We start from the raw sequence: 72,089 nt of genomic DNA, 5'->3' as shown, positions 1-72,089 counted from the left end.
TGAAGATGGGGTTGAACCCAAGATTAGAGAGCACAGCTTGGATAAATTTCCAATTGAATCTATCATATACTTTTTGGAGATCAAACTTTAAGGCCATGAATCTGGATTTTACATTCCTTACCTTGAAGCTATGTAGTAGCTCGTGCACCACCACTTGGTTTTCTGCAATCCACCTCCTTGGGATGAATGCTGATTGACATGGGGAGATGATCTTGTGCAAGAGAAGTCTTAGCTTTGCAACTAGCAGCTTAGAGATGATCTTGTAGACCACGTTACAGAGGCTTATAGGCCAAAAGTTGTTGACTGTGGTAGAGTTGGAGGTTTTTGGGATTAGCACGACGAGGGACTGTTGGCCTCTTTAGGTAAGCTTCCATCAATGAAGAAGGATACGACAGCTTGAGTGACAGCCTCTCCAACAATAGGCCAAAATTATTTGTAGAATAAGACAGGGAATCCGTTGGGGCCGAGAGCTTTTAGGTCCTACATTTGGAAAAGTGTTTACTTGATTTCTTCTGGAGATGGAATTCTCTTTAGTGTTATGTTGTCCTCCTCGGTGATACACTGAGACATAAGGTTCTCTAAGTGTGACAGGAATGTAACGTCTTCCTCTGAGAATAGATTTTTAAAGGAGTTGAAGAAGATTTGCCTAATTTGATTCAAGCTGGTAATCCACTACCCATCCTCAGACTTGATAGCATCAATATGGTTCTGTCTTCTTCTAATAATGGTGGACAGATGGAAAAATTTTGTGTTTCTATCACCCTCCTTTAGCCATAATTCCTGAGATTTTTGCTTCCATAGGACCTCAGTTCTAGCAAGCTTAGTTTTAGCAAGCCATTCTGAGAACTCAACTTGGAGTTCATTTTCAATTCTACCATCGTCATTAGAAGGAGGCTTCTTTTGGATTTCAGCTATGTTTTGCATAAGCTGATTGATCCTCACTTGGAAGTGCCCGAACACTTCCTTGTTCCACTTCCGAAGAGCCTCTCTTGTTGTGGCTTGTTTTTTATAAAGCTTGATAAATGCTGGACCATGTTTCTCCTCATTCCAAGCTTTTTCTATTATCGAATTGCAACCGTTATCTCTTTTCCAAGCAGCTTCAAATCGAAACGGTCTATGGGCAAAGCTGTCTTCTAGATTGGTGTCAAGCAGGATAGGGGCGTGGTCAGACTTGATGGCTCCCAAATGGGACACAACAGCTTTTGGGAAGGCTAGTGATGCGTCTGTCTAATCTTCTTTTGATTGCTGAGCTTCCCTATCTTCCTCTGGCCCATGTGAAAGTATTTCTTGAGTAACCCAAATTGATGGCTCCGAATTCAAATATAAGCTCATTTAGGTAATTGGTGGCGGAGGAGCTGCTACTTCTTCTTCCTCCTAGAGTTTCGCTGTCATCAGCGGTGAAGTTGAAGTCCCCAATACATACCCAAGGGCCTTGGAAGGATTCTAGGAGTGCCATAAGATTCTCCCATGCTTTTTGCTTTTTGGAAGGGTATGGAGGACCGTAGAAGGCAACTAAAAGCCATTCACAGACAGCATCAATAACTTTAACGACAATCAGGTTCTTGTTATACTCAACCTACTAAATTGAACAACCATATTTCCACATAACACAGATTCCTCTTACAGCACCTTTGGCCTTAACAACACACAAATCAAAAAACTTTATTACATTCATAGCTTCTACCATTCTAGAGGCCAAGGCCTTGGTTTCACTAAGAAAAATAACATCTAGGCTAGTCTTTTTTATTTGAGCCTTAAGGGCTCTATTTGTCGCGGCATTGCAGATAGCGCAACAGTTCCAACCTAGCACCTTCATGGAGAGGTTAGGGGCTTGATAAGGCTTGCCTCATTGGCCAAAGAAGTTGTAATAGAGCATGATTCAATGAAAACAGGGGAACTAGAAATACCATGTGAAGAATTGGAGCTATGATTGGTAGTATCGAAAGGCTCACCATGAAGAGTTATGGTTCCCTGAAGGAGCTCTAATTCTTTTTGTGAAAATTTTCTTTTGAGATGAGGAATCAGGTTGCTGGGTTCTACCTGAGTGATTTAGGGATGAAGATGGCCTTCGTAGGGTCGAAGAAAGCAGCTTCGGGAGCATGATCTACGATCTTTACCCTTTTTGAGAGGAGCTCTAATTGTTTTTGTGAAACTTTTCTTTTAAGATGAGGAATCAGGTTGCTAGGTTCTACTTGAGTGATTTGTGGTGGCTGGGGATTCAATATGTTGGTTGGGATTTTAGATATGATATGTGAAGGTTGGTGTTGGGTTAAAATTGGTGGTTGTGAATGAGCGTTGATTTGGGGTAAGTCATTATTAAGTTCAGCTTTTTGTTTAGGCTTGGGGGAGAGGTTTGTGTTTAGGCTAATGTTAGGTGGGCCGAAACTAGGTGGGTTTAGGTTTTCTATCTGGTTCGAAAAGATAGGTGGGCTTTGGGAACTTGGTTCGTCATCCATATATGAGGGGATGAAATCGGATTGGCTAACGTGTATGGGTGAGGGTGTTAGCTGTTGACTGTTGGTTCCTTCCTCTAAGTCAGCATCTTGGGATGTAGGTAGATTCTACGCTATCATGCTATTGGTACTGTGCTCCTGTCGTACACCACTGTGGCAAGGATTGTGTACCTTGTCCTTTTTTGATGCCATCGCTTGGCATGCTGTTATTGTAGGGGACGAGTTCATACGGCGTGGTGTCATGCAGGGCATAATGGGATAGAGGGGTTGGGCATGAGAAATATATCCAGTGGAGTGGTGTTGTTTTTTGCCCGGAGCCATGGGCTTGAGGCAATGAAGTCATGGTCAAACGAATTATGAATGAAAAATGTTTTACATAGGCAGGCATGTTTTTCATGGCCAATGGTGCCACACTGGTAGCAAATGTCTGCTAATTTCTCATAACTCAGACTGATCCAGAGATGAGGGAAGGTGTTTCTAGGCAAAAAGATACCTAGCATTAGAGGTTGTAGCTGATCGACCTTGGCTTGTATACGAATGAACCTTTTCCACGATCCGTCTCCATCGCCGACATAATCAACTTCCACTACTTTTCCTGCTTTTTCCCCAAGCTTTCAAAGGTTAATGGGTGATCTGTAAAGCTCAAGGAGGTCGTGGACTTGAACCTAGAAGGTTGAGGTTGAGAAAGGGATCTCATGCCACGTGAGAGATGGGTTCCAATACTTATGAACCAGATGACCACCTTTAATGGACCAGGGTCTTCTTCGAAAGGCGTTGGCCATGTCCGCCTCGTGCTGAAAGCTGAACATGAACAACTTGTTGTCTAGACGGGTGACCTAGACTTGAAAATCTGGTTGCCACACCCTATTAACTACATCTGTGACAGTGGCTAAGCCTACTTCTTTGTAGGTAATGAGTTTGCCTAGTAGTACCCATGTAGGTGCCTTTGGGTTAGGTTGGTTTTGAGGGAGCTCTACGCATGCATCAATCCATGAGTTGTTTTTTGTACGAGCAATGAGGTCTAAGACCTCCATTGCAATGCTTGAGAGAGGACCAGAGGTGTAGATGATAAAGGGGAGGTAGGAGGCAAGGAAAGGATAGGGGTAAGAAGATGTACTAGATAGAGGGGAGGGGTGCTACTAGATAGCATGGGAAGGATCCTTATCCATGTTCATTCACCTAAAGATGTAGAATATTGAATGAAATTTTCCTAAGGTTAATTCACTATATATAAAAAGTTTTGCCACAGGATGTGGATCTGGCCTTGACTCCAAATTCAAAACGAAACCTTTTAGGCACCCGATGCCACCATCACTCTTTTCCTAAAGCAGAAAAAAGGCATGTCCTACATCTTGAGATATCATAAGCAGCCCACTAGAGCACATAAAAAACTCATTTTGATATGGTGAGATGATACTGATCTCAAATGTGTATAGATTTTAGGGATTTGAGTGAGATGGTACTGGTCTCACATGTGTAAATATTAATTTGGTTTATTTATTTATTTATTTATTTATAAATAATCTAATGTGGTGGTACAATTACCAGTTGATGTGGCATGAAAAATATTATTTTTTTATTGTTCCGTTTGACACATCAGCTTTTTTCATCCAAGGAATAGGGAGACTAAATTGACACAACATTGAAAAGGTTAGGGACCATATTGATACAATTGAAATGTTAGGGACCAAATTGAAATATGGTGTAAAGAATAGGGACTAACTTTGTAATTTATCCATCATTATATTATCTTAATGTTTAAAGGAAAACATAATAGTAATGCCATGGATGAGCCATTACATGAAGTCTGAACTTGACTATGCAAAAAAATAAAAAATAAATAAAAAATTTGACTGTTGACTTACCAAAATACAAGACATGTAGTAGCTACCAAAAGACACAATATAAGACCTACATTTCTCCTAACCAACTTAAATCAAGGAAATTTTTGTAGATTCTTATGGTTCAGGACATCAATCATCTGGGAATCCATTTCTTGCAGGACTTGATTCTTCTATATATGCCACATCTTCATTTTATCTTCATACTATGACAGACTCAATTGCTCAGTATTTAGAAACTAAGCAACCATTCGAGGCCACCTCTGTGCATATTATCAAACTAACCTTCTCAAACCTCTTCGACCTTCTCAAGCAAGAGAATGGGGCTAAGGATCTTCGCAGCCCTCTGTTGACACCCTTCTTTTCCTTGATTCGTAAGGCTAAAATTGCACAAGTTTGTTAAGAGAGGCATAATTCAAATTATCCTGAATCTCCTCATAAAAAATAATAGATACTAACACTTATTGAGATACAAAGTTCTTGGCAGGACAGGCTTGTCTTAACAAAGCTTTTGTAGGCTGATTGAGCTTTTCTCAAGGGTTGTGAGATTGCATTGTTATGGAAAAAAAATGAGCATATATTCTATTAATTCATTACTGCCACGTTTGGATGGTATTGGACCCATTATATATATATATATAAAGAGAAATGCTATGTCCACGATATTTTCATAATATTTTTACAATAGATTTGAAGTTGTAGGTTATTATTGATTGTTATTGTTAGGGCAAAAAATGAATCTCAATGGTAGGTGTTAAACTGTGATAATGAAGGATGAAGGAAGAACTGCTTAAACTACAAGTAGTTTAGGATAAATGCATATAAACGACATGTAGTTTTGTATGTAAATAGTTAGTTAGAAATCTATTTAACACTTGTCATCTTTGTATTGGTCAGCTAGGAGTTAGTTATTTTTTTGTTTTGGTTTCCCACCTCTCTACTCCTCATATATAAAGGATAGAGCTTAGATATTTAATACATAAGAATCATTCATACAATTTCTCTTGCTTGCTCTCTCTCAATTCTCTCTCTTTTTGTGAATCCCAACCTCCATTGTTGGAGCTTGACCTTGATTGCAAGATTTCAGCATGGTATCAGAGCTTGAACCAGTTCAGAACTTCCTTGCAGATATTCACTGATTTCCTGGTTCGATCTTTCTCTCTCTGATTTTCCAATTCAATTATGTTTTTCTAGTGTTCTTTCTTGTCAAGTAGAATTCATCACTCTTCTTGATTGTTTGCACTAGTTTTTCATCAAAATTTAGTTTCTTGTGGAAAATCGTGTCTTTGATCTTCAATCAAATTTGGGAATTATTGCTTTGCTAGATTCTTGATTCAATACATTGTTCAAGAAACCCTAGTTTTTCCTTTTTTTTAATTGCTAGTTCAATTATTGTTGTTGTGAAACCATTCTTGGATTGAACATGTCTACTAGTACTAGTGCTTCCACTTCAATCACACAAACACAATCCCCTTAACTTTGGGAGATTCCTTCTAGTCCTTATTACTTGCCAAACAGTGATAACCCTGGCTTATCTCTTGTGGTACAACACCTTACTGAAGAGAACTATTGTGAGAGACCGCAAAAGTGCCTCAAAAAAGAAGAAGAAGAAGAGATTTTTGGGTGCTTTGAAAGACACCTCTCTTTTTGGGTAAGTGGTGTGGAGTCGCCACTTATTTTTTATACAAAAAAATAAGAAAAAACTTAAATACAAATTACATGACTAATTTGTTCCATTTCATTGATTGAGTAAAAAAGAATACATATTTGAAAAATTGAAAATTACATGGATTTGGGTCCTAGTTACAAACTACCAAATAATTACATGGATTTTTGTCCTAGTTACAATCTACCCAAAATGAAAATAAGGATAAAGTTTAGGTCTATCTATCCAAAGACACTAAATTCGAATGCTAGGTTACAGAATGGGAAGGTGTTAGGCATCCATTCCGCCCAGACAAAGTCTGGTCTCCTAGACACTCGTGACCAATGTACCCCTTTATGCATGACATGAATGATATCTTGCACATAAAAGACAAAAAAAAGAAAAAAAAAAAAAAACTAAATCACACAAGTTTATTTATGAATGCATCTTTTTATTTGTTAAACAAAATTCAGATCTGTTGTTGTGATAAAAATTGAATTGGGTTTAGAAAAATCAGATTTGTTTTTGAGAACTAAAAAAAAGTGGTTTTTTGATGAAAGAAAAAAATCAGATCTATTTTTAGGAAATAGAAAATTTGGTTTTTTCATGAAAGAATAAATAAGATTTGTTTTTTATATGTACAAAAAATATGAAAAAGATTTCTTGAGAAGAGGATGTCATTCATAAAATAAATTTGTGCTACATGCACTAGATAAAACAAACACAACAAAAACAACCATTCATGATCTTTTTTTATTTCAAAATTCGCTATGTTAAGAAAAATCAAATCTGTATCTAAGGAAGATACAAATTAGTTTTTATTTTAAAAAAAAATTCAGATCTGCATCTAATGAAGATGCAGATCAGTTTTTTATTTTGAGAAAAATTCAGATCTACATCTAATGAAGATGCAATTCATTTTTTATTTGAGAAAATTCAGATTTATATCTAATGAAAATGCAGGTCCATTTTTATTTTGAGAAAAATTCAGATCTGCATCTAATGAAGATGCAGATCCGTTTTTAATTTAGGAAAATTTAGATCTACATCTAATGAAGATGCAGATCCTTTTTTATTTGAGAAAAAGAAGTGATAACATGCAGAATTTTGAAACTAAGAAATAGATCATAACAATAATAAAAAGAATCGAGAACATGTTTCAACAAAATAAATCAAAAATTCATGATATGAATATTTGAAACAACTAAACTAAAAATATATATATATATATAAACATGCATCATTGCAACAAGAGAAACATAAGAAAAAAAAGGGTTAATAAGAAACAACCTCTTGCATGAAGCACTATTCTTCTTGAGGGGATATTTTAGGGTTCAAAGAAATTTATGCAATTATCTTTAAAACCTAAAAACCCTAGCTTAAGAGAGAATATCAAAAAAGGAGATCAGAAATATGAGAAATTTGAGAGTGTGAGAAAGTGTCTCCCCTAGAACGTAAAAGTGTCTTGAATTTTGAGATCCAGTCTCTATTTTGTAGAGGCTGGAATGCTTAAAAAATAAGCAACGACGGTTTGAATGTGAATCGAGACACATCCTTCTGTGAAAAAGTCGAAAATGATGTGTTTTATCGTCACCCAAAGAGCATTGGGCCAAAGCCCTTATAGGTGCCATTCGGCACTTTGAACGTGCCGAATGGCACTCTTGTATGCCAATCACGCTTTCGTGTTCGGGTGCGTTTTAGACTCCTTTTTTAGGTTTTCTTGAGCCAGGCCTTGCACTTAGATGTGTTTTCAATTCGTATTCTAAGATTTTTATCTCTTCTCTGGATAATTCAGGTCTTTTCAGCAACAATTATCTTATAGATAAATATTCTAAAATAAATCTTGATAAAGTTCAGATTATCCACAATTTTATTTTTATCCAATTATCCCCTTTATTCCCCATGCAAGCAATCCTATTTTAACACTAATCATCAACTAATCACAAAATTATTTAATTAATTTTAATTGTTTAACCAATCAGAATTAATTTAAATTAATCATGCGTGGTCGACTCTACCTAAACATAATGCATGCTGACCGTGCAAACATGATCATGCGATATCTTCTAATCCGACGGTCCGATTTGGAAACCGGGTATACCGTTGCGACCATTAGAACCTCAAGATCATTTTTATGATATGCAATGAAAAAATTAATGCATGTAATGCAATCATGATTTTTGGGGTATATGAATGGTCATTCTAGTCATTCTCCTTGATTAAATCATGGGTGCAAAATCGAGTCTACAACTACAACACCTGGAGTAGGTCAGTTCTTGTAGCTTTGGATGCAAAAAGTTAGCAAGGTTTCATAGATGGTTCTATACCAAAACCTCAAGGAACAGATCCACACTATATTACTTGGTCCAAGTGCAATGGTATGGTCTTGGCTTGGTTGTTCAATTCACTCACTAAGTATCTTCAATCTAGTGCTATATACTTCAAGACTGCTAGAGATGTGTGGCTTAATTTACAACATAGGTACTCTCAAGGCAATGACCCTAGAATTTTCGAGCTGAGAAAAGAGGTTAGTTCTTTGGCTCAAGAAGACTTAACTATCAATGCCTATTACACTAAGTTCAAGAGTGTTTGGGATGAGTATTTTAACTACAGGTCTTGCTTCTATGGACACCAAGTTGAAGATTGCACCATGTTATTCTTAATGGGGCTTAATGACACTTATGCAGCAATGAGAGGATAGATACTCCTCATGGACCCAATTCCTTACCTGACCAAAGTGTTTTCTCTTTTGGTTCAAGATGAGAAACAAAAGAAAATTGGTTCTAGAAAGAAGCTACAAGTTGACTTAGCTGCTTTGGCTGCCTTGACAGCAAAGAACAATCCTACAAAGGGCTCTGCTAAGGGCAAGTTTGGGTGCCCCCAATGCACTCATAGTGGCAATTTGGGTCATATAGTTAATAAGTGCTATAAATTGCATGGTTAACCCCCTGGTTATAAGTTCAAGTCCAAGGGTCAACAAGCTGGTTCCTTTGCTAATAATGTTGTTGCTATTAAAGACAACTCAGATCAAGGTGTCAATCTCACTCATGTAGAATATCAGCAATTACTTGGTTTGCTGAACTCTCATGGTCACTTTGGTACTGAAGCACCACCAGAAGTGGCTTCAGACACTCACCAAGTTACCAACATCATTACTCAGTCTTCCATTGGTCTTCAAGGGCATCAGTTTTCAGGTATTTGGTCCACTCCTTCTTTAGAGTATTCTGTTTTCTCTTCAAATGTTGTTACTACTCACATTGCTTCCATTGATTGGATCGTGGTGCAACTGGCCACATGGTCCATTCCATTCAATTCTTTACTTCCATTACTTCCATAGTTCAAATCTCTGTTAGATTACCTAATGGAGATATGGCTAAGGTCACACACATAGGAATTGTTTAAGTGTCTCCTACTTTAGTTTTAGAAAATGTGCTTTGCATTCCTAGTTTTTCCTTCAATCTGATTTCTATAAGCAAACTAACCCAAAATCCATCTTGTTGTTGTATTTTTCTTTCACAATACTGTCTCATTCAGGACTTACAACTTTGGAAGATGATTGGGTTGGGTAAGAAGCAAGGAGGACTTTACACATTGCAAAACTTCTTTGCTGACTCTCTACCACCATTTATTTCTGATGTTCTTTCTAAACTTTCCAAGTTTTCTTCATTTTGTCTCAATTCTTGTATTTCTGTAGTAGATAAGACTAGCCTATGGCATTGCAGGTTAGGTCACCCTTCACCACAAAGACTAGCTTTGTTACAATCTCTTGTACCAGATATTATTACTTGCAATAATAATAAAAGCTTTTTTTTTTTTGTTTGTCCTCTTGCCAAACAAAAAATGTTGCCTTTTCCTACATCTGTTTCTTCTTCTACTTCGTGTTTTGATTTAATACATGTTGATATTTGGGGCCCTTATTCTACTCCTTCTCTTAATGGCTCTAGGTATTTTCTCACTTTACTGGATGATTACAGTAGGTGTACTTGGGTTTTCTTAATGAAAAACAAATCTGATACTTCACTCTTAATTCAGTTCTTTTACAATCTAATTCTCACACAATTCAAAACTCCTATCAAGGTGCTTAGATTAGACAATGGTCCTGAATTTGCCTTGGATTCCTTTTATGCTTCTAAAGGTATAATTCATCAACTGAGCTGTGTGGAAACTCCACAAAAAAAACTCAGTTGTTGAAAGAAAGCATCAGCACCTTCATGCTGTTGCTAGAGCATAAAAATTCCAGGCAAATCTTCCCTTAAAATTTTGGGGTGACTATGTTCTTACTGCTACATACCTAATTAATAGAATTCCTAGTCCACTTCTGAATGATATTACTCCTTTTTAAAAACTATTAGGTCATACACCTTCATACAGTCACCTTCAATCTTTTGGTTGCCTTTATTATGCCTCCATTTTATCTAAAGACAAGTCCAAACTTGATCCCAGAGCTAAGGCATGCATTTTCCTTGGTTACCCTTTTGGTACAAAAGGTTACAAACTCTATGACTTGGCTTCTAGAACCTGTTTCTAGGGATGTAGTTTTTAAAGAGTCCATTTTTCCTTTTAAGCATTGGTCTTCCAAATCTATTCCAATTCCTTCTTCCTCTTCTTATTCCATGTTTCCTATGCAACCTGTCATACCAGAGTCTAGTTTACCTTTTGTTTCTGAAAAATTCACATCCACTTTCACTATTGATATAGCTACACCTCTTGATGAGTTTCTAGAACTTGTTCATAATAGTACTGATCTAGCTCACTCCTCTCCTACTTCAATTGATCTTGTTCAACCCATTGTACAACCTCTTGCTCCTCCACCAATTCCTCAGCCATTCAGAAAATCCACTAGACCTCATAAAGCTCCCACTTATCTTCATGATTATCATTGTAACCTTGCTTCTGCTCATGTGTCAGCCTCAGCTTCCCTTACTCAGTCACATGATTTTGTAACTTCTGATGATTCAAGTATACTCTATCCCATTTCTTCTACACGATCCTATGACAAGCTTTCCACTGGTCATAAGGCCTTTGCTGATTGCTCTTGTTGTATCCATTTCTAAAGAACCTGAATCTTATGCTCAAGCCATCTTAGATCCTAGATGGCAGGATGCCATGAAGGCTGATATTGATGCTCTTTAGGCAAACAATACTTGGGTTATGTGTGAGCTTCCTCCTGATAAAGTTCCTATAGGGTGTAAATGGGTTTACAAAGTGAAATTGAAGGCTGATGGATTTGTGGAAAGGTGTAAGGCACGCTTGGTGGCTAAGGGGTGCACTCAGACTGAAGGTATTGACTTTTATGAGACCTTTTCTCCTGTAGTTAAATTTGTGATAGTTAGAACCTTGCTGGCCTTGGCTACTGTCTATGGTTGGCATTTGACACAACTTGATGTCAACAATGCTCTTTTGCATGGTGATCTCCATAAGGAAGTTTACATGGTTCCTCCTCTTGAATTTGGCAGCAAGGGAGAGGTTTGCAGACTTGTTAAATCTCTCTATGGCCTTAAACAGGCTAGCATGCAGTGGTTTGCCAAGCTATCCTCTACAATTGTGGATCATGGATTTGTCCAATCTAAATTAAATTATTCTATCTTCACCAGAGTTGGAGGTGGTTCTATCATCATTATTCTAGTCTATGTTAATGAAATATTAATGGCAAGCAATGATGTGGATGCAGTGAACTCCTTTAAGCAGTTTCTAGACAACAAGTTCAAGCTTAAGGACTTTGGAACTCTGAAATACTTCCTAGGCCTTAAGGTAGCTAGAACTGCAAAAGGGTTGCCCTTGTGTCAAAGAAAATACACTTTGGACATTCTTGCTGATACAGGATTGTTGGCTAGTAAACCAGCAAGTATACCTATGGAGCAATCTGCTAAGTTTTGTAGCACTATTGGTGATCCAGTTTTAGATCCCTCACAGTACAAAAGGTTAATTGGCAAGCTTCTCTACTTGACCTTGACAAGACCTGACATATGCTACTCAGTGCATAAGTTGAGTTAATTTATGAGCTCTTCTAAGGTGCCTCACCTACGAGCAGCATATAGAATACTCAAATATTTGAAAAGGACACCAGGACAAGGCTTATTTCTTTCTACAGAATCAAATTTGTGCTTGAAATCCTATTGTGATGTTGACTGGGCAGCTTGCCCTAACACAGAAGATCCATTTCAAGCTTTTGTGCTTTTCTAGGAGATTCCTTGATTTCCTGGATGTGTAAAAAGTAGCAAGTGGTTTCAAGATCATTAGCTGAATCTGAATATAGGGCTATGGCCACAGTGACTAGTGAGATTGTTTGCCTCATTGCCTTGCTCAAGACTTTTGGGTTTAATCATACACAACCTGCCTTTCTCTGCTGTGATAGTAAAGTAGCTTTGTACATTGTTGCAAATCCAATATACCATGAAAGAACAAAGCATGTTGAGATTGATTTCACTTTATTAGGGAGAAAATTCAAGATGGTGTGATCAAGACTTTCCACATTCCAACAAGACATCAAATAGCAGATTTCTGCACTAAAGCTATTGGGCAAAAATAGTTCTTTCACCTGCTTTCCAAGATGAGCTTGATTAATATATACAATTCATCTTGAGGGGGAGTGTTAAACTGTGATAAAGAAGGATGAAGGGAGAACTGCTTAAACTACAAGTAGTTTAGGATAAATGTATATAAACGACATGTAGTTTTGTATGTAAATATTTAGTTAGAAATTTGTTTGACACTTGTCATCTTTGTATTGGTTAGCTAGGAGTTAGTTATTTTTCTATTTTGGTTTCCCGCGTCTCTACTCCTCATATATAAAGGACAGAGCTTAGATATTTAATACATGAGAATCATTCATACAATTTCTCTCGCTTGCTCTCTCTCTCAATTCTCTCTTTTTGTGATTCCCAACCTCCATTGTTGGAGCTTGACCTTGATTGCAAGATTTCAACAGTAGGTTCAAATTTGAACCAATAACAACTAACCACTTATGATTTGTTGTAAAAATGTTGTAGACGTAGCACTTCTCATATATAAATGAATTGGATTGCATGGGCTGAATCTCATCACATGGATCACATACGTAGCATAATTAGAAAACGGTTCTCTATCTCTCTCCATCATATATAATGGACTTGTCCCCCCCCTCGATTATGAAGCATTAATGCTTTGCTAACCCACCAAGAATCGTATATTGATTTTGTGTATTAAAAAGAGAAAAAAAAAATGTCACCACACATTATGTTTGTGGTGCGCTACAACCGAGCTCTCAAATTATCACGCGGTGACCCTTTTAATTTGTACAATATGGTGGTAGCTTCCTAATATGATCAATCTTTTATAATTAATAAAATCATATACTTTTTGTGGTGGTTGTATCGTGGGGCTTGGTAATTCACCGTAAAAAGTTAGGTATTACGCAGTCTTTAGTAATAAAGTTGTGAAAAAAGAGAGAGAGAGAGAAAAAAAGCAAAGCTTGTTACTTTAAAACTCAAAAGGAAGTGGGAGTTCACTACTTTTTTGCATGAAATACGAAGTATCTTAGCTACTTTGTTTTTTAGGTCGGTGCCTGTCAAAATCAACTTACAATATATATTGCTTTGTCCTATTGCCCATCCCTCTAAGAAATCCAATTTAATTTATTTGGCTCAAACAGCATTTGCCGCTTCTTACCTAGACACCCTTCCATGCATTATTTTATATATGATGCATAAGCCATTTGGGCAAAATACTTTTGCTTTTAGAAAGAAAAAATAAAGCTTTGCATTACTTTGTTGGTTTTGCTATGCTTTTTTGGCGGCTGCCATAGACTATAATCTAAAGTGGAACCAAACTGATCCAACTTTCGCAGACTGACTTTGTCATTGGGTCTCAATTTAAAGTAAAGGAAAATTATATCCTCCATAGGGAAAATAGTGATTTTTTTTCCTTCTTCGTAAATTTACTTTTCTGTTATTAATTTAGTTAAACGGATTGAGTTGTAACATTTGTTTGTCTGATTTACCGACACCAGCTTTAAGGCTAACTCAATTTTGGTCGTTTGAAAAATTTATTGTATCTATCAAATGGAGTTTCACATAGTTTATTTTAATGAAAACATGATTATATTTTTAAAAAAAAAAAAAAAAAAAAAAAAAAGAGAGAGATTTTAATAAAAATTTTATATAATATCACGATGTAAATATATTGAATTTTAAAATAAAATAAATAAATTAAAGACGTTGAGCCAATAAAATCCTATATAATAGTACATCAGGTGGATGATCCTTTAATAGAACTAGATGATGTCCTGCACGATGTGCGAACTATTTTACAATTTCATTTGAAATTATTTTTATGTATATTAAGATCTACATATAATACTTATTTTGTTGTATAATATTTATGTTTGCCTACAATATTATTGAATACTTTGAAACTTAATTTTCTTAATTCATATTTTATCGAAAAAAATTGTATAACACCTATAAGACTATAACATATTATAATATTTACAGTTAAAATTAGATTTTATTTGTTAAACTGTTTAAATGATTTTGAAATCTATAAATAAGAATTTAAAGCATAAAATACTTTTACATTCTAAAATTTCATAAATTTAAACAATCTCCCAAACACTTTCTCAACCACTCTATTCTCACGACTAAATATGGAGACTTCAATCGCAAACACCCAATTCATTATCTCAATGAAATTAAGGGAATCATTTGTAAGTATCAACATAAAGAGAACATGATTAAACATAGAGAAATTGGTTAAAAACACATTCATTTATCATCAACTTTTGTTTTTATCACTATGGCTCATACATCACAAAATAGTAGTAAAAAACCTACAAATTAGGAGTTCTAACACACACAATATATATATATAACAAACTTCATACATTTATGACTTTTCCAAACCAAAAACCCAAACACCTAAAGACTCAAAGCGAATCACAACCTTCACAAAATCCACAATGTTTGACTTCAATATCAAAACCGCAAACTACCATCATTGAATAAAAAACGCAAACCCCCTTTTTTGGTCATAACCTACTCATATGGGTTAGAATCAAATGATACTACAATGTTGGAATTATATAGGTATCGTTGAAAGACTGAAGGTAATTAATAACATTGTTTTTTGTCTGAATGTAAATGCAAAGAGTAGAAGTGAAAGGGGTGAATGGAAATGCAAAGAGTTTTTTGTAGGTGAGAGAGATGAAAATTCTTGAAATATTGAACCAAATGAAACAAATAGTAGTCTTAAAATATTGAATAAAAAAATAACAAAAAGTAGTTTTAAAACATTGAATCAAAGGAAATATAGAGTCTCTATTTTTAAATTTGTTCTTATCTTTAAGAGTATTTCAATTATTGATTTTAAATTAATATAAAGCAGAATTAAATTTATGGCACGGTAATGTGGTATGCGTTAAGCTCAAATTGTTTACTAGAAAAAAACGCTGCATGGTATTGCTGTTTAGACAAAAAGTGAACGATATTGGTAGTTTAGGTTTAGCTCTCCTATAAATGGTAATAATTATTTCTCATGATATATATATATACACACATGTATATTCTCCCTCTCTTAATACGTGGATGCTATAATCATATAAAACCTACACCGAATAAGAAAAGAAATGCATTAATGCTATGATATACCTACTCCTAAATTAAGGCCAAAAGTTTTTTCAACTTTCTTCTCATAATTTGTGGATGCTCCTATAATCATATAAAACCTACACTGAATAAGAAAAGAAATGCATTATTGCTATGATATACTTCTTCTTCTAAATTAAGGCCAAAGGTTTTCCCAACCTCCACCAAACGAAAATGATATTGTTCCTTATTCAATTATAAGTGTATCTAAAGAGAAAAAGAAAATCCCCAATACAAATATAAAATAATAAAATAAAAGTAGAAGAGAATCCCCAGTATTCCATTAACCATTGATTGCATTCTATAAGAAGAAACAAAAAAAAAAAGCATTGAGAAGGCCCACCAGATAGCAGACTTCGTTGTTACGTATATAAATTGCCACTCTCAAAATTTCTAATAAAACCAACGGCTCGCGTTCATCCCAACATGATTAATCCTTTCCAGTCAAAAAACACTAGACTTGTCCTGTTTTCTCCCAATAAGCATCCAATTATTGCCATTAAAGAACAGTTGATTGAAACTCTCAACAAAATATGGATGGTAATAGTCACACACTAACTATACATATATATTGAACACATAATTGAAACTGTGTTTTAATTTCAATAATAATTGTAACATTTCATAATTATAACTGGAATGATTTCATTTCAGATCAATTATGTATAGCTTAGCATGCGCATAAGTAATTAATACAATTTTTTTTTTAAAAGAGTATTAATTTATGATGTCTGCTTTTAATAATAATTTTTATCTCTTATTTGACAATAAAATAATATTTTTAAAAAACTATTATAATACCTTTACTATATATATTTTTAATAAATGATATAAATTCTACTTAAACTTAATCTAAATGTATGTATATGTAAAACTTCTTCTAATGTCTTGAACACCCAAACATTTTCCTTCTTCTCTCACGAGAATTTTATACTTGTAAAATAACTATACATAAAAAATACATAATTATAACAATAAAATACTCTACCAATTGAACTAATTAAAAATACGTAATTACTCTTAATCAAGCATGAAAAGACATTTTCTCCCCCCCTCAAACAATTAAACACGTCAAAACTTTTAACTTCATGTGCCGCCCTACCTTTTTTTTCCCTCTCTATCACACTGACAGAGACTCCCCTGTACTTCGCCATCACACTTCCTTTACTTTACTTCTCTCTCTCTCTCTCACTTTTCTCACTCCTCTTCTCCTATTTATTTCTGTGCCCACACCCAATACTCTTTCCCCCTTTCTCTCTTTTTCTCTCTTTCTCTCTCTCTCTCTATTCTCACCGGTGGTGGAGTACAGATATAGAAACAATAATGGAGCAAAACCTGGCAGAGCATGCAGCAGCAGCAACGTTGTGCTCAAACCTGAAACGAAGCGAGTCCGAGTTGGCTCTTGCAGAGTTTATAAGGAGCCCCACGACCGAAACCCGAGACACAGCTCAACCTTTCGCTGAAGAACTCGATGTCATTTTCGGTGATGGTGATCTTGGCTTTTCTTTCAAACATAAGGTTTCTCTCTCTCTCTCTCTCTCTCTGTATATATATTTGTTTTAGTATCCGATTCCGATATATACTTTGCTTCTGTGCTCGGTTATTGCCACGTCAACATCTGTGCTGAGTTATGAAGACGTATCAAATCCAGGACCGTGATCTTTTGGGCCATATGCCCTACTTAACTAATATTAAGTAACGATTATGTTTTGAATAATGTTGTAATATTACAGATTTTATTTTATGAATTTCCATCTAAGTAATTTAGGGTCTGTTGTTCTAATAATGTTATTTGTATTTTTTAAAAATATAAGTAAAAAAGTAGATAGGAATATATGTAATGTTGTTTAAAAACTGAAAACTGTTACTTAAGTACATGGACCCTTAAACTTTTATTATAAAAATTTTAAAAAAATTATATTATGTTACTTGTAAGTCTTTTTTTTCTTTTTGAGAAACTACTTGTAAGTTTTTTAAATAAAATTTGTAATAATTTTAATAATTTTCATTTATTTTAGGCCATTTAAATGTACAAAATTAATTTTGTTCGAATCTTGCTGTTCCATGCTACATGTATGTATCATATGGTCCAAATTTTCTCATGAAGTCATGATTATTTGGGGAACATATCTAATGGAGATTGGATTAGAGAACATGGTATTGGATTCCAATGTGTAGTAGATATGGTCGTGTCAATTTGTACAACAGAACCCTAATAAAAAAAATATTAATTTGGAAGTTAAATATAAAGGTTTAAGTTAGCTAGGCATGAAAACCACTTAATAATTTTTTTAATGAATGGTAGTAAGTACCTAGGTTTCATATCATATATCGTGATATATAAGGTATGATACAAAAACATGACACAAACAAGTGGCCAAATCATGTTATATTCAGCGTGCTGGAACATTGGATTCACGTCAAACTCAAAAATTAATAGGATGCACTTTCTAGTGAAGAGCTATTCTAGGATTGTAATATTTTAATAATAGTAATGAAAATAGCTTTTTAATTTATTAATAATCTATTTTATGGTTGGTGGAGGAATAATTGACAAAGTTAGGTTAAGAGGAGTTTTTTTTATTGCCAACTTGGTCAATCGCTTTCAAAAGAAACATGCTGCTTTCTTTTCTTTTCTTTTTGCTGAGAAACATGCTGCTTTCTTAGGTGAACGTGAAATGGTTAATTAGAAGTTCTGATAATTAAGTGGGGAAAGCATAGCCTAGGAAAATGATATTCGTCCTGTTTAACCTCTTATCATACCTACATGGTTAACTTACATCACACACCCAATTACCCCAAAATATATATATATATATATATCACATAGTTTTGAGAGAGTTTTTTTTTTTTTTTTTTCATTTCCGTATAGTAGCTGCTGCTGTAGTAAATTAATTTATTCTATGTTTAGGATAACTTATTTTCATTTCAGCCCAATTGTTTTTTCTTTGATGGTGAATCTTTCTCTTTTTTCCCTAGATCCATTAATGAACTAGCTCATAATTTGCCTCGCCTCCTTTTGTATGACTTAGGGACTCTAGCCCATCAACTTTATCCCAACTTCGGCTCTTGTTGATGCTGATTGGCAGTTCCTGGTCTCCTTTTTATTTCTTCTAAATGAAAATTATCCTTACAAAAAAAAAAATGGATAACTTATTTTCATTGGGGTTTTTTTTTTCTTAAAATATAAATTAGATAAAATTATAATTATATTAGAAAAAAAAAATGAGTTTTAAAAAATAATACATAAATTGGCTTTAAAAATAAGCTAGTAATAAGTTACTATATCAAACAGACCACTGTCAATTCAATGTCATGACATGCCATCACCGTACACCTTTGGTATGATGGTCACTCCACAAGTATAAGTGTTTATTAGGTATGGGGGGGAAAAGGGCCGATGTTTAAGTTTTCAGGAAAGAATTTTACACACATATACACTTAAATTAGGTTAGAGTAGTGTTTCTATCTTGTATATAAATAAATAAAAATGTCATGACATGCCACGGGGGGTTGGTTGGTGATAGTCTTAACTCTCAACTCTTAACAGGACTGACTTAACTAATTAATTCAAGCACCACTTAGTTACATATTTGGTAGACATGAGTAGGTTTTGTTGATTGATGGGCACAAAAACTGCTCTCTGAACAAGTGGTATGTTAGATGGAGTAAACATGTTCTACTCTCTTAAACATGTTAGATGGTGCAATTACAAGCTCATGATTCAGTATCTATTTGGCATAGAACACAACAATCTAACTTATGTTCTTTTTCGTAAATACAGGACTTAATAACTTTATTTTCAAGTTGTGGTGGACTAACTGAAACACTTCTAGGTTCTCAACATCTCACTTTCAAGCAATCCAACTTTGCAGCAACCATGGACGCCCAGTCATCAATTTGTGGTATGATACACTTGTGCACATGCAAGTTTCAAAGTTATCTTAGTTTTTGCTCCTAATTTACATGCTTGCGCTTGTTTTTCTGTTGTCACTAGAATCTGTAATCTGTCAAGTTAGCAGTCCAACCTCGGATAATAAACCAAATGTTGGTGATAATCAAGCAAGAGGAACTACCAGTGGTTCCTCGCATGATCAATCAGATGATGAAGATGCTGAGTTTGAAGTTGGTCCATGTGAGCAGAGCACAGACCCCACTGATATAAAACGCATCAGAAGGTATATGAACTACAATAGAGACATCAAATTCTTCCTAAATCAAACCACATGCATTGTTACTGACTTTCTGTGTCTCCAGGATGGTTTCTAACAGGGAGTCTGCTAGGCGATCAAGAAAAAGAAAACAAGCACATCTACAAGAGCTTGAGCTGCAGGTATCCTATGTTTTTGGGAGCTTGTGTTATTTGATTAGTGATTATATTTATAGCTACTGAGAAAGGATAAAAAAGAAGAGGAATATTGGCAACCCACTGACTATATGAGTCAAAAATGTCATTGAATGTGTTACCTACCAATAACACTATCAATTGTCTAAAAAGTTTAAACTGTTAGGAAATAATGAATTTAATCATCATTCTAACACTCTGAATAAATGAATCTCAACGCATCTTTATCATTTTAAGTAAGAGTTAAAGTGAAGACATGATTCGAACTCAAGATCAATTAATCTAATACCATGAACTTAAACTATTAAGAAATAATAAATTATGTCTAACTATTTTTCCAACATAATGGTCCTTTAGTAGTTTAAGGCTAATTTGGTTTAACTCATGTATTCTTTCTCAGGTTGAACAGCTGAAAGGAGAAAATGCGTCTCTATACAAGCAGCTCACAGATGCTACTCAACAGTATCGCGTTGCTGATACAAACAATCGAGTCCTAAAATCAGATGTGGAAGCTTTGAGAGCCAAGGTATATATATTTATATGTGTGTATGTTCTAGTAGCATTACTTAAAACAGAACAATACAAAAGAGAAGGCTAATAACTTTGTATGTGATTTCAGGTGAAGTTAGCTGAAGATATGGTTACTCGAGGCTCCGTAAACTCTACTTTAATTCAGCTTCTTCAGAGTCATTTAGGTACACCGCAACCTCTTAATACCCAGAATCTGCGTCGGGGTCCAAATGTCTCACCAACCATCACAGTCACCGTCCATGGCGATGATGCCTCATATGCTGGAATGACAGTTTCTGGGCAGAATCCCGGCATTGGACTTGGACACACCAATATTAATAATAGCAATATGAAAACTGGAATCATGAGTGGTCCAATGTTAAATGAAGATACTCTATTTTAAGTGTCTTCATTACAATGTTCATGCAATAGTAGAGAGGTCATGGCCATGCCAACATGATTATTTTGGCAAGAGTTGGCTGGTCTTCATGATTGAGGTCTACATCCAATATCAAATGCATAGCAAGGTTGAGCTCATGGATGTATCTTATGTTGACGACTGATGGCTGTATATTAATCATCAGTATCGTTTAGGCTTAACAAGATGAGCGTGGTGTTTAGTTTGTCATCAATTGGGGACCTTTAATATTTTGAAAAATTAAAATTGTTGTCAATGAACCCTCTCAAATGGCGCATCTTTTCCTTGTCCTTGTAAGGGAGATGAATGGTGAGATTGTGAGTTCATGACCACTAGATGAGTGTAATTATCAATAAAAGAACTAAAATTTAAAAGATATTTGGTTGGGCTATTAGGAAGTAACATCAATGTGATTTCTGACACCAGTGATACTTGTTCCACTCCATTTGAAACTAATTTAATATCTTCTGGGGTTGAGTTTTGGAAACGCAAAATAAAAAGGAAATTGGCACAATCACCTTGACTTAAATAAATAAAAAAGAATCTAAGCCCAAAATTCGCATTCCTTGTTTAATAGAGGCTAGTAGTACATGCAAAGAGATACCCAAAGGTGCTAGACAAAGGGGAAAAAAATAAATGAAAATACCTTGAATCTTTATTAGGTCATAAATAAATAAATGAGGAAAAAAAAAAAAAAAAGGAGAGAGAGAGAGTGTGAGAGAGGCACTATTGCATTGTTACGTATGTTAAACACCCTTAATAGTCTACTGCTCTTTTGTGGTTCAGAAGCTTAATAGTCTACTGCTCTTTTGTGGCTCAGAAGCTTAGATTAATATAAGTATGGTAGATGAGGTAGAAGTAATATGTTGTCAATGCAAGGCTCGATGGCAAGCTCTATAGCACGGTTGAGGCTTCCTTAAGACTGAAATTTGAATAAGCATTAAAGCTTTTAGTTGTTGTATTGCTAAACAAATGGCAAGCTCTTCAGTACTTTTGTTTTTGTTTGGATCTTAGCTAGGGTGAGATGGTTTAGTCACAATTTGCATAATTTGTTGACTAAACTCAATTTTATGAACCTTTTGGACCAAAATGGCACCTAGGGAACCTGCTAAATGTGCAAAACCTCTCCAGAGAGCTTTCAATGAAGTCAAATACATTTTCTTCCCTAAAAATTGTCAGGCCGAAATTTCAGTAACATAAAGTAAAGCAACTAGTGTTCCTTAACATTAGCATCAGGAAATGCTACTCTATTCTATTTTACCATCTCAAGAAATTACTTTATCAATTATACCATCCAATTTTACAATACTTTCTGCATCCCAAACTTTTATTTTCCTATTCTACTCATTAAAATAATATATCTACATAATAAAATAATATTTCTCCCAATCACCATCATTTATTCTTTCTTTCTCCCAATCACCATCGCAATAAAAAATTTGCAATACTTAGTAATAGCATTTCCTAATGCAATACATTTTGAGTCTTGAAATGCCAAATATCCCTTACATTTGGCATTAGCATTCCCCAATGCTAATGCTCTTATGCATGAGAGTGACTGACAAGTGAGCCTTTTATGGGTTCTTATATTTTGCAAGTGGCATTCAAATATATGCTTTAGGCCCATGCAAAAACCCAAAATAGGCCCAATCTATAACATTCAAATAGAACAGGGCCTTGCTTTGTGTTGGGCTTTTGACTTCTAGCAAAAATAGCCCTCGACATGGTCTATATTAGATATTGTATCCAATGACAAGTAGAATAAAAATGACTTAACAATTTACTATAAAAAAAAATACTTAATAATGTGTATATGGTTAGATTTAAGAAATAAAATCATAATTTAAAAATTTTAAGTTGGAGCCACAAGTCTTGTAACTAAATTAGTTAGTATTTTTTGGTATTTTCAATAGAAACATTCAAATTCAAATCCATCTTTCCTGTAGTAACAATCAAATTATCCATGATATCAAAAAAAAAAAAAAAAATCAAATTATCCATAAAAGAAAAAATTTTAAAAAAAAAAAGTTGAAGAGAGAGAGAGAATCAATAAAATCATACGTTAATTATCCAAAATTTTCTTATTGATGAAAATTTGAGAACAATATACAATTAGCAGAACAAATTTAATAATCTGTTCCTTGTAATGACATTTTACTTCATCATTAACTCAAACTCACCGAAATCAACCTTCCCATCGAAGTTCAAATCCACAGCCTTTACCATCTTCTCGATCTCACCCATATCCCACCCACAGTCCAATCCCAAGCAATCCAGCACCCTCTTCAACTCCACTGCCTCTATAAATCCATTACCATCCTCGTCAAAGATTTTGAAGGCTTCATGTAGTAGCTCATTGCGCTTTGACATGTCCTCCAATCCACCAAGCACCTCCTCGACAGGCACTTCATCATCTTCTAGGCCAACACCATCTTGATCACCTGCAGGTAGCTCAAAGCTAGACTTGTCTTCTTCAGAACTATATGTCAAACCAAGCTTCTCCACTACTCGACGTGCATTTTCCTTCTTGATTCTTCCATTGTTTTCCATGCCAAACACAGTGATTAGAGCTCTAACCATTGTGTCATCAACTTTGCAAGCATTTTGTGGCTTGCATGTAGAATGGTCTTCATCAAGATGAGCTGCTGAGCTTGGTTTTGAGTTTCCAAATGCATGCAACATGTCTCCAATTAATCTTACGCATACCCCAGTGATGCCCATGATGTTTTTTTTTTTTAATGCTTAAGAGCCTACAATTTCGAAGATAAGTAGCGTAGAATAGAAGAATGCACCGAAAGAATTGAGCAATAAAAGCAAAAGAAAGAAAAGGTATAGTGCTAAAATATTTTGGTTGCACAAACAACTGGCTGGTAAGATTGATTTCATTTTCCCACTAGTGTCCATCAATTTTTATAGTGGGAACCATGACACTATGCCCCTTGTTGCCTGTGAAAATCACTTGAATGCCATCATATGATACATGGTGGATGATGACAATTTTTATATGAAGATGACTGACTTCTTACTCAGATCCCATAGCTAGCTGGCAAATGGTATTGAATTTTTTAAGTAGGAGAATGCATTGAATATGTTATAATTAAATTTGGTTCAGAGTATCAATCTGTGGACATGTAAATTTCCTTGTCTAGTTATCATAAAATACATTTTTTGGAAGCTTCAGAACTAGTACTCCAATTCCCACAATTGTAATTTACAGTCACATTGGATGTGTCAAATGGCTCATATCCTCTTTGCTTACATGAGAAACACAGTACACACAACCCTGTAAAAAATATTGAAATTGAGAGGAAAAGGAGTTTTAGCCTTTAAATATAGTAGATTTGTCTACAGCTTTAATCATAACTCAACTAGAATTTCTTAATGTTTCAACAAAGACATTTAAGGTTTAAATTCCCATCTTCCAAATATCTAATTATAAAGGAAAAAAAAAAAAAAAAAGCCAAACCTGAGGACTAACTCAAAGATTTTTGTGGAGTCGGATTATGAGAACGTTCTTAGAAGGTTTTTTTTTTTTTTTTTTTTTTTTGTTTGGGGGGGGGGGGGGGGATGACGTTCCTAGAAGATTAGATCCTATAATTCTAACTATAAAAAATTTAAAATAAAAAAAATTTAAAAAAATTCTTGTCAACATAAAACAAAAGGTAATTGAAACCAGACACTAAAAATACATAAGTATACCATATTTTGTATGTTAATTTACTTTTGGGTTTAATTAATTAATTAATTACTTTTTATTTATATTAATTAATGAATGTTTTTAGGAATTAATTTGTCTTCAACCTTTTTATTTTAATCCAGACCTCTAACTAAAAAATCCTCATTCTACCACTACTCATAAATATGGATATATCTTATTGTAAAGTAATAATAATAATAATAATAATAAAATATATGAATATATCTTACATATTAAAATGGTGATCTCATGATAAGTTCTCATAAAATAAATTTCCCTATTTATATTTGGAATCACGGATATCATATTACTACCCAGTGGAATTTGAATTTCAATCTTTTTCTTTTTTTTTCTTTTTGGGAAGAATTTCAACTACTTATTAAACTGCAACTTGTTATAAGTTGAATTATTTTCTATAATAGAATATGCTATCATACTAGACAACCAAGTCCCTTCATACAGTACTGTTTCCAAATTGCCAACTCATTGCCACTAAATACAGTACCTTCCTGTAAGAATTGAGGACACTGCTCTCTCTTTTTTTTTTTTTTTTCTTTTTTTCTATTTTTTGTGGAAGGTGGTACCGGTCACTGTTTTTCATCCAATTATACAATGCTCTGGATTATACATCTACCAAAATATATATATATATATATATATATTAACATATAAATAAGTTGGAGATATTTTAAATGATTTAAATCTTCATCGTATCAATTTTATAATACCGTCCTGCTGCCTTAAAATGAACATGAATGGCAGAAACCGCGTTTTGTAGTTGTACCCGTAATATATGATTATTATATGTCTATTCAATTATTCGCTAGTTAATTATTGTAGTCCTCCATGCACTGCTGCACACATCACGTGGATCCACTACTATAATGGTTTCTTTTTTTTAATTATGTTTTTTTTTTTCTTCCACAATTTTGGTTAAGATTGTTAAGATCAAAATGTAACAGAGTAAATTGTAGTGATCGATGCAAAAGAGAAAAAATAGAAAGAGAAAACACGAAGGTTTTGTGATTGAGCCTAACAAAATACATCTTCGGAAAAAGTCTTTTACAGCTACATCCTTATTATTATCTAAGTATAATACAAAGAACCCTAATAGAATATATATATATATATATATAACAAACCCAATATAAACATAATCTTTAACAAATATGAAAATTCCACAAGCTCTATATGAATTATACGCTCTATATGAATTATACCCTAGACCTAGAGGGTCAAGTCCTTTAGTCAACAAAAATTTACACGGACACACACACATGAAAAGTATTTTCCTTACCAAGTTGTAAGGAGGCAATATTGGTATTTTGGCCAACATCCAAAATCTCACCCTCTTACAAAGAGTCAGGCCTATATTTTCATTCTGATCAACATGCACCAAGTGGGAAGAAGCCTTTGTTGAAAGCCTTCTGGCTTCTATAGGAAAAGCAAAAGTTAGGACATGCAGAGCAAATGCCACCAAGAACAACATATTTTGACTATGCTATCATATTTTTTTTTAATTAGTATAATAGATATTTTTTTTAATTAGTATAATAGATAGTTGTATATACAAACATAATCATTATAAATATATCTATTAATATTTACCATAATTACATATAATTAAAAATAATGATACAAATCTATTAATTATTACAATAATTATTTTTATAATAATTATCATAATAAATATCTATAAAAGCATAATCATAATATAACTATTTTTAATAACTCCCATAATTATCAAATTTCATATTTAATATTTCTTACACAATGATATTTAATATTTCTTATACAATGACAATCAAAATAAATGTCTATTAATAATTATCGTAATTGTTGAATTTTATATATAAAAAATTATATCTATATATTAGGGTTGAATTTGAATTTGGGCCTAAGTAAAATAAAACTTGGCCCTCCTCCGCAATCTTGCTTAAACAACATCACAAATCAGTCCAAAAAACCACATACCAGCCCAAACAAGCATAGATCATTTGCCCAAAGTATTTAACAAAAAATTATTACAAACAAATAAATTGCAGACAATAACTGAATTATTAGGTCCTAAAACTACAATTTTGGTATGGAATTGGATAGTTTTTGTTTCAATATTTTCTTCAAGAATTGTTTTATTGAAGTGCTTATTTGTTTTGATATTTTCATGAAGTTGGGGGATGAATGTGCATGACCAACTGCTTCAAATGTGTAGAAGAAACTTTGATGTAAAAAATTATTCCGTAATCTAAATCGTATGCTAATGAAAAAACTCTTGAATGAAAAACTTAATGAATTTGCAGCTAAAAGATATGGCTCAATAGCAGCTCTGACTGTTGCAAGATATCAAGATCCCTTAATTTTACAAGGTGTGCCTTTTGTGATGTCAACCAAATTTACAAGGCATTCATAATAAATTTACTAAACTACATTTATTTAAGTTGGATATATGGCTCATTTTCTTTTTTTCTGTTTTCCTCCAATTAATATAAGATCCATGATACATTTACTTAGAACTAGATTAAGCCTTAGATCCTTAAAAATACCAAAAAAAAAAAGAAAAAAAGAAAAAAGAAAAGACAACTCTACAATTAGGGGCGGAACCAGGAATTTTTCCTTGTAGGGGTGCATTTAGGGCAGAACCAGGAATTTTTCCTTGTGGGGGGTGCAAGGAGATTGTTATCTCAAAAGTAATTAAAATTATTTAGAAACACACAAATGCATATATGTAATATGTATAGTTATGTGTTTACTTAAAAAAAAGGCAATGAAAAACTCCGTACACTATGAAAATAAGTAAACTAACACCACTCCAAAGTTTTTGGTTTAATTTCTCTTTTAGAATTTTAATGTTATAAACTTTAATTAAATATCAACCGATAACTCCTCAGATTACGTAAATCTCAATGAGAGATTCTCATACAATATTGAGAATTCTAAAGGATTTTTTATACTAAAAATAAATAAATATTAGATATTTTTAACATCTTTATAATACACTTTAACACTTATGGTTTTATTTTCATCCATAACTTCCTTAAAATTATTAATTTAATTTCTCTTTTGGACTTTTAAAGGTTATAAGCTTTAATTGAATATTAACTTTTCATATAAGATTACATAATAAATCTCAATATTCTCGTACAATATTAAGAATTCGAGAGAGTTTTTTCATACTAAAAAATATATTTTAAAAATTTATACTATCTTCATAATACACTAAATAGTCTTTTTCTCATTTATAATTTCCTTAAAGTACTCTTCATAGGTTGAATTCAAAATATCTAATTTAATTCTCTTTTGAGAGGAAAGCTCATAGTTTTAGGGGTGGATGGCCCCCCAACCCAATAGGTAGTTTCGCTCGTCTGCAATACCAGATGGGTATATTTTATTCTTGTTCTTGTCTAATTTACAAACTTCCTCCTAAAACTTCCAAATGATTGGCATTATGTATCACATATGCCAAAGTTGTGCATGTTGAGAATGAAAATAAAGGCCTGACACTTTCTAAGAGGGTGAAATTTGAAATGTTAGCCAAAATACCAATATTGCCTCCTTACAACTTGGTGCATATTGAGAAGAGTATCAATTTTGGGACGTTGCCTAAAAATGTTCCTACTCCTCCATCTGAACGTGGCCCCATACATAATCTTGGTGATCCTCCATTGACCCAATTTCCCACAGTTCCCCCACACTAAAGTCTGAGAGTGTAAAACTAGGTTCTAATTTTGAGAGTATCAATTTTGGAATGTTGCCTAAAAATGTTCCTGTTCCATTTGGACCTAGCCTCATACATAATCCAGGTGATCCTCCATCGACCTCACTAAGCATAGTTCACCCCACACTAAGGTCTAAGAGTATAAAACTAGGTCCTAATTTTGAGAGTATCAATTTTGAGATATTGCCTATAAATGTTTCTGTTCCTCCATCTGGGCCTAGTGGTGGTGGATAGTCTCCAGGTACTCTCCCGTTACCCCCACATAAGGCTGAGAAAGTAAAACGATGTCCAAGTGGTGACTGAGAATGTTGGATTGCCAAGGACTAGGCATGTTATTGGCCCACACGGAAAAATATTACCTAAATACCACATCCTACTTCAACTCATATTTCCAACCACCTATTACTAATAATTCTATGGTGTAATGTAATAAATCATAAAACTTCTTCTAGGTATTTGCAATTATTGATTCCAACTATGAAGTAATAATATATTTTGTGTTTTTTTTATTTGTTAGTCTTCTAAATAATTATTCCACCATTTTACTTTGCTTGGCCTCACGTTTACATTGCCTCATAGATTAGCATTGAACTTTCTACTCCATGTTGCTTAGTTGTGTAATTTAAATGGGAACATGAGATCACATCATTGCAATGTTGGCACTAGGGGTGTGTATCCAACCCACTAAAATAGCAAAGCCAATCAATCTAAATAAAGACGATGCCTCTAGTTGAGTTTTTGTGGGTTAGTTTGGGCTGAGTTGGAATTTTATTTTAAGTCTTGAATTGGGTCGAGCTCGGGTTGATATTTTTTCAACCAATCTGGTCTAACCTGATCTAACATATATATATTTTTTATTACCCTTATTTTAATGCATGTGTTTAGTTTGATTTATTTTTATATTTTGAGAACTAGTTTTAATGAATCTAGAAATTTAGAAAATAATTTGGCATATTATGTGAAGCGTAATAATTTATTGAATAAAAAGTTCTTAAGATAATTTATAAAAGCCCAATGTTTAATATCAATGCTCTTGAGGTTGTCAAAGAAAAAGGGCTGGGTTTTCTCTTTCTTTTTTTAGGGGAAATAGATGGTATTTTAACATTAATGTTGTTGTTTTTTTTTTTTTTTTTTGAGAAATAAACTAATTGTTAAACACACATACACAAACATAATTACTGTCTATCACCAAGCTAATCAAACACATTAACGTTGTTAAAAACAATCACTTATATATATGAAATTTGATAATTATGAATAGGGCTTCAATATGAGCAAACCTATAGTGGCGGTTTTAAGACCACCATAATAGGTCATTTAAAACACAAAAATTAAAATTTCAAACCTATAGTGACGGTTTTAAAACCGTCGTAATAGTCTTTAATATGAGCTATTATGGCAGTTTTAAAACCGACGCTATAGATCATTAAGTTGAGATTTTTTTTTTCAAATTTTAAAGACATATTACAACGGTTTTTAAATCGCCGCTATAGGTTTATACATAATAAAACATATAGCGGCAGTTTTAAAACTGCCACTATAGATCATTAAGTTGGGGCTTTTTATCAAATTTTGAATATGAGCAAACCTATATCAGCAATTCTAAAACCGCCGTAATATGTCATTCAAAATGCAAAAAAAAAAAAAAAAAAAAAAAAAAAAAATTTAATTTCAAACCTATAATGGCAGTTTTAAAACCATCGTAATAGGTCTTTAATATGAGCAAACCTATAGTGACAGTTTTAAAACTAACGTTGTAGGTCATTTAAAATACAAAAAAGAAATAAAAATAAAAATACTAATTTCAAATCTATAGCGGCTGTTTTAAAACGCCGTAATAACTGTACCTATTGTGACAGTTTCTTAAAGCGTCGTAGTAGGGTAACTATAGCCGCAGTTTAAAAAACGTCGGCTTTAAACTACTGTAATAGTTCAACCTATTGTGGCAATTTTAAAAACGTTGTTTTAGATCTCCTATAGTGGCGGTTTTAAAAAATGCTAGAAAAAAAAAATGTGATTGTAAAACTAGTTTTTTGTAGTAATGACTAAAGTTGGCAAGGAGGAGCAAATTTATGCCAGTACACCATAAGTACTACAGCACAAAATATAACCTACAGCAGAGGTGCATGGATTTTTAAAGGAACTGGTCTCAAATGGTTAACAAGCATCTTGCGCCACTATATTCATAGTTATCAGTATCGTACGATACGCGATACATATTGTACGATATGCATCCTATCGTGTGGAAAAAGTTCCATATTGTATCGGTATATCGTAAGTGCTCATGAATCGTACGATACAGTATGTGTATCGTATAAATCGTATCATATCGAAAAATTGTACGTATCATACGATATATAGACAAATGCTTTAAAATGAGATTTTTTGTTAAAATTTGTACTTTTATTTGAATCTAACAATTTGTTAGACTTGTTTTTAGCAAAAAAATTATTAGTTTACTTAATTTAGCCTACTAAAATAATATATTTATAAGTTTTTTTTTCCCTTTCTCCTATAATTGGACTACACAGTACACACTTACCTTTCACTTTAATATTTTAAAATTTATTTTTATTTTTTTCGATATTGTTATAATTCCAAGAAACTAGAATGCCAAAAAAAATTATTAAAATAAAAAGAATAAGAAGAGATAGTAAATGTTAATGACGAATAACGATGAAGAAAATTTTAATGAAGAAATAAATCTGCAAAATTATAAATATGATAATATCGTTGACTTAGATGGGGTTGATTAGGCAATTTGATGAATATGATGAAAATAAATTATTATTTTTGGATCATTTGTAATATATTATCACTTTTGAATTTAAGTAATTTGAATGTGTATATTATGAATACATGTTAGTTTGATTTATTTAGTTAGCTTGTTAAATATTATTACATAAGTAATGAATAAATTAGTCATTAGTTGAATATATATTCAAAATTTATAATGAAAATACCATTTATATGTATATTTATAATTTTTTATAAATCTTATTAAGTGTTTGTGTATCTTACGATACACGATACGAAAAAATTAAAAATCGATTCATGATACAATTCACATTTTAACAACTATGACTATATCCAATTCATCAGTATTTTGAGAGAAATTTTTAACCAAAAAGAATAAAGTGGAAAGAAAAACCCACAAAGATCCTGCACAATGAGGAAACGATTTTTTTTTTTTTTTTTTTCGAAAAGGCTGTTACGTGCACATGCTGTCCATGCTCTTGAATCCAGTGTAAGCAATACTATATATATCAAGAACACTATAAAATCTATATTTTCCTTTGGTATATAACTTAGTAAGAGTCGAAAAGAGTTTTTAATGTTTAAATATCAATGTATATGGTACAGGTTACAATTACCGGTTACAATTTTCTAAAAGGGATAAAGTTTTCCCATTCTCAATTAATCAAAGGTCTCCCAAAACTCGACTCTGCATCGGCTCCCATCTCACTGAATCTTGAGAATTCAGCTGGCACCGGAATATTCAACTCTGAACAAACAAAATTAATGATGTTTCCAGTTACAGAGCCAATAGACATTTTGTTCAGGGTCACAGCAATAGCAAACCTATTATTCATGTCAGCAAAGCCAGTTGATCCGCCCATTCCCGAGTGCCCAAAGCCAAGAAGGGACCCCTCCTTAGATTTAGTCCTCCTGAACCCTAAGCCAAAAGCACTATTTGGCAAAGCGAGATTTTCATATTCACCAACACCCAAGAATGCCTCATGAATTCTAGGATTGCTAAAAATCCTAACAACAGAATTGTTTTGAGGATTACTGTCTTCACTGCTGTCAGTCATACTAATTCTATTGCTATTGCTATTGCTGCTATCATTGACAAGCTTAGTAGAACCATCACCGCTGGTATTTCTACGATGGCTAACATCACTGTAATTCGGTATCTCTTCAGATTCATTAGTTCTGTTAATTGAAACAGCAGATTCCTCCTTGGATTTGCAACCTTTCCGCCTCTTGCTGACATTTTGGGAAGAAGAGAATTTGGGGATGTGTGGGTGACTGCCAAGTGGTGGTTTGGAAGAAGAGGAATGGGGCCGGGGTACCATACCACCATCAGCTAGGGCTGCATAGTACCGTGCCAGTGCACGGGCTGAGCAATGTCCATTAGCAGCAGGTATGATGGCACGACGAATGTTGAGCATGTTAAATACAACAGGCAGGGTGGTTATGACTTGGGAAATATCACCAGGCTGGAACGTGGAGGGCATGTCAGGACGATTGCTGATCCCTGAGAGCTTCTGAAAATCATCTTTATCAAGTGTAAGTGTTGCAAGTCGAGATTCCACACCTGGAGAGGAGACATTACACATGGTGATAAGAAAGATGATAACCCACTTACCATCAACACTATTTTTGATAAACAATAATTACCATAAACAAAATCTGTTTCCCCTCTAAAAAGTACACACAACACTAAATATTATAACTACCAAAAACATAAACTAAACTGTAGTTCAAACATGATTGAGGGAAGAATACAATACAATCATATGTACAAATATATTTTACACAATGAAGCAAGAGAATTAACAAAGTATAAGTCCAACACTTGCCTGGAGGAATTCCAATGTATAACTCGCCTTCAATTTGAAGGGGATGAATGAATGATTCTTCAAGAATCTCCTGAAATTTCTTCCCAGATGCATGCTGTGATATCCAAACAGAAAATTAGAACAGCAGAGAAGTTAAGGTTTAAAACATCAAGAAAGTTTGCAAGAATAATAAAAAAAAACCACAAGATTAATAAAGCTCATTGAGGTCTCCCATAGACCTGTCAATACAGATCAAACTGACAATCAAAACACAGAAGGCATGCTAGAAATCGATATCTAAAAGATGCACCAACCCCTACGGTCATTGCTAATAGAATGAAGGGATCACCAGTCTCCATGGGCGTGTTGAAAAGAGAGAGCGAGATAAAATCTATCACAAGAAATGAAGTGGACATGTATAGGGCAGCTAAAGAAAATCTTTATCCAGCCTCAAAAGTCTTCTTTGTCATCAAGGAAGTCAGTAAAACTGAGTTTTACTATGTTTTAGGGGATATTAGACCATGTTCCTAAACTGAGAGGGCAAGATTACAGTTTCTGACAGAAATCCCTTCAAATCTTGGTATGTGCAGAAGCACACTATAGAAATTGGGTCAGTTAAAACGTCAGCAGCAATGTGAACAACTTTAGGCACCACTTCAGAGGAGTAAATGCCAACATTGACACTTATGATGAATAACTGCATGGTAAGGACTACAGACGCAGATTAAAGTCAGCTTCTAGAGTATTTAACTTCCTCAACTTAAAATACCTATAGGGAATAATCAAAAACCATATTTTATTTCCCTAGTTTATTCAGAGATCCAAACAGGGCATTAAAATTTTCAGCAGTGTCTAGACAAATTTAAACATAATCAAAAGATTCTCAGGCAAGCAATTATACCTCAATAATGCCACCACATAGCCAGCCATAAGAAATATAATGATACAACTGCTCCTGGCCAGGTTCAGACTCAGGTACTGACACAGCAATGCGATTCAAACATTCATCCCAATCAGACATTTGTAAAGGATTTTCTCTAAGGAGGTCTGATAAAGCATTATGAAGACCAGATGTATGGTTAAGCACATGATGGACCTAAAAAGAGGGAAAAAAAATGAAACAAAAAATTAATTAAGAATGTCAGTTGATACAGGTAGAAGTTTATCAGTACATGAGACAAAATTTAAACCTTGATGAGATCTTTCCTATTTGATCCAAATTCCGGCCAAATATTTGCCACATTTTCCTCGAGCGTCAGCTTTCTAGGCAATAAAATGTTCATAAACAAATATTAAGGTCCATAAAATATGCCCAGAAAGCAATTATTTAAGAATTTCTTCATTCATGGAAAATAAAAGGTTTAGGTTTTAAATTTGTGTACCTTTGTCAGTGTTGAAGCAAGCATCAATACATGCAGTACCCCCTCCCCAATCCCCCCCACCCAAAAAAAAACCATCCCAAATTTGACATGATTCATGTAAATATTTAAAATTGTGAATTTTTTTTTTTTTTTTTTTTTTGGGATAAGTGAATCATCAAGCAAAAAAATTATGATTTGTGAAAAAAGGGGTATATGATATGGTTTACAATTACTTCATTCAAGAATTACTGCAATTATGGCAAACTTTATTAATTATTAAAGTAAATGTAAGTTGTGTATGGCTTAGAATAAGTTATGTTCCAAAAGAAACTATGTAAGAGACATTATGTTGTGGAAGAAGATATTAAGAAATTTGTCATCCCAAGTTTTTCTTCTTTCCCCCAGATTGGCTGTGTTTGTTCATTCACTTGAAAATTGGGTGGAATATGGAGAGTTGTATTCAATATCAATGACATCAAAATACTAGCATGATGTGCAAAATATAATATGCATGCCCAAACATCTGTGAATCTTAAATTGAAATATGATGAAGAAAGTATAGTAATGTTATAGTTTCTTCATATGTTCCTAGTTGTTCCTAGTTCTTCAAACAAATTTAGGAACATGTGTAGAAACTATAAAATTACCATACTTTCTTCATATTATTTCAATTTAAGATTCACAGATGTTTGGGCATGCGTACTATATTTTGCACATCATGCTAGTATTTTAATGTCATTGAGATTGAATACAGCTCTCCATACTCCACCCAATTTTCAAGTGAATGAACAAATACAGCCAATGTATACATTCACACAAAAATACAAGTTGCTGACTCCACAAATCCAGATATTAGCCACATGCAAAACCCAGCATCAGAAAGACTGGCCTAAACAAGTGCCTGCATATCAAGAAGAAAGCCCTACTACTTTTCATGCCATGTTTACTATTCTTAATTTAGAATGGTCAATTCATAAATTGATTTTTTTTTACAGCATAAATGGCAGAGGGATGCCACGATTATGCATGGACTGAAGTTCTGAAAGTCATTATACCATGATAAATTTACACAGTGAAGCCAATACACCCATCATTCAAAATCTCTGATTAGGTTATGCAGGTCAAACTGTTAAAGCTCAATCCATGTCAACTTATTTTAAGTGGATCATACTATTATAAGTCAAAGGTGTAATAGATTCCTTTGATATGTAGAATGGCTTGGACCGTCAAAACCAGAAGATAAAAATAGAAGATGAGCCCTTATCCTAGTGACCAGGGGATATATATTATAAGACCCAAAAAGGGATTCCAGTTATTTGTTTATATAAAAGTAAACAAAAAGGGTTTGTATTATTTGAAAAGACAGAACTTTGCTGTTCATAAAATTCTGTAACACACCCTTTGTCAACCAGCCAATGTAGCATTCCCGCTGTGATAGCCTTTGTTGCAGAGAAAACAGGAAAAAGGCTATCAGGCTGCACTGGACGAGGATCATATCTACCAAGCATTCCAGCAGCAGTGTCGATTATAACTTCTCCATCTTTGTAGGCACATACCTTTAGTAAAATTATTAAAAACTTTATCAGAAAAGAAGGGGAGGAAAAAGCCGGGGTGTTAATGCATTAAACATTAAAATACCAACCCCAACAAGATATTCAAATGAGATACAATTAAGAATAACAGTAAACTGATCATCAATTGTAATGATTAAAGAAACATTTAGATGCTTTGATTATACCACCCAAATTCATTTGTTTACCTGGGGTAATTCTATTGCTTCCAGATTAATTAAATGGAAAAACTTCTCTTGGTTCCATTTGTTTATTTTATAGATACATAGATCTTTTTTACTTTTTTTTGAAGCAGATACATATATCTTAAACACAGATTTCTTCTGATTTCAACATTACCAGAAAATGTTTCTAATGAAAAAAACTTAAATGAGGAATCTTCTAATGTATTTAAAAGATAAAACTTCTGCTTGCCGCAAAGGAACTTGATATAGGATTATCATCTTTATGAATGCAACATGAAAATAACAATAACAGCTTCCGGAGAATTTAACCCAATCCAAATCTACAATTCTCTTCAAAACATTGTAAGTCAAGCACAAAACTGAAAACTTAAACCTAACATCACAAACCAAAAAGAAAACCAAAAAAACTTTTTTTTAGCACATAATGACCTGTATACTTTTGCTTGTCCATTCAGAAGTCAAGTGCGGGAATCATTATTTGCTCTTTGCTACTGTTAGAATAATGGTTGGTGATTAAATTCATTTCCTAACAATTTAAGTTTTTTTTGGACAATCGATAAGTATCAAAGTAGGTGATCCTGAATTTGAATATTGTTTCTGCCCAAACTCCAATTTAAAAAGTTAAAAATCTCATCTATTGGCCCTAGGTATTAAGGGGGAGTCTGGGCCCAAACATATGTGGAAGTGTTAGAATAATGGATAAGTGATTAATTTCACTATTTCCTAACAACTTAACCTTTAGGGATAATCGGTAATTTATCAGCTACAAATCTAACAAAGTTCGGTACTCAACCAATAAATGGATCTTCACTAATCCTCAATAGCCTATACCTTGAAGCATTAAATCTAACTAGAAAAGCAGATACAGATAGTAACATATAACCAGATTGCCCAACTATGTAATGGTAATTCAAGATCTCTTCATAATCAGAACTGGTTACAGGGTTTAATTCCAAATTGCAAGGCATGAATCAATAGCCTACCATTGTTAAGTGCATTTTCACAAAATATAAAGCAATCCCATGGATCTGTAATTCGGTTTCATCTTGGAACACATTGGAGAGGGGTAAATGGCTATGAAAGGAAAAGATAAGAGCTCATTATTTGAATTTAATATTTCTAGCAACTACTTTCATTAATCATAGCTATTGAAATTCCAACAGATTTTGCTTTAAAAAGTGTTCTTTCTGGTCTGACATTTCTTGACTGATGGAAAAAATTAAATAAAGTATGCCATTTCTAAAACGCCTCAAACATTTCTAGCAGTTACAAAAGCACCAAATTCCTGCCAGCAGTTAATAGTGATACTGAGCTCTCCTGCGGCAATAATGAAAGATAAACATACAAAAAGATGTGGGTGGTGACAACATCATTAAACTAACCAGAGGAAGGAAAAACGACCTTGGCAATAAGGAAACTATGCCTGACATGACAAGCTAGTATTCCATATATATTCTCTACCAAATATAAGAATAAGTAAAGATGTTAGAAATTTTCCTAAGGAATATTAAATTCATATGTCTACAGTCTCATATCCATCCAAATAACTGATTACTATAGAACCAGTTCTTTCATACATTAAAGGACAACAGAAAGTAAACAGTCAAGGCAGATACAATACCCATGGATAGTTAAAAAGTGCTGCATACCTGTATTCCAAGTATTTTATCATTATTCCCCAGCTCAACTAGGAACTGTCTTAACTTGGCCTCCACATCAGAATGGACAGGTGTGTCATAGATCCACTGATCATTAACTCTTGGTCCCCTACTAATATTTCTGATAAGGGCATTCCGGATTCAGTCAGATATAATACATAAACAAGAATTATAATAAATAATAAACTATGAAACACCAAGATTTAGATTAGACTCACCCTTGCAAAACAGATTCTGCAAATGGCCTCATGATATCTAGATATACTATGCGAACATTCATCAAGGAAGAAAGCCCTAAATCCATAATATAGAAAATAATAAGGGACAACCATTGGAACCTATATTTAGCCATAGGTAATAGGTATTATAGTTACAGACCTCTTAGAAGATTAAGGACCCGTGAAAAGATTACAATGTCTCCAGGAAATGCATCAACCTGGAAAGAAAGGTTGTTACTGAATTGAAAATGGATGAAAATAGTCAGTAAACATATCAGAGAAACATTGATGGGAAAGAAGACACATTAGCTTACAGGATTAAAGCGTTTAACTTCTTTTGGTTTGAGTTTCATCCTTTCTTGTATGACCTTCATGTTTTTTGTTCTTTTCTCGTTCAATGATTTAATTGTTTCCTTAAGAGACCAAAAAATAAGTAAATAAAAAGTCAGGACTTATTGAAGATGGAAAAACAATGAGTGAAGTAAGAAACAAATGCTCACACAAGCTTAGTGCATACTTACAAGAGATTCTTTTGCTGACGTTGAAGTTCGAAAGAATACAGTTGTTACCTCCATTGCCTGTTCTGGCATATCCAGGCGCAACTTAAGTCCCATTTCTGAAAAAGCAGACAAAAGAGCTGCGTGGTCCCCCTGTGGCAAAAGCATCCAAATTATTTCACCACTCAAAGAGAAAAGTTTGAACTTCAAAGCAATTTTAACTGAAAACACCAATAAATCGGTTGTATTGCAGCAATCATAATTTTTTGTAAACCCATTCAATCAATATCGTATTGGTAAGTAATATTCTCAACAACAAAAAAAATATAAATATATATATGCACCTGGAAATTTGCACATCAACATACTTTGTTAGTCATGAGTGAAAATAGATCATTCAAAATTATTTGAACATGATTCATTATGATTAGTTCAATTTAATTTTTAACACTCATCAGGACAACCTAGTGCTACATATTTAAATAATAGAAAAGAAGAAGAAAAGAAAATAAATATGTTGCGCTATAAGGAACAACCAAAATGAAACACAATAATACATTTCATCTTTGAGAGCATTGACTGATAAAGGCTCACAAAATCAAAGTCAAATATTAGTATTACTCATCAGATATAGTTCTTTAGATGAACCAAAAATCCAGCAAAGTATCAGTTTTAGCGAAGAGAGAAAAACCACAAAAATGGTTTTTACAAACCTCAGCAGATGCCAGAAACATTTTAGCCAGTGCTTGCTTGACAGAAATTGATAGTTTTTTTGTCAGCCCAAAATCGAGCAAAATTGGACGATGAGGAGGTTCCTTGCTCACAAGAAAGTTTCCTGCATCATGCACCCCAAAAAGCAGTGAATGCATTATTTCTTGAGCATGTAGACAATTAAATATAGAGTCCAGCTACTATGAATGTGCCCTAATTACAATGTCATCACGGTTTCATTTTGCCATTAAAATTTTTTATTATCACACATGTCACATCACATTTTCATTGTCGAATTTGTCTCTCAAGCAAAAAATAAGCAAATTAATCTCAAGATCAGGTAATATGCTCTAGCCAAATGTTACAAGGAAATATGATCAACCTAAAAATGAAAAGAGAACATTTGAAATTACAAAATGAGCATATGATTCCATTATCAATGTTTTAGGCTAAAATCTTGACAAAAAAGGCCCATTTGAGGAGATCTATCTTCCTGCATGGCACATGTATAAAGCATGCATCAAAATTTCATATTACAAAGCTAGTTCATGACAAGTTATAATTACAGCACATTACTACAAAATAACCCTCACTGAAAAAAATGATTTGATACAACCTCACACTAAGCTCCAGCTGAAAAGAAAGAGGGGGGTGGGGGGAGGTTGAAGGCAATGAGAGTGAGAGAGTACCAGGATGAGGATCACCATTAAAAAACCCATCAACATAAATTTGGTGGGCATATGCACGTGTAATTTCTTCAACAAGCTTTTTTTTGTCAACACCAAATGCTTCCAGTGCGTCCAAGTCATTCAAACGAATGCCATCCATATACTCTAAAATAAGGACTTTTTCCGCTGACTACATTTGAAGCAACAGGATACAGAGTAAGGTACAAGAAAATGAAAAGGCAATATTTTCTGCTTCAAAGGAAAAAAAGATAAGTATTTAACCAAGTCAATCATCTGTTCAACACAGGTAAATTGTAATAAAAGGAAACGCTTCTTTTAACCCACTCGAAGATATACTATGCCAAATGTTTTTAACATTACATAAGGACTCAATATATATATGTACACGCACATTAGGGAGCAACCAATAGATTTTCCTGGGAGGAAAGAGGAATGGGTATGTTAATTATAGCCAAAAGTTAAGAGCTTTGGCACAGTGGATCTGTCAGCAGATATCTTAACTAGTTGACTACTGTGATACTCTAGTCTTATGTCAAAAGTAATTATAGTAGTGAAGAACTAGAAGCTTTTATTTTTACTTTAACCTTCTTTACTTCTTAGTGCACCACATACAGAACATATTTATAATTTCTTTAAATCAAAATTTGATGCAAATTTAAATGGCAATAGTCTGATTTTTAAGAACTCCCAACAAGACTACTAGTGTCATGACCTAGGAAAAGCACTAGCCACATACATGCTTATACCCAAAAAGACCAGTCAAATTACAATTGGGGCTCTTGGTAATCACTTATATAATCCTACTTAGCCTATTAAACACCTAATGTAGGATTCAGCACACACACACACAACACACGCTTATCCGATCAAACCCACATAATTTGGGGTATGACATCTAGGTTCTTTAGGTCTTTTGAAATTTTGATATTATGTTTGGGATCGAAACCATAAGAGGCCTCTAATCCCTATATCCAAGATTCATAACACTAAGCCCAATGCACTCCTGTGTGCAGACATGTAGTATTAAATATTTGGGAGAAATTATACCTGAATAACATCTGGAATCAAAACATCCACTCGATTGGCATTTGTGTTATCATCATGTCCAGTATTTTTGCAGCGTAGATTTCTAGATACTGTCCTAGTATTCTCTACAGACAGAACAACAAATGCCAATAAGAATCAAATTTTGAAACCTGGGGGGGGGCGGCATTTGCAATTTAGGATTAACTAATGCAAAGTGCCAAAAGTTAGAATAACAAGATAACAGTTCATATAAACTACATATAGAGTAAGCCAAATTGGAAATAAAATGGTTATAACTGGGTAACAGAAAAAGATTGTTAGGTTAGAGACAATAGATTCCAAGCATAGCCAACATACAGCCACCCAGTTATTCAGCCAACATATTGAAGAGAATATCTATCTATTTATGTATCTGATAATATAAAAAAATCATCCCTTAAATGCAAACCAATAGTTCATTAGGACAAAATTTGGCTACAAACTTGGTTGTAGCCAACTTACTTCCACTAAAAAAATTAACATGACTACATAATTTTATAATCTAACTATTAAATTACATGTTCTTTATATTCTTAACACACATGTCAAATTTCATGCCAACGGATGTTTTCGATTTATTAACTTATTTTTTATACAAAATTTTTAACTACAAAAACTTGAAATTTAAACATCTGATTGATGGCATAGCTATTGATCTTTAATCATCTGGAAATTTTGCAAGCATGGAGGATATAAGTAGAAAATGTAATCCAATGGTGAATTTGTAAAAATTCACATCCAATAAAAAGATATTGAGTGGAGTTGTAGCCTTATGCTACAACTCATGCTACAATCAAGTTTGAGCCAAACTTTATCCAGTTCATTATGTTGCATTCCCTTAGTTCAAAAACCTCAAATAAATCCTTAATACTCATCCATACACACCCTAAATAATGCAAGTGGTCAACAGAGAACAGCATTTTCCTTTTAATCACAAACAACTACTAAAACCATTTCAAAATGATTATTCCAGGCAAGAGCTGGGCATACCAGCTTCATGATTGAAGTCAAGTTCTTTGGGAGCTTCTTTGCACCATTCATCTATCATAGGATTAAAATCATACTGTGGCTCTGCCCAAGCTATCCAGTCAACAATTGCCTTTGCATTCTTCAAATCCTGGAGGGGAGGGGGAGGGGAGAATTAAGCACAAAAACTATAAAACAACTTCGACATAATCTTTTCATCCCAATATCTTAAAAGCCAAGCATGCTAAACCTCCAATATGATTGTCTTGATGCCCTCATGTTGAACTTTAACAACTACCTCCTGCCCATCAAGCAGAGTTGCACGATGGACTTGTGCTATCTGCATAGAATAGATAAGTAACTAACAAGATTGTCCCAGAATATACTTACTCTCGCTCCAACCTTCAGAAATTCCATTATTGATATCCTAAGCTAAGTGCTCATATCTATTCCCAACTACCAACAACAGTTATAGGATCTTACTGATGCTGTTGCCAAAGGAACTTTGACAAAATCTGAAAAAAGATCATCCATTGATTTTCCCAGCTCTGTCTCGATAGTCCGACAAACCTGCACAAGTCAGCCAATGAAGTAGCTGGAGGTTATCTTCATATAATATATTTTTTATAAGTAATACTAATTAGATTCTATTGAAAAAATAAAAGGGCAGAGCGCTAGTACACGAGGTATACAAGAAGTACACAAAGCGAAAGAGAGAAAAAATATTCTAAAATTACAAACATCTAAAAAGAACAAAAAGAAGGAAGAAATGGAACCCCCTAATGGCTCTCATCCAATCAAAAAGAGATGTCCGAAGCTTTGGTTGGAGTTTAAGAAATGAGACTTCAATTCCATCATAAGTCCTAGCATTCCTCTCCCTCCAAATACAGCACATCAAACATAAAGGCACAGCATTCTTCACATTAACACTACAATATCTTTTGATGCCACCTGTCAAACATGCCAAAATCTCCCTCACTTGATTAGGCCTTAACCAAGATATCCCAAATAATGAGTAAACTAACTACCAAAACTCCCAAGTAATAGAATTGTTGAAGGAAAGAAAACAATGACAAAAGAGTACCACCTAATGGCATCATTGATACAACCCACTCTATTTTTAAAAATAATAAAAATGCATTAAAAAGAGCACAAGTGGCGAAAACCTAGTACACAGAGATTATACAAAGGTAAGCCCAAGTTTTTAAAAAAATCAAGTCAACAAATAGAAAGAATACAAATACAATAACAACTAATGGAAGCTCAAAGTATCCAAGAACTCTAGGAAGCTCATAGTAGAGAAAGTATCCATTCATAAAGAGTCTTCATGAATAAGAACTTCAACTTCACCAAGCTTAGCATCTTCCCCTCAAAGCAACGAGCATTTCATTCTCTCCAAAGACACCACATGCAATAATATTAACTATCACCCCACTTACTTTGTACATATAACACCAATCAACAATGATTTAATACATCTGAAAGAGAGGTCAAGGTAAGATATCCACTTAGAAAAGATTTTCATATATCTATATTTACATGACAGGACATGGGAATTTTATTTTCAGAAGAGAGAATTGATGGCCAAGAATTCACAATTTAAGAAGTCAGACAGATGTAAATAATGAACAAAAACAAGTACAAAGAACTTCAAAAAATCTAGTCTAGGGTAGAAGAATCAACCAAATCAATCAAAAAATTTCTAATTATCTGAAATCGAAAAAACCTCTTGCAAGGGACGAGGAGGAAGGGAGTCTTGTAACTGCTTGAGACGTGATATATACGCCTCAGGAAGCACATCTGCACGTGTTGATAAATACTGTCCAAATTTCACCCACAAACCTTCCAACTCTATTATCAAATTGTGCACACGCCTAGCATTGCGCTCATGAGCTTTTTCCCATAAAGCAGATTTTTTAGCACTGCTAGCCCATTTCTCTCTTTGCTGTAAAGCCTTCAGAGATATCCAAAAAAACAAGGTAATAAGGTGCTCCATTTATAAGAAACAGTAAGCCACATTCAAAAAATTTACCTTGTAGTCTAGGTATATTACTACAGCCATTGTGAATACTCTCATGCGTCTTCTGTATGTGTTTCCCCATCCCATTCGCATTCTCTATTCACAAAATGGAGACAACAGGAGCATAAGTTAACAGACAAAGAAATGATCAGACCCTACACAATACGGATCCAAGCAAACCAGCATAGACAAAGTCAATCAATGCAGCATACAAAAGCAAAAATAAACTAGAAATTATGCTTATAATAAAGAGATATTATTAAATGGCATTCCCAACAATGAATGAGCTCAAAACTCATTAGAGTTTAGCTAAATAAGTATCTAGCAACCCAAAAAATCCTCAAGAAATGCAAACAACAATTGAGGGCATGAGCATTCAGATGAAAAATAACTTCAAGAATCAACATGTATGTTGACATAAAAGTGCCCCTCAACTCAAGACATTAAAACTTTGTATAATGAACACATAGAAGCACGAACCTGAAAAAGGAGAAGAAATAGCAGCCAATAATGGCAGAGCTGAATGCTTAAGGCACTTATTCATATGCTAAGGTACACCACGAGAGCCCTTATAGCAAAAAGTTATTTTTTGACAATCACTACATGAACTAAACTAGATATCAGGAACATCAAAGCTCGAAAACTGTATTAATGAAATTAAGATCAGATCAACTCAGTCACATCATTATTATTAGTTGATTGGCTTTTTACTCTATATAAATAATGAGTTTTATTAGAATATATTGTACTGCACCAAGTATACAAGGATGTATGCTAGACATACACACAGCTAAGATTTTTTTTCTTTTCTTTTCTTTTTAATAAAAGCACAACGATCAATAAAGTCTAATAAGTTTGAGAAGGACAAACTTCCAGACGCCAACAACCATTTGAACAGAGTTCTTAGAAAATGCAATTTCTTTCCCTCCAAATGCACCACATCAAGCAATGAGGGATAATCTCTATGGTACTAAACGTTGCATTATTAAGAGAAAACACGTTCATAAAATAAATGTAGCTGAAATGAGAATATCGAGATGGATAAGTGGAAATACAAAGAAAGATAGGCATCAAAATGAAGAAATTCACTCAAAGATAAGAGTAGCCCCTATCGATGAAAAGATACGGGAGACTCGCTTGAGATGATTTGGTCGTGTGCAAAGGAGAGTAACTAATGACGATAATAAAGAGTAAGTTTATTCAAGTCAAGCCGTCAAGGACTCGAGAAAAAAGGTGAAAGACCAACACTAACATTAGTACAACTGCATAAGTAGTAAAAAAACCACATGTCAATTAAGGACATGACAGAGAATACAATTTTCGATATGATAGAATCAGAGAATTTATAGCTGACTCCAAATTTTTGGGACTAAAACGTGGTTGACTTTATAGTTATTATCGTTGTTCCCTTGAATTAATAAATTTCTGAATTATCAATTATGTAATAAGAAAATTAACCATGTGAGTGTTCTGTATCGCGTCAATTTCCAGAAAAGCAATAATAAAACATATTTCATCATTAACAAGAAGTAGTAACAACATTTCAATCATGTAATTTTGCAATTAACAACAACAACTTATAATCCACAAGTAACTAATAACAGTAAATTCAATTTCTCCAAATTTAACAGCGAATTCAACACAGAGACACACAAAATTGACATAAAAACTTTTTTTTTTGATAAGTACAAAATTGACATAAAAACTATATATAATATATTAATATTCATCCAAGAATCATGAAAATTTTGATAATCCAACGCTAATTCCGATGAACATGTTTATTATAAAAACAGAGAAATTATATTAAAAAACGAAAAAGAAAAAGGAAGAAAAGTCTATACCATGGTTGTCAAACTAAGCGGTTTGGAAACGAAGGAGAGAGAGACGAAGAGAAAGCTAGTGGAAAGTAGGAAAATACTAGTATATCTTCTATATAGATATGGATGAATTTATTGGACACGAAACGATCTGAATTTGGTGTCGTTTTTAACGTCTGGTCCACCGTTCAAAAAATAAAAGGAAGGAATTAGCGAATTGGCGTTGGTAACCCGCGATAGAAAATTTTTTGATTAAAACTGCTTGATTGGGACGTAGGAGCTTAACCAATAGGGTGAAGACACGTCGACGTGTGACATGAAAAGTGCTTACGAGTATCTGTGGGTTTTAGTCCATTTCTTTTTGCACTGGAAGCCACCGACACAGCAAACCATGTGGGTCGGTTTTTAAAATAATTTCAACCACAGTATATTTTTATATTTTAAAACTTGTTAATTTGTGTAATTGTAAATGATAAACGAGTTGTTATATTTTTTTTAGTGAGTTCAACGCTAAGTTAATAAGTTTTATATTTTTATAAAAATTAAAAAAATCAATAAGTTATAAAATTAAGAATTGTGTTTGTTATACATCCTATCGCACAAGCACTTACGTATAGTTAAAAAAAATTTTGAAAAATTGTGACTTGAAATAAAGTCAATATTTTAATTGTTTTTTACTTGCATGTAAATGGGTGTGTAACAATTTTTTTTCCTAAAAGTAAACATGAAAATAGAAGTTTACTTAATTTTTTTTTTTTTTTGAGAATCAGAAGTTTACATAATAAGTTATAAAATTAAGAACAGATTGTTATACAAACCCTATTGCATTTGCATACGCATACACATTTACATATAAGTGAAAAAAAAATTAAAAAAAAAAAGATTTGTGACTTAGAGATTTTGACTTCAAGTTACAATTTTAATTTTTTTTTTTTACTTGTATGTAAATGTGCATGCAATAGATGCAATAACCAACATGGTGTGTGTAACAACTTCTTACTTAAATTAAACGTGAAAGTGGAAGTGTATATAATAAGACCAGTCTTCTTTTCCCTTTTTTTGACCTGTATAAAAAGTTTTGATGGTCTTTGTTGAACCTCCTGGTCTTTGCCTTTATAAGTCAATCAACGAAAATGATATGAGACCAAAATAGTGGCTAGACCAAAGAGTTAGCGTGGAATAACAGGAAAAAAATTTGGCCGTTGGATTGGTTGGAATCTGGTACGCTCAAATCGTAGAATAGTAGAATGGTGTGGATTCTAGCTAGCCACTATCGTCATCTTTCACAATAGACAAACAAAAAAATAAAATCTTTTTCTAGAAGAAACTTTTTTTTTTATAAGTGGATTAGTCAATGTCGAATTTCTCAATCCTCCAGTTAATATGTGCTGCCAACTGGGATGCTATGTAGTATATGATTCTTTTTCTCCAATTGGACTGAACGAATTTTCATTTTAGTTTGAGAATGATTGTATGGCATCTTCCATATGTGTTTTTGGAGTGATTTGAGTGAACCATAGTGGAGTAGTTGAGTCGTGTGACTTACATTCTATCCAAAGAAACTTATTATAACATTCTATCCAAATGAATTGACATGCCTAGCCTATCATTGAAATTTGATATAGACACCATTTTATTAAACTTTATCAATTCACAATCTAAAGAAATAAACTAGTCGGTTATTATCGTCTATAGTTATACTGAGGCCCTAATTTTGAGACCCAAAGATATGAGATAATACTCCACCGAAAATACTAATATTATTATAAAATATCGTGTGTATTGATTTAAGTATAGAGGAAAAGTTTAGGCCGGCATCACACCAATGCCATCAGAGTTATTTGGTTTTTGTATAGGCAAGGATGTTGTCCTCGTTCCAGCTTGGTTGTGTGGTCATTGATATATATATATATATATATATATTTTGTAAGGTTGAATTTAATCAACCATGTGTTGGTTTTATTCCATGACAAATTTGCTTGTAATATAGCACTTAGAAACCTTGTATTTAGGTGGGAATCATGTAAGGGTAGTGTGTGAGAGAGTGTGAAGAAATGCTCAAGACAGTGCAGTGAAGCAGAGACTCGCGGCTAGGACTCGCAGGTGGCTCGCGGCTTGCAAGCCGCCAAAAGTTGCTCACGTGCAGAGCATGCAGAGGAGCTGAACAGTCACGCCACCTAGAGCACTACACAACAAAAATCCAGACTGGCCATTAAGTTAGCTCGCGACTTGAACTCGCGACTTAGTCAAGTCGCAAGATCAAGTCGCCAGCCAGCCCTGTTTTTAGAAAAACTGACTCTTCGTATTCCATTCTCACACCAGTATAAATACCCCTCATTCCCACAAGATATGGGTGGCTATTCAGAAAGAAAAACCCTAAGAGAGGTTTCTTCAAAACACCCACCCAATTAGAGAGAGTTACTCATTCTTAGAGAGAAATCTTTGTAGTCTCTTCTCATTCCCTCTCTCATTGTCATACCTATTGAGAGGAGATTTCTATCCAAACACTACCCACACCCATTCAGAGTGTTGAGTGTCTTTGGAGCTTTGGGAAGTATTGGAAGATGCCAAGGATGGCGAATGCTACGGTCTAGTAGCGGAATCCGGTATGCTAGAAAAGAAAAAGGTTCGGCGCAACCTCGTTGGAGCAAGAAGCTTGGAGGGCTTAGGTACATTGGGTAGATTAGGCTTGGAGGGTCTATTGCTGTTCATGTATCCCAACTACATTTTCTAGTGGATTATTGACCGCTTGGAGGGCGGCAGAGAGGTTTTACGCCGAGGGCTTCGGTTTCCTCTTCGATAACACATCGTGTGTTGTCCTTGTGTTTGCATCTCTCTTCCCTTTATCTTTGCCTTTTATTTTCTGCTGTGGATGTGATTTATAATTTGCTTAGATTGATTTCCAATTCTGTTTATAGCTTATGTTCATTTTCCGCACACTAGTTGTTTGTCATAAAGCTTGAATTGGTTATTTTGTTTTTGGGGGTCTAAACGTTCAAGGGTGTTTATACATGTTTTTGAACTTTCATATTTTTTGGTCAAAAGGAAATTGTATTAAAAACTAAAAAGCCTCCAAAGTGGAGGGAACAAAACGGTCATACAGGGTTCCCACATAATCCAAACTAAGCAATAAAGCTACATCATCAGGGGGTTGAATAAAAATAGAAAAGTCTTGAGCAAGAAGAGCTCCCCTTCAAGCTAAAGCATCGGCGCATTTGTTGGCCTCTCTATAACAGTGCATAATCCGAGATTGAGGAATTTGACTAAGGCCTTCTTTGCAATCAGCAACAATAATGATGAAGTGCAAATCGTCAGTCTTGTAGGTTCGTCCAGATGGAGCCGTAGCTTCGTCGGTGTCACTGTGAAACTGGTAAGGTAGCTCCCTTAAGGTGGACACCGGTGTGGTGCCTGCCACAACGTCTCCGATGCCAAAGTCAGTATAAGAGAACTTTGAGGAAATAACAAAGTATTAGAATAACTAGAAATGCTTTGAGGTGTGTCTGTGTACCTTGTGTTGGTGTTGTGAGGGCTTTATATATGCTCCCACAGCCCCTAGCCGTTGTGGTTGTTAATGTGGTTTTAATGTCTCTTTTGGTAACGTCTCATGCTTAGTAATGTGTGCCTTAATGAGGCATCCAACGGTCTGTACAGCTGGTCTTGTAACCGCTCGGGACATTATTAGTTGTATTGAATGGTTTTGTTACCTTCGTCAGTGATATGGACATGTGGTTAGTTCGTCTGAGGACAGCCTCGTCGGTCTCGATGAGGTCGTCCAAGAAAGGTGAGTTCATCAGTCCCATCAGATGGTGAGTTCGTCAGTCCCATCAAATAATATTATTACTATTAGGATTGTCATTCTCTTTGGTTAGGAGCTCAACTGCTACTTTAGCATCCAATTCGATCTCTACCGCAGCAAGCTTAAGCGAGATACAAAGTCTAATCCCATCCCTCAGCGCCCATAGTTCAGCAGCCAGACTACTAGTGGTTCCAATAGCACGAGCATAGCCCTTCACCCACTCTCCCCTATCGCTTCGGATAAGCCCACCGCCTCCTGCCAGACCAGGATTTCCTAACGACGAACCATCAGAATTGAGTTTAAACCAAGAAAGGGGAGGAGGAAGCCATATCACCTGGATCTTAGCACGCACCATGTTAGAGGTTCCATAGGATCCCAGATAAGCAAACTCTGCTACACTTGTTAAAGCTACATCCCTCAGGCTTCTTCGCTGAGCTTCTTTTCCAAAAACCACTCTATTGCGATGTAACCAAAGATTCCAAATAGTGATAGGGAACACCATGCTCCAATCTAAGGTAGACACACCGTTGGGTTTAGATGTTTTACAGTTAAGTCTTAACCAATCAATAAGATGAGTGCCATAGAACAAGGAGGATTGCATTGGTGGAGAGAAGGAATTCCAAAACTCTTGGGCTTTAGGGCAGTCCCTTAATGCGTGAATAATGGTCTCATTAGCAGAGTTACACATGGGGCAAATCGGGGAAATATCCATGCCTCTTTCAGCAAGTAAAGCACGAACTGAAATGCTAAAATGACAGCATTGCCATAAAAAAACACTTAACTTTGGGAAAAGCGGGGATTTTCCACACCCAAGCACCCCGAGCAGATGACTTAGCAGAAGTATTAGAACCATTTGCCAGTTGATAAGCGTCTTTTAGCTTAAAATCCCCATTCGGAGATGCAATCCAAGTAACACAATCTTTTCTCTGATTTGAAAATGGGATTGGTTTTGCTTTTATATCAAGGAGGGTAGAGGTCGGGATAGGGAATGACAGAGAATGAAGGTTCCAGCCAAAAAAACTCACGACATCTTTAAGGGTAATGTTCTCTTCCCCTTTATTAAGAGGCCCCGATATTTAGCTTCTTAAGGTACCTTTATCAAGCCATTTATCTAACCAAAAGGACAACCCACTATTATTCCCAGCAATCCATTTCATCCTCTTAATAAAAATTGGCGTACCTTTCTTAAAACCAGACCAGACAGGGGAGCACGGCTTCTGCCTGATTCGAGAGCTTAAGGTCCTTCTCTGACAACAAGACTTCGAGGAAAGAACTCTGACCCATAGCGCAGGCTTTTCAGATTGGAATCTCTAGTTAAGTTTTGCCAAGAGCACTGTGTTCTTTTGCTTTGCCGCTTGGAGACCGAGTCCTCCTTCCTTTTTTGACCTTGTTATTTTATTCCAGCCAACAAGATGGACTTTCTTCTTGTTTTCAGTTGAACCCCAAAGGAAATTTCTGCTGAGTCTATCCACTCCTTGAAGAATTTTAGAAGGAAGTTCCATGCATTGCATCGTATAATTGGGAATCGTAGATGTAACCGCCTGAGTTAGAACCAGTCTACCAGTAAAGGAAAGCAAATTGGCTTTCCAACCAGCTAGCTTACCTTGAATTCTGTCAAGGATAAATCCAAAATCTTGCAGAATGCCTGTGTGTTTGATAGGGAATCCTAAGTATCTCCCCAAATTTGAAGTAGACCGAAAACCCAAAATATCACAGAGACTAGAGCATGTATCAGGATCAACATTTGGAGAGAAAAATACCCAGGATTTAGTCTCACTGACTTTTTGACCCGATAAGTCACAAAAGACATCCAGAGCTTCTCTAATGGCTAAGCAATTTTTCCAGTCAGCCTTAGTAAACAACATAAAATCGTCAGCAAAAAAGATATGAGAGAAAGTCGAACCCCCCTATGAGGTTTTAATGGAATTCCATTGCTTAGCTTGACATTTTTCTGTAATGAGAGCCCCAAGCACTTCCAAGCACAAAATGAATAAGTACGGAGAGAGGGGGTCCCCTTCGTGGATACCCCTTGAGGGGAGGAAATGGTCAAGAGCTCCACCATTGAAAAGGATGGAAGTTGAAGTGGATGAAACACAACTCATAATCAAGGAGATCAGATGTTTTAGAAATTTAAAGAGATTTAAGGAATCCCGTATAAAATTCCATTCAAGGCGATCGTAAGTCTTTTCAAGATCTAGCTTGATCGCCATAACTCCCTTCATTTGGCATTGTATGTGGGAAAAGTGGGGAACTACAGATTAAACTACCTGTTTTGCAAAGAAATATTACATGGTCCAAACTTGGTTGATGGACATTGAATGTAGCCATGTAGTTGGAAGCTCACAACCATCAAAATATGACCCCTACCGAGAAATAGCTTTAGGGTTTGGTTGAGAGCATACAAAATCTCACACAACATAATCGTTAGCTCATTCAACAACTCTTATAGCACACAACCCTCACTCTACCCCCTTAGAGCATTCCCATCAAAGTTTTTAAAAATTTTAGCATTTAGCTTTTCAAAAAGCCACTTTATCAATTTTAACAACTCATTTTACAATACACCCAACATCAAAGGTTCTATTTTTAACTTTATCTCATTAAAATAATATAAACAACTTATTAAAATAAAATAAAACTTCCAAAAAAAGTTCATAGCAACCAACCACTTTCACCACCACCACCACCACCATGGTAGCCACAACTTACCCAAAAAAAAAAAACACCACCGCAAACACAACAACCACCATCATCAACAACCCACCACAAAACCCATTAAAATAGACCAATACCACCAGTCACAACAACCACCATCACAATCACAAACCACCTCAAAAAGAAAAAAGAAAAAAAAATCCACCATGACCACCAACACCGGAAAAAGAAAAAAAACCCATAAAAAAACCCACCATTGCCTACCATTACCACCATGACCTGGAGAGAAGGCAAACCCACTGTGACCCACCATTACCACCATGACCCACCACAGCACCACCACCACAACACACTGAACCCATGACCCAAAATCCACCACCACCATAGCACATCAAACCACGACCCAAAACCATTTACCACCACCACTTTTTTTTTTTTTTTGAGAGAGAGAGAGAGCTTGGGCAAGAGGTTAAGAAGAAAGAGCAAAAAGAGAAAAAGAGATAAGAAAAAGACAAACGGAAAATAATGGAGGAGAAGAAGACAGCAAATAAAGAAATTTTTAAAAGAAAGAGAAATAAATATTATTTAAGAGAAGAATAGAGAGAATGGAATAACCTTTTTTTTTTAAAGATTGTTGCTACAGTAACCTGTCAAAGATGATAGCTTACTATAGCTTGGGTGCTAAATGTTTTAGCTTCAGCATCATTGATGTAGATGCATTTTATTGTTTGTGTTGCTAAAAAATAGCATTTTAGCATTTTGAAAGCTTTGATACGAATGCTCTTAAAGGGATAAGAAGCATAGTTTGATAGCCTTGTAGCAAGCAAACAGTGAATCAAATACCTATCAAGTTGACTCTCAATCTTAAGATGCAGAAAATGAAAGCAAAGATATAAGACAAAGTCATTGGCCAGGACCTTGAGTATCATCTAACAATAGGCTAGTTTCCCTTCTTGTTCCTCCTAAGCCAAATGCTTGGAAATAAAATTTCCTTTCTCTCTCTTCCCTTTTTGCTCCATTTTTGTCATAAATAAATGAAGGAAGAAAAAAAAATTGTAAAGAGAGTAGGAGAGAGCGAAAATAATGTTCCCTCTTATTGGCTATATCTTTACTATGTTAAATTGTTAGCGAGCGCGCGCGTGCTCACACACACACACGAACTAGACTAGCTCTACATGAGCTTGCCTTTTAGGCCATTACTGATGATGCCAAAAATCGTCAGTAAGCCACACAATTCTCGCGAGCTCTAGACAAAACCTACATAACACAGAAAAAGAAGACTTTATAGAGAGTACCGATGTGGTACCAGCCAAATACCCTCTGAATGTTAAGTTAGAGAACTTTTTCACAACTCTAGAGTGCCAAAGTTAGGGTAAATTATTCGTACCTTGCTTTTTGAGGGGTTGGGTTTTTTATAGTAATGTAGAACCGACTCCTATTTCTTGGGCAAAAGGATTTCTCCTTATGAGGAAGATCCTAATAAATGTATATATTTTGCAGGATTCTTCCCATATAGGGATTCCATTAACTAGGGTCAATCGTAAGGCGCAAGATATTTCCATTTAGGATTCCATAAGGTTTACTTAAGTCATATGGGTGCCACGTGGACTTGTCATCCATCAACCTCGGGCCCGTGTACCTAGAATCCATCCATGGAGGATCATCCATCCATAATGGGGGGCCATCCATCGTGTGATCTCTCCGTACATCACTTCAACCTGTCATTTTGTTGTTAATCACCTATTAACTTAGTACCGTCACCTATGTCTAGCCTATTTGAGCAGATCCGTCAACCTTAATTTTTATCCTCTCCAGTTGCCCCCTCACTCCATGGGTCTGTTGCCTTATCTTACGGACGGATCTGTGGAGTGATGGTCTAACTCATCAATTGGGAAACGCGCTCTAGTTAACAAGCTATCCTAGAGCCATTAATCACTTCAACCTGTAGTTTTGTAGTTAATCACCTATTAACTTTGTACCGTCACCTATGTCTAGCCTATTTGAGCGGATCCATCAGCCTTAATTTTTATTCTCTTCAGTTGCCCCCTCACTCCATGGGTCCGTCGCCTTATCTTACGAACGGATTTGTGAAGTGATGGCCTAGCTCATCAATTGGGAAACGCGCTCTAGTTAACAAGCTATCCTAGAGCCATTAATCACTTCAACCTGTAGTTTTGTAGTTAATCACCTATTAACTTTGTACCGTCACCTATGTCTAGCCTATTTGAGCGGATCCGTCAGCCTTAATTTTTATCCTCTTCAGTTGCCCCCTCACTCCATGGGTCTGTTGCCTTATCTTACGAACGGATCTGTGGAGTGATGGTCTAACTCATCAATTGGGAAATGCGCTCTAGTTAACAAGCTATCCTAGAGCCATTAATCACTTCAACCTGTAGTTTTGTAGTTAATCACCTATTAACTTTGTACCGTCACCTATGTCTAGCCTATTTGAGCGGATCCGTCAGCCTTAATTTTTATTCTCTTCAGTTGCCCCCTCACTCCATGGGTCTGTCGCCTTATCTTACGAATGGATTTGTGAAGTGATGGCCTAGCTCATCCATTGGGAAACACGCTCTGGTTGATAGGCTATCCTAGAGCCATTAATGCAGTAGGGACACATGGCATTTTTTAGTGGTTACTCACTCGGACCGAAGCGTCCATTCGTCTCCCATGCCAATCCCTTTATATATATGTTGCTTCTTTGTTTCATTTTTTAGATTTCGTAACGAGTTTCCAATTAGAGCGCTACCGTTCACTCTATTGTGCCGTCATTCCGTCTACTTGGTGCAATCGTCCTCCACACCTTGCCCGTCGCTTTCTTAGCGTCGTTGAACTGTAAGTACCCTGCACTTCATACTAGGTTCTCCCTTTGCTTTGCCATCTATTTAAATATTGCACGCCTGTCGTCTTATGTAGTCCTGTAAAGTCTTAAGGTTTTACTTGTCACATGGAGGTGACAAATGTCTAGTGAGGTGTCGAGTGAACAATCGTGTGTCTGCGAAGGAGCAGGCTATGATGAGGTGTTTTCGTCAAGTCAGGATGACTCCGGCACCTCTTATGATGAAAGGGATCCGTCGGCCAACTCACCTTCCACAGAGGATGAGGACTTGGATGTGGACAGGTCAAAGGGAGACTCAAACGATGATGATATAGATATTGGTGAACCCCACATTCAATCCATCATAGGTCCTGATGGATTTTGGGAGTTCATTATGCTTCTGTTGTGGACAATAAATGATTTAAACTCGTCCATCAAACAACAACACTTTAACATGCTTAGGGAGAAGTACCAAATTCCCGTCAACATCCCAATGCATCTACCCTTTAAGCTTGAAAAGTGTTACTACAAGGGTGCAAAAGATGTCGTGGTGTACGAGCAGATGCTGAAAGCGGGACTTAGATTCCCTTTAAGTGCTCTTCACTGTCATCTTCTTAAGTATCTTGGACTGGCCGTCACCCAAATCTCTCCAAACACTTGGAGAGTCTTCCTAGGTGTGGAAGTTCTGTATAGGGTGATGTCCAATGGGGCACGTAGGATGACGGTGGAAGAGTTCTTCCATGGTTACCGTCCATCTGAGATTACTCGATCAAAGAGCATGTACAGTTTCATGCCAAGGAGTCCATTGCTTAGGCTAGTGTGCGACACCCCCGACTCTAACAGGAATTGGAAGAGTCGTTATTTCTTTATCCAAGGGGACGACTGGATGTGTCACCTTGGTGACCAAGAGTACATACCAGTGGACAAAACCTGGGTTATTATGCCCTCGTTCGGTATGTATCTGTCTGTATTAGACTCTTATTTCCTGGTGTTTACTTTATTTGATACTTTGATCGTCTCTTATTGTAGCTCGGGACCGTCCAGAAGTCACCCTTGAGGAGTGGAGCTTATTGGAGAAGATCTTCACAATTACCAAGCTGTCAAAGAGGTCGTGGACTAAGCTGGTTACCTTGGACACCCTCCATTGGTACTGTGATGATCCTGAACCAATTGAGGCTGCCCGTCACTACGACAAACAAGTGCGCAAATATAAGTCCTTTGCCCAATACTTGCTTTCTTTCTTTGCTTTTTAGTAAATTATCCAATTCCTTTTATTCATCCATCTTTATGTAGAAATGGAAGAAAGCGGGAGAAAGGGCTTTTATTAAGCAACAGGCTGCTGCTAAGAAAAAACAGGAGGGGAGTTTACCTCCTAAGGTGACGGGTCAAGCTAACCCATCCACAAAAAGGAAGCTATCCGAAAAGGTGGACCATCCACCCAAGAAGCCCAAGGTGGTGATGGGGTTAACTGTTGGTGAGACCCCTGCCACCAGCAAGTTACCCCCTAAACCTAGTCCGGGGAAGGGTAAGGGTCTGATGAAGGGTGTTGATCCCGTCACAGAGAAACGCCCCACCCTCCTCCTTGAAGACTCAGGGTATGCGCTCAAGCAGTTGTCATCCATCATCAAGGATGATGACTATGAAGACTTGGGCAATCATGCTACTGAGGCCATGGGGGAAACGGGTCTATTTAGTTTGGCACAGGTATGTTTATCCGTCCCCTTTCCTCTGTTCTGTCCTATTGTTGTCGTTCTAACATTCTGTAAGGTTGAATTTAATCAACCATGTGTTGGCTTTATTTCATGACAAATTTGCTTGTAATATAGCACTTAGAAACCTTGTATTTAAGTGGGAATCATGTAAGGGTAGTGTGTGAGAGAGTGTGAAGAAATGCTCAAGACAGTGCAGTGAAGCAGAGACTCGCGGCTAGGACTCGCGGGTGGCTCGCGGCTTGCAAGCCGCCAAAAGTTGCTCACGTGCAGAGCATGCAGGGGAGTTGAACAGTCACGCCACCTGGAGCACTACACGACAAAAATCCAGACTGGCCATTAAGTTAGCTCGCGACTTGAACTCGCGACTCAGTCAAGTCGCGAGGTCAAGTCGCCAGCCAGCCCTGTTTTTGGAAAAACTGACTCTTCGCATTCCATTCTCACACCAGTATAAATACCCCTCATTCTCACAAAATATGTGTGGCTATTCAGAAAGAAAAACCCTAAGAGAGGTTTCTTCAAAACACCCACCCAATTAGAGAGAGCTACTCATTCTTAGAGAGAAATCTTTGTAGTCTCTTCTCATTCCCTCTCTCATTGTCATACCTATTGAGAGGAGATTTCTATCCAAACACTACCCACACCCATTTAGAGTGTTGAGTGTTTTTGGAGTTTTAGGAAGCATTGGAATATGCCAAGGATGGCGGATGCTATGGTCTAGTAGCGGAATCCGGTAAGCTAGAAAAGAAAAAGGTTCGACGCAACCTCGTTGGAGCAAGAAGCTTGGAGGGCTTAGGTACATCGGGTAGATTAGGCTTGGAGGGTCTATTGCTGTTCATGTATCCCAACTACATTTTCTAGTGGATTATTGACCGCATGAAGGGCGGCGGAGAGGTTTTACGCCGAGGGCTTCGGTTTCCTCTTCGATAACACTTCGTGTGTTGTCCTTGTGTTTGCATCTCTCTTCCCTTTATCTTTGCCTTTTATTTTCTGCTATGGATGTGATTTATAATTGGCTTAGATTGATTTCCAATTCTGTTTATAGCTTATGTTAAGTTTCCGCACACTAGTTGTTTGACATAAAACTTGAATTGGTTAAGTTGTAATTTGGGGGTCTAAACGTTCAAAGGTGTTTTGTACACGTTTTTGAACTTTCACATTCATTTTTGATTCTTGCAGGGGCTCATCATGATGAAAGGTCTTATGGACTGTTGTGCATCCCACGAGAAAGTGATCAGCCGTCTGAGGGAGAAGGTAGAGACAAGGGAGTCAGAGATAAGGGAGCTGACGGCCTAGAAGGAGGTGAGCTCAACCTAATAAAGCAGTTTTTGAAGGAGTCGAAGGCGCAAGTCGAGGCGCTGAAGAAGATTCTCAAGGACAAGGAGGCAGAGATCTCGGAGGCAAAGGGTCACCTCCGTCAAGCTAAGGAAGATGCGGTACGAGAGTATCGCGACTCCGATGCCCTCCTGAAGGAGCTTGGTGGCTCCTTTGCTGACGATTTTGACAACTGCTTTCGTCATGTCAAAGCCTCTTTCCTTAACCTGGACCTTTCACACATTTCTATTGATGCCCAAGCTCAGACTCCAGCTTAGCCCGTTTACTCCGAAGGAACCGACAAGCTCTTTGCCGATGAGACCAATCCCGACCCTCAAGGTGATGGGGATGCTACTCAAGTTAATCAAGAAAAGTCCGACGAGGATGTTACTCGTCATCTTGAAGGGGATCAGACTGTGGAGGAAAAGAATGAAGAGACCCATGCCATTCAGCAGTATTTTTTCTTTTTCTTTTTCTTTTTCTTTCTTTCTTGTAACTTATTAACTTTTGATCACTCGAGAGAATTGTATCCATTTCTTCCATTGACTTTAGATGTAAACATTTGCCTTTTTGTGGACTTTTATTCATTATCTCTATTTATTCGTCGCTTATGTTTGTTCATTCATATGTTGCTTCCTATTTCCAATTTCTAAAACATGTTCTTGTTCGTCCACTTAAGGAACTATTTATTTGAGAACTTAATATACCCGTCCAGTTTGGTATTTCTAAATGATACCATGGGATAGATATGTCCATTTTTGGACTTTTAAGTAGAAATATAGACAGCACACGCGGTATCTTTAAAAAAAATCTCATTATTGTGATGAACCTATCCACCTATTTACTAATGGACTTCATAATGGTTATGTTACCCCTTGGGGTGGGCCCGTCCACTTGTGGGCTTGATAATTTTTCAATCACCCATTTGGGATGACCCCGTCCTCTTATGGACATCATGGTTTTTTGATCTTTTGGGATGAACCCGTCAACTTATGGACTTGTATTCTTTAGATTCATCCCTTATGATGAATTCGTCCACTTGTAGACCTATAATTATAACTCATCCTGTTACGACATATGTGATTCACTTGTTAGGAACATATGTCACTATTTTATGTAATTGGCTTATCCTTTGATAAAACGCATTTTACTTGTATTTGGATAGATTTAGGATGTGTTTAAATATTTCAAGAAACCATATTTCAAGATCAAGTATTGAAACCTTCAAGTCTGTCCAAGAAAACAAGCTGAAAATGCAGAGTTACTAAAGCTTGACAGCTAGCATGTGTCGAGGTTTAAAAAGCTATTTCAGCCCCGTGGCTCAATAGCTAGCTCGACAGATGCTTGACAGTCTCTATTTGTCAAGGTTTACAAAAACAAAATTTCTGATATGTTTTTCTTGGGATCCGTAGATGTGTCTTTGGGTCTTCTTTTCTTCTAACTCTAGACATATAAAAGGATTGTTTTAAGGGCCATTAAAGAGTTCACAAGTTGCACAAGTATTGAGCAAACTCTGTTCAAGCAAATTGTGATCGGAGTTTGCCCTAGTTCATCTCTTTCTCTTGAAGAAGTTGCTATGTATGTGCACCGTAGGGTTTTGTGACCAAGCATCTTCTTGATCTTTATCGTGTGGATGAACTGAAGAACTTTGTAACCAACAACCTTCTTAGTTGGTGATTGAAGTTGCGTACTAGGACCTGCGCAATTGGTTAGTCACGTATTTGGGAGCCATGCATCAAAAAGGGAAATTGTCACTACAAAACAAGTCCAATTGGGTATTGGGGTAAGGGTTCAACTGTAGGTTGGTAAGGTACTTGGGATTCCTTTACTTGTAACCACTTGTTGTGATAATAGTGAAGTTTCGGGAGTGGTGACCTGAAAATCACCCAGTGGGGTTTTTGCCGTAAGGTTTTCCCCATTCGTAAACAAATTACCGTGTTATTTATTTTCCACTGCATAATTAGTTTATTGGTGATTTGTTTGTGCTACCACGCATTTGCATGATTAATTAACTTAATTAATTCACTTGGTTAAATTAATTGGTTAATTTATCACAATGGATCAATTCATTTTTGGCCTGTCACATACCTTGGGATGAACCCGTCCACTAATGGACTTGCTTTGTTTTTTTTTTAGATTCATCCCTTATGATGAACCTATCCATTTGTGAACTTATAATTTTAACTCATCCCTTGGGATGAATCCGTCCATTTATGGACTTGATTTTCGATCTCCTCTTGGGATGGATCCGTCCACTTATAGACCTAATAATTTTTAGCTCACTCCTTAGTGAACTCGTTTGCTTAGGGACTTTAACAAGTTGCAAGGTATCTTGTTCACGTAAGAAATTGATTGTAGACACGGTTTTGTTGAGATGGACATATGCTCATGCTATTCCTGAATAAACTCCTTTTATTATGTGATAAATATGCGTAGATATTGTTCTTAAAAAAAAAAAAAAAAAACTGCCATTTGGGTTTAAAAGTACTGTAAATAGTAAAAATTAACTAAAAGGAAATAAACTAAAAATGAGGAGTGTTGTTTTTCGTGCCACTATCTACTGGTAGTACTTCTTTAGGTGCTCCGTGTTCCATAGGTGATGTAACTTTTGCCCATCCAATGTCTCCAGGTGGTAGGTTCCCTTCCTATGCCATGATGCAATTTTGTACGGTCCTACCTAGTTAGGTCCTAGCTTCCCCTAGAAGGTGTCTTTTGTGGCGTCCATCACCTTTCTTAATACAAGATCTTCAACTTGGAAGTCCCTGTGTCTGACTTTATAGTGCTTGGTCATGAGGTCCTGGTATCGGGCTAATCTTTGCTCAGCTGTTGCTCTGACCTCGTCCATCAGATCAAGTTGCAGGTGCACAGTTTTATCATTCCTACTCTCGTCATAGTTTCCAACTCTGTAGTTTGTGAGTCCTACTTCGGCCGGGATGACTGCCTCGCTTTCATACATTAGACGAAACTGTGTCTCTCCTGTAGGCGTCCTTGCCGTTATCCTGTAAGCCCATAAAACGCTTGGTAATTCTTTAGGCCATATACCCTTTGCCCCCTCGAGCTGAGTCTTGATGATTTTGAGCAAGGATCGGTTCGTGACCTCAACTTGTCCGTTGGCCCGAGGGTAAACGGGTGATGAGTAGTGATTCTTGAACCCTAGTTGTGAACAAAAGTCTCTGAACGCGTCGTTGTCAAACTACTTCCCATTGTCTGAGACCAGTACTCTAGGTATACCGTACCTACAGATGATGTTTCTTCATACAAAGCTTCGCACATTTTCCTCCGTGATGGTAGCCAGAGCTTCAGCTTCTATCTACTTGGTGAAGTAGTCTGTACTGACCACCAAGAATTTTAGCTATCGAATTGTTATTAGGAACGGACTCATGATGTCTAATCTCCACTAAGCGAAAGGCCATGGGGCTGTCATTAGAGTGAGTTCCTCTATTGGCTGCCAGATGAGGTTGTCAAACCTCTAACACTTGTCGCAAGCTTTGACATATGCAATGGCATCTTTTTGCATGGTAGGCCAGTATCTTGCCCAGATCAATTTTTGCACTAATGACCGTGATCCAGAATGGTTTCTGCAGACTCCTTCGTGTATTTCCTGTATGACGTAATCTACCTCTTCGGGAAGAAGACACCTCAGGTATGAACGGGAGAAGTCCCTTTTGTATAGTATGTCTTTAATCAGCACGAACTGTGTTACTTGAACCTTCAATTTCCTTGCAGCCTCCTTGTTGTTAGGTAGCACGCCGTCCTTCAGATAGGAGGTTATTGGCGTCGTCCAATCACTCTCGGAGCCTATCTCATGCACATTGATACTGTCTATTAATAATAATAGTTGAATGAAGGACAGTACCTGATTAGGAATGAGCATATGTTCTACTGATGCAACTTTGGCAAGACGGTCGACATGCTCGTTCTCCTTCCTTGGGATCTAAACAAACTTTGCTTGAAGGTCATTTACCCGATTCTTCACCTACTCGAGGCACTTCTTCATCCATTTGCCTTTGCACTCATAGCCGCTGTTAACCTAACTGGTGACTACTTAAGAGTCGCAATACACTACCACATTCGCGGCTCCTACTGCTTTGGCTAGATCCAGCCCTGCTATTAAGGTTTCATATTTTGCCTCGTTATTTGTCATAGGGAAATCGAGTCGGACTATGCATTCGACCTCATCCCCTTCTGGGCTATGGAGTACTACACCAACTCCACCTGCTTGTTTGGTGGACAATTCGTCCATATGGATACTCCATTGAGGAACTTATCCTGCCCCTTGGCCTTTTATGTGCGTGAATTTTGCGATGAAGTCAACGATAACTTGCCCTTTTATGGTCGTATGGGGGTGATATTGTACGTAGAACTCACTCAATTCAATTACCCGCAGCGCCATCTGTCCGGCTGCTTCTGGGCTGCTCATTGCTCTTCGTAGAGGCTTGTATGTTAGAACAATCCCCGTGTGTACCTGAAAGTAAGGTTTGAGTTTGCAGGCTACTATTACCAGGGCGAAAGCTAGCTTTTCCATTGGTGGGTACCTCTCTTCTGCACCCCGGAGTGCTTAGCTCATGAAGTATACGAGCTTTTGAACTTCGTCCTCCTCTTTGACTAAAGCTGCGCTGACAGTGGCTGGGGAGACAACTAGGTAGAGGAATAATTCTTCACCTGGTTTGGATGGGCTTAGCAAAGGTGGGGAAGAAAGATATGCCTTCAGATCCTCGAATACTTGCTAACACTTGGTCATCCATTCAAGGACTTTTTCAACGTGCGGAAGAACTGTAGGCACCTATCCGTTGCTCTTGAGACGAATCTGTTCAATGCAGCTACCTTACTGTTTAGACTTTGTACCTCCTTAACGTTTTTTGGCGGGGTCAGCTCTATTATAGCCTATATTTTATCTAGGTTGACCTCAATACCTCTTCGGGACACCATGAACCTAAGGAATTTTCCTACCGTCACCCTGAATGCACATTTGTTCGGATTCAACTTCATGTTATAAGAGCGAAGGGTATTGAAAGTTTCCTTGAGGTGGTCCAAATAGTCATCCTCCCGAATGCTTTTTACCAACATGTCGTCCACGTAGACTTGAACGTTTCTACCAATCTGATGTGCAAACATCTTATTCATCAACCTTTGATACGTAGCTCCCGTATTCTTAGGTCCGAATGGCATTACTTTGTAGTAGAAGAGACCCTGGTTGGTGACGAATGAAGTCTTCTCTTGATTAGCCTCAACTAGTTTGATCTGGTTGTAACCAGAAAATGCGTCCATAAAGCTCAGCAACTAGTGTCTCACTGTTGAATCCATCAAGATGTCGATTCGCGAAAGTGGGTAGCTATCCTTAGGACATGCCTTATTCAAGTCCATGAAGTCCACGCACATCTTCCACTTCCTGTTGACCTTTTTGACCATCACTACGTTGCCAACCTGTCGAGATAGTATACTTCTCGTATGAATCTTGCTTCTTGTAACTTATGAACCTCTTTCGCTATAGCCTTGTCTCGCTTTTGCATGAATACCCATTTCTTCTAACAGATGGGGGGAAAAGAAGGGGATACATTCAACTTGTGGACAATGACTAAAGGATCAATTCCAGGCATGTCTTTATGGCTCCAGGCGAAGACATCCTGATTCTCTCTCAGAAATGCAATGATTGCTTGTCGTACTGGTGGGTTAGCAAGAGTGCCGATCCTGGCCGTTTGCTCGAGCCTAGAATTATCAAGGAGCACCTCTTCTAGCCCTTCCATTTGTTTTACCACCGTCTGCTGCCCCTTTATACACATTGTTTATAAATGGTCATCCATTTCCAATATGACAATGTAGCACTTGCGCGCCGCTACTTGATCTCCTCGTACCTCCCCCACTCCGTACTCAGTAGGGAATTTAATCGTTAAGTGGTAAGTTGATGTTACGGCCTTCCACGAGTTAACGGTAGGCCGACCCAGGATGGCGTTGTAAGCGGACGAACAATCAACAACCAGGAACAAAACATCTTTAGTGATCTATTAAAGGTAATCATCGACTGTCACGGGCAAAGTAACCGTGCCAAGGGGGTATACTCTCGTTCCTCCGAATCCAATGAGTAGTGCGTTGGTTGGAACCAACCGTTCTCTCTCAATCCTCATTTGCTAGAATGCTGTGTAGTAGAGGATATTAGTAGAGCTCCCATTGTCCACAAGGACCCGGTAGGTGTTGTAGTCCCCCACTTGTATGCTAACTACGAGCGCATCATCATGTGGGTGGTGAAGATGCCAGGCATCTTCCTCTATGAACCCAATTACAGGGTTGTTGATCCGTGCCATCTTTAGGACGAAGCCCGTTAGTTGGATGTTCTACACCATCCGTAGGTAGGTTTTGCGTGCCTTCCTAGATGAACTGGAAGCTGTGGTTCCCTCTACGATCATTCTTATGTCTCCCAAGGAGGGCCTAGGACACTCATTTTCATTTCGGGCAGCCTGCTCCTATGGTGGGTCGTCCTCTCTTTGCTAACAAATCTTTGCAGTTTTCCTTGTCTAATAAGAGCTTCTATTTGTTACTTTAAGTCATAACAGTCAGACGTATCATGACCGTGATCATGATGGAAACGGCAGTACTTGTCCCTAGGCCTCTTACTAGGATCTTCCTTCAGCTTATTAGGAAATGTTAAGACTCTTTTGTCCTTGATCTGCATCAGGACTTGGTCGATTAGGACAGTTAGCGAGGTGAAACTTGTGAACCTCCTAAGGGGGTTTGGAGCGCCTGCCCTCCCATCGGTCTCCGATCCTAGCCATCTTCCATCCCTTATCTTGCCATGCATCCTCTAGTCTCTCCCTCTTCTTAGGCTTCTCTTCTTGGGCCAGTAGCGTGTCTTCCATGTTCATGTACTTGGTAGCCTTGTAAAGTACATCCAACATGGTTTTTGGGTCGTTTTTGTATAAGAAAAACAGAAACTTACCCTTCCATAACCCATTGGTAAATGCAGCTAATAGTATCTTGTCGTCAGCTTCATCAATCGAGAAGGCCTCCTTGTTAAAATAGATTATATAAGATCTCGGCATTTCTTCCTCCCGCTGCTTAATGCTTATTAGGCACACGGTAGACTTCTTTTACCTGTGCCCCCTATAAAATGTGAAGTAAACTATGCGCTCAGTTCCTTAAAGGTACTGATAGAGTTAGGCGCTAGCCTGCTGAACCATACCCTCGCAAGACCTTTCAGCGTAGTCAGGAAAGCCCAGCACATGATTTCGTCCACCACGCCTTGCAAGTGCATGAGGGTTTTGAACGATTCTAGATGATCCAAGGGATCCTTTGACCCGTCGTAGGAAACCTGTGGCATGTGAAACTTCGATGGAAGGGGGAATGAAGTGACAAGTGCTGTAAAAGGCGAGTCCATCCGATGGACTAGCTCTTCGAGATCGCTTGACACCCGTTCTCTGAGGGTGTTCATCATGAAGTCCATTCTCTCTTTCATCATTTGCATCTCCGCGACCATATGCAGTGGAACAGTATCTGCTGCGGATGGACGACTTGTATCCTGTCACTTTTGTCTACTTGGGGCGTTGTTGCCTTCCGACCCCTCCTGGTTCCTTCTCTCAGCATTGGTACCTTCCTGGTTCTCTTCCTAGGTGTTAAGGGCTACGTTTTTTTGGCGTAGCTACTCCTCTAGGTCATGATTTTTCTTGGTGAGGCGTTCTACTGCTACTGCGAGAGTTTGAACTTATCTCTTAAGGGCAGTGGTGCGCGGTTTGTCCCCTTAATGGTTATTGGTGGTTGCCATCGAATGAGTAAGTATCATGCAACTTTTTTTCTGGGAAGCGGTAGTATGGCTTACTTTCAATTGACCCTTCCCACAAACGGCGCCAACTGATAATGCCGAAAATCGTCAGTAAGCCGCACAATCCTTATGTGCTCTAGACAAAACCTGCAAAACATAGAAAAAGAAGAAAACCTTACGGAGAGTACCGGCGTGGTACCGACCAAATACCCTTCGAATGTTAATTTAAAGAACTTTTTTACAACTTTAGAGTGCCAGAGCTGGGGTAAATTATGCGTACCTTGCTTTTTGAGTGGTTGGAGTTTTTATAGTAGTGTAGAACTGAATCTTATTTCTTGGGCAAAAGGATGTTTCCTTATGGGAAATATCCTAATAAATGTATGTATTTTGCGGGATTCTTCCCATATAGGGATTCCATTGACCAGGGTCAATCATAGGGCGCAATATATTTCCATTTAGGATTTCTTGGGGCTTACTTAAGCCATGTGGGTGCCATGTGGACTTGTCATCCGTCAGCCTCGGGCCCGTGTACCTAGAATCCATCCATGAAGGATCATCCGTCCACAATGGGGGGCCATCCGTCGTGTGATCTCTCCGTACATCACTTCAACCTGTCGTTTTATTGTTAATCACCTATTAACTTAGTACCGTCACCTATGTCTGACCTATTTGAGTGGATCCGTCAACCTAAATTTTTATCCTCTTCAATTACAATAACCATATATCTTTAACAACGCCCCTCATAAATGTAGAGACTTGATCATACCTTGAGTTTGGAATCTAAGACTATGAAGATGCCTTCAAAATGATCATGAATAATCAAATTGAATGAATAATAGACTAGCCAAGATACATAAATAGCCGTGTAAATTACTATCCATGGCAATGGGCAATAATGACAAATGAATATCAAAATATGGTTCCGAGTCGAATGGGCTAATAATGGTTGCACCACCAATGACCAAAAAAAGGCTACTATGGTCAAAGGACAACTAAACTAATGATAAGAGGAATATCACAAGTAAGGGCGGCAAATAGGCGGGTTGGGTCATAAATGGATTAAGTGTGTAATTACCCATTTATCCATTTATGACTTGTTTATATATAAATTAATTATTCATTACCCGCCCAACCCATGTAATTAGTAACCCGCCCATGTAACCCAATTTGACTCAAGTACCTCTAAAACTAGTTGAATACCCTATTGACTAAAATACCCTTAAATACCCAATGACCCAATATAGTTTTAGTACAAACAAGGCAAATGGAAGAGAAACTAATCAGCAAAGAACATAATTATAGTTCTAATACAACAAGGCAGATGAAAACAATTTTTGAGATGGGAAATGTTGTATATATGGTGAGGGATAAAATCAAGTTGTTCCCTTGAGTTTCTTTGAAATGCTAACAAAATACTTTCCCTAATGAAAAGCTAAGTCCAACTCTAGCTCAGAAGGCTGTCTTGATCCATCCTCGACATAAGTTCTTGCACCATATGGGGAGCCACCTCTCACTTTCTCCATCTCAAATGTGCCAACTCCAAATGTGTACCCAATAGGCACAAAAATCATTCCACGGTGAACAAGCTAAGTAATGGCTATCAAGCTGCATAGTTTTTCAATAAAAAACAATAGGACAAGTGGACAACAATATGTTAACTTCTTAGTTAAGAGGTATTTTCACAAACTTTTTACACAGCCGTTGATATCGTCAATTGTGATTGGTACATATTAACAATACTTAAAAATTAATATATGTGAAACTCACAGCCACGACCTCTTCATTTCCAAAACTTTATCCACGCAAATAAGCAAAAGGACAAGTGCCCATCAATCTCAACAAGTATCTAATAGCACACATACATTAAAAAAATAAACTTTAAGAAATAATATGGTATTGGGTATATAAGAGTTAAAATTAAGCTTAAGTAGAATAATAAGTGTAACTGAAATGGATAAGTACCATAGCATTCTACCCAATTTCGTTCATTTGTCATGTCCAACAAAACAAAGCAATAAACCATCCCAACTTTCATGAACCAACAACTACCTAAAATAAAACTAAGGCTTCCAAGCAATCAAAAACAAAAAAGTAAGGCAAGCAAGGGATTGGCACCATCCTTTACATTCCATGCTTTCCGAAGTACTTAAGCTTCAGCAAATCTACAAACTAAGGTGAATAAATTTAGTCTCACCTAACACATTAAAAAAACATCAAAAAAGACATGCTTGTCACTTTTCATGGTACAACAAAGTCCCAAAAGAATGTCAATTGAAAGAAAGAAGACAATCACTTCAAATAAAAGAATTTGAGTTTACAATACTACTATTACAACAATTGGATATTCCATATTCCTAGATTGTTAAGCCAGACAACAGCATGCCAGTATGATAAGATTTAGAACAATTCTGAGATTTCCAAAACAAACTCATACAACTCCCATCAGAACTAGAGCCCATCTCCCTGTTAGTCTCAACTTTGAATAAGTTCTGAATACAATCCCATGAAAAATCATTTTAAAAAATAAAAATTAAGAACATAAACACAGTTCTAAATAAAAATAATTTATTATCCAATCTAATTTCTGAATAAAAATTATCCAACATATATTTTTATTTGAATAAGTTCTAGATACATAAACACACAATTAAGAACTTCTTTATAAACTGCTAGAGACTTTACATCAAACTTTGAATTAGAGTTTGACTAGTTAATTAGGGTCTCTGAACTATAATAATTATATGAAATTACATTGCAAATGCAGTATTCAATTTTAGGATGCCTCATGAAAGTAGAGACAATGGGATTATCATCAACCTTGCCACCCACCAATCTAAAAAAAGCCATTCATATAGTTTTCTTCCTATGAAGTTCACAATGAAAAGTAGCTAGAAAGCATAAAAGGAAACAAAACAATTCCACTTAAAATTATGAACAGGTTACAAACAACCAATTCATTATACTACCCTCAACCAATTTATGAATAGGTTATCAATAGGACCAAATGTCCTATTGATAACATAGGTAACCATACACATCACTATCCTTATGGGGCACACCGAGGGTCAAGACTAACAACACATTTGGTTAGAATTGATCAAATACAAATAACCACTCACCTACTTAGCAAATGTCAAGAACCACAGGTACATAGCTATCATGGTCTGATGACTACAACACAGAACACATATAATTAGGGAACAAAAAATGCATCATATCATCAGACATTTAATTAGAAATATATTAAAAACAACAAATAATCCAGAAGAAAGAAAAAAAAAAAAAAAAAAAAAAACTTGACATTTAATTAGAACTAATTGAGCTGGAATTATTAAAATTATCTAAACCTCATCATTATATGTAATGTGTCCAGAAATGCATAGGTTTTCAAAATCCTTCACAAGGTGCTCGTCATCATGATCAGGTATAACTAGCAAAGTAAAAAACTAGTAAGTAAATATAAAAAGGGAGAATGCATAATTTAATAAAAATTACAAGTATATGAAAAATATATTTACCCTGCCCACCAAACAATCAGCTGAGGGAACATAACAAAGCCTCTGCATTTTGTGGCAATAGACAACTGCAGCACTTATCAAGAATTCAACCACCAATGCTAAACGCAGACTCTGCGGCAACAATAGTGATAGGAATACTCATAATGTCATGAGCCATTAATGAAAGTTTTAGAAAGCGACCACAATTTGATTCCCATATTGAAGAATATCCAAGTCCATATGGGTGTTATGGTTAAATCGGGTCTCTTCCAAATACACATCTAATTGTGACTTACTATCGATTGAAACAAAAATTTGACTCTCAAATGTATCAAAACTAGCAATATCAGCATCTCTCACCTTCTCATTAGCACCACTACTAGATACATTTTCAACCATATTGTGTGCTTCATAATTAGTAGCTCATAAATATCCTTCAAAAAGGGTATATAACTTGTCACAAAGGGTATATAACTGAACTCCTCAAACTGCAACTTATACCAAGGATCTAAAATTATAGCAAATGATAGCACAATGCTGTAACAATCACAATATTTATCAATTTTTTCTTTCATGCTTTTTGCCATGTCACTAATTACTATATCATCATCTTCCATCTCTTCTAAAACATGCAAATGAATTTTCCATTCACCATGAAAGTATAAGTTGACAATAGGGTATTGAGTGCTTGAAAAGAGAGTGGTGATGTCATAAAATGGCTTCAAAAACTTTGCTATCTTCCTGGCCTTATCCCATTCATTATCTGAGAGACAAGTGTGAAAGCTTCCATCAACAATACTCAAATTGTGAATTGCATCCCGAAATGTAAGAGCTGTCTCAATCATTAAATACATCAAGTTCCATCTTGTTGGCACATCTTGTCGCACTTTCTTACTAGTTAAATTAGGGAGTTCTTGAAGACATTCGGCAAATCTTAACTTCCTCATATTATTGCCTCTCACATATTTAACACTTTCACGTATGTTGTGCACAGCATGCTCTATAAATTTCAAACCTTCTTGTACAATAAGGTTTAAAATATGAGTACCACAACAAACATGAAAGAACTCACCACTACAAGGCAAAGATGATCTAAAAGAAGGGTTTTTCTTCAAACTATTCACCAAAGTAACATTGTAAGAAGCATTGTCTAAAGTGATTGTAAATAGTTTTTTCTCAATGCCCCATTCTTTTAGAATGTTAAACAATCTCTCTGCCAAAATCTTACCACTACGAGGAGGTGGCGTATGAGAAAAACATAAAACCCTCATTTGCAACTCCCAATTTGCATCAATGTAATGTGCAGTGAGAACCATGTGCTCATCCCGTTGTGGAAGATTTCCACAAATCTGATGTTAAGCAAATCTTGCCCAGGACTAACTCTAAAACATGTTTGAGATTTTCTCCTTCCCTTTTATAAATTTTCAAAACATCTAACTTTGCTGTATTCCTACATATTGGCTTAACATTAGGATTTAGAAAGATATGAATCTCTCTATTAATCTCATGCTCTGCAAATGAAAATGAGTAATTATGCCTAATAATTGTCATTGCAATATTTTCACAATACATATCTTGATCAAGGGGAGGACGGTAAGACCCATTATCATTTTCTTGATGACATTTCTTAGCATGATGACGTAAGTTACTAGTTCCATTCTCCTTATCTGCCATTAAAATACTAGTACATTTTTTGCACTTGACTTTTTGATGGCCATCTTCATATAAAAGTAATATTTCAAAATCATTCCACACTTCAAAAGTCCTACTCCTACTTCTTTTACTACCACTTGAAACTGTTTGTTCAAATTCATCCATCCCCTCAGTTACAAACATAGTTCACCTTAAAAGATAAGACAATCAAAATGACAATTTCTACAAATATATATTTCAAATCAACCAAAATCACAAAAGGCAGAAACATAGGTGACAATTTGAATAGAACCCAAAAGGTAAAAGTGGATAGATGCAAATCATCAAACACCCAGAAAAAGAAAAAGACATTAACTTAGAACTCAAAACCCTATTGAGAGGGATCTTAATCTTACCTTGAAAATCGTAACGGTCCAAAGCCTCCTTCACCGAGCTTGTGAGTTGTGAAAATCTTTAGCAGCAACTAAGGTCTCAAAGGGAAATAGCTTATGTTCTTGTTGAGCTATCTTTTCCAAGTCTTTTTCATTGCTTCCCTCTAATCAAACCCAAAAAAAAAAAATCATGGTCAGTAACAATCACAAAACAATAAACAAAAAATATGAAAACCCTAAAACCGAATTTTTTTTGTCACCAAAAACCCCAAACCCAAAATTCTCAAAAACTTTAACTTAGAAATCAACCTAAGAATTGAGTGACTTACCTGAGAAATCTGATGCCTTTAACAACCTTCTACGCCACCGTCAAAGCCCGACCTCAAATCATTATTCAGGTACCTTCCATCTCTCTCTAGAATTTCCTTACTTTTGTTTGGTTACTAAGAAAATCTGAGGGGAAGTGTTTAAGGAGAGTGAGATTGAGGGCCGAATGTTTTGGCTTAGAAATACTAAGGTTATATTGTTTATTTAAGTTTTAGATTTTAGATGGGTTTAGTGGGTATTTATGGGTTTATTTAAATTTAAATTTTAGATGGGTTTAGTGGGTATTAGTGGATTTATCCATTTAGACCCATTTAATTAAATAACCAAATGAGTATTTACCCATTTAACCCAAATATTCAAATGAGTTGGGTTAAGACTTATCCAAATAAGGTGGGTAATATGTGAGTTCATGGATATGTTTAAAATTGCCACCCCTATTCACGAGAAATATCGGCAAATAATGAAGTTGTGTGTTGCGCAAGTTAGTGAATTTCGCCTAAATTGAACCTTCAAAGAATAAGAGACAAGCCAATCTGTGTGGCTTCAGAGTTTCATAAGGGAAAATGGACCCTAATATCATATTATCTAAATTAACCAAAATAATACTGTATAATTTTAATTACAATTAG

The 72,089-nt window shown here is 35.9% G+C and overlaps 3 protein-coding genes across 5 annotated transcripts; 1 reads left to right on the top strand and 2 right to left on the bottom strand.

Annotated features, from left to right (window-relative positions):
* The first annotated feature begins 16,754 nt into the window (after window positions 1-16,754).
* On the top strand, window positions 16,755-21,210 carry LOC126709080 (basic leucine zipper 9). 2 transcript variants are annotated; one of them, XM_050409168.1, is made up of 6 exons: window positions 16,755-17,077; window positions 19,344-19,464; window positions 19,557-19,737; window positions 19,817-19,892; window positions 20,305-20,430; window positions 20,524-21,210. In XM_050409168.1, the coding sequence occupies exons 1-6, from the start codon at window positions 16,883-16,885 to the stop codon at window positions 20,815-20,817; spliced, it is 993 nt and encodes a 330-aa protein (XP_050265125.1). In that variant the 5' UTR covers window positions 16,755-16,882; the 3' UTR covers window positions 20,818-21,210. The 2 variants fall into 2 exon arrangements, with proteins under 2 accessions (XP_050265125.1, XP_050265126.1); XM_050409169.1 differs by having other exon boundaries at window positions 16,933-17,077; window positions 19,396-19,464.
* Window positions 21,211-22,890: 1,680 nt separating this feature from the next.
* On the bottom strand, window positions 22,891-23,710 carry LOC126709051 (probable calcium-binding protein CML43). Its single transcript, XM_050409130.1, has one exon. The coding sequence runs from the start codon at window positions 23,551-23,553 to the stop codon at window positions 22,987-22,989; it is 567 nt and encodes a 188-aa protein (XP_050265087.1). The 5' UTR covers window positions 23,554-23,710; the 3' UTR covers window positions 22,891-22,986.
* A 7,798-nt stretch (window positions 23,711-31,508) lies between these two features.
* On the bottom strand, window positions 31,509-45,763 carry LOC126709963 (uncharacterized). 2 transcript variants are annotated; one of them, XM_050410346.1, is made up of 19 exons: window positions 45,595-45,763; window positions 43,763-43,846; window positions 43,457-43,684; window positions 42,214-42,300; window positions 41,981-42,070; window positions 41,755-41,881; window positions 40,747-40,850; window positions 39,700-39,868; window positions 39,013-39,134; window positions 38,324-38,452; window positions 38,117-38,215; window positions 37,963-38,020; window positions 37,803-37,878; window positions 37,576-37,705; window positions 35,569-35,726; window positions 34,000-34,072; window positions 33,711-33,905; window positions 32,831-32,924; window positions 31,509-32,565 (listed from the first exon to the last, which is right to left on the bottom strand). In XM_050410346.1, exons 1-19 carry the CDS (start codon window positions 45,595-45,597, stop codon window positions 31,658-31,660), a joined length of 2,934 nt encoding a protein of 977 aa, XP_050266303.1. In that variant the 5' UTR covers window positions 45,598-45,763; the 3' UTR covers window positions 31,509-31,657. The 2 variants fall into 2 exon arrangements, with proteins under 2 accessions (XP_050266303.1, XP_050266304.1); XM_050410347.1 differs by lacking the exons at window positions 43,457-43,684; window positions 43,763-43,846; window positions 45,595-45,763 and adding an exon at window positions 42,507-42,632.
* Between the last annotated feature and the right edge of the window lie 26,326 nt (window positions 45,764-72,089).

The sequence above is a fragment of the Quercus robur genome, chromosome 12 (assembly GCF_932294415.1).
Source record: "Quercus robur chromosome 12, dhQueRobu3.1, whole genome shotgun sequence".
Lineage (NCBI taxonomy): Eukaryota > Viridiplantae > Streptophyta > Magnoliopsida > Fagales > Fagaceae > Quercus > Quercus robur.
Note: the sequence above shows the minus strand (reverse complement) of the source record. Positions and strands in the feature narration are given on the sequence as shown.

Excerpts from the sequence above, each read along its gene's own strand:
- LOC126709080 (XM_050409168.1), top strand. The coding sequence starts at position 16,883 with ATGGAGCAAAACCTGGCAGAGCATGCAGCAGCAGCAACGTTGTGCTCA. Across the intron at positions 19,893-20,304 it reads TACAAGAGCTTGAGCTGCAG|GTTGAACAGCTGAAAGGAGA; the intron begins GTATCCTATGTT and ends ATTCTTTCTCAG. Across the intron at positions 20,431-20,523 it reads TGGAAGCTTTGAGAGCCAAG|GTGAAGTTAGCTGAAGATAT; the intron begins GTATATATATTT and ends ATGTGATTTCAG.
- LOC126709051 (XM_050409130.1), bottom strand. The coding sequence starts at position 23,553 with ATGGGCATCACTGGGGTATGCGTAAGATTAATTGGAGACATGTTGCAT.
- LOC126709963 (XM_050410346.1), bottom strand. Across the intron at positions 42,301-43,456 it reads CTCCTCGTCCCTTGCAAGAG|GTTTGTCGGACTATCGAGAC; the intron begins GTTTTTTCGATT and ends TGACTTGTGCAG. Across the intron at positions 38,021-38,116 it reads AAGTTAAACGCTTTAATCCT|GTTGATGCATTTCCTGGAGA; the intron begins GTAAGCTAATGT and ends CTTTCTTTCCAG.